The 71,053-nt window shown below is 38.0% G+C and overlaps 5 protein-coding genes across 11 annotated transcripts; 3 read left to right on the top strand and 2 right to left on the bottom strand.

Annotated features, from left to right (window-relative positions):
* Positions 1 to 11,638: 11,638 nt before the first annotated feature.
* On the bottom strand, positions 11,639 to 13,776 carry avd (avidin). The gene is made up of 4 exons (XM_056247596.1): positions 13,634 to 13,776; positions 13,343 to 13,553; positions 11,910 to 12,030; positions 11,639 to 11,824 (listed from the first exon to the last, which is right to left on the bottom strand). The coding sequence occupies exons 1-4, from the start codon at positions 13,760 to 13,762 to the stop codon at positions 11,782 to 11,784; spliced, it is 504 nt and encodes a 167-aa protein (XP_056103571.1). The 5' UTR covers positions 13,763 to 13,776; the 3' UTR covers positions 11,639 to 11,781.
* Positions 13,777 to 21,221: 7,445 nt separating this feature from the next.
* trpc7a (transient receptor potential cation channel, subfamily C, member 7a) lies at positions 21,222 to 32,495 on the top strand. 2 transcript variants are annotated; one of them, XM_056247877.1, is made up of 12 exons: positions 21,222 to 21,733; positions 25,285 to 26,047; positions 27,831 to 28,013; positions 28,099 to 28,263; positions 28,365 to 28,581; positions 29,375 to 29,419; positions 29,809 to 30,073; positions 31,061 to 31,256; positions 31,368 to 31,589; positions 31,665 to 31,742; positions 31,827 to 31,902; positions 32,193 to 32,495. In XM_056247877.1, the coding sequence occupies exons 1-12, from the start codon at positions 21,333 to 21,335 to the stop codon at positions 32,330 to 32,332; spliced, it is 2,751 nt and encodes a 916-aa protein (XP_056103852.1). In that variant the 5' UTR covers positions 21,222 to 21,332; the 3' UTR covers positions 32,333 to 32,495. The 2 variants fall into 2 exon arrangements, with proteins under 2 accessions (XP_056103852.1, XP_056103851.1); XM_056247876.1 differs by having other exon boundaries at positions 29,375 to 29,608.
* Positions 32,496 to 35,057: 2,562 nt separating this feature from the next.
* etf1b (eukaryotic translation termination factor 1b) lies at positions 35,058 to 47,094 on the top strand. Of its 3 annotated transcripts, none has more exons than XM_056247883.1 (11): positions 35,058 to 35,271; positions 35,604 to 35,709; positions 36,820 to 36,995; positions 37,232 to 37,371; positions 37,449 to 37,587; positions 37,677 to 37,867; positions 37,950 to 38,079; positions 38,231 to 38,401; positions 38,500 to 38,564; positions 45,459 to 45,606; positions 45,692 to 47,094. In XM_056247883.1, the coding sequence occupies exons 2-11, from the start codon at positions 35,624 to 35,626 to the stop codon at positions 45,772 to 45,774; spliced, it is 1,329 nt and encodes a 442-aa protein (XP_056103858.1). In that variant the 5' UTR covers positions 35,058 to 35,271; positions 35,604 to 35,623; the 3' UTR covers positions 45,775 to 47,094. The 3 variants fall into 3 exon arrangements, with proteins under 3 accessions (XP_056103858.1, XP_056103857.1, XP_056103859.1); XM_056247882.1 differs by having other exon boundaries at positions 35,061 to 35,271; positions 35,601 to 35,709; XM_056247884.1 differs by lacking the exons at positions 35,058 to 35,271; positions 35,604 to 35,709 and adding an exon at positions 36,435 to 36,672.
* A 451-nt stretch (positions 47,095 to 47,545) lies between these two features.
* fbxw11b (F-box and WD repeat domain containing 11b) lies at positions 47,546 to 61,888 on the top strand. 4 transcript variants are annotated; one of them, XM_056247878.1, is made up of 13 exons: positions 47,546 to 47,699; positions 50,339 to 50,398; positions 52,029 to 52,269; positions 52,862 to 53,048; positions 53,262 to 53,352; positions 53,705 to 53,842; positions 55,160 to 55,278; positions 55,429 to 55,678; positions 57,766 to 57,884; positions 58,149 to 58,259; positions 58,892 to 58,970; positions 60,799 to 60,963; positions 61,054 to 61,888. In XM_056247878.1, exons 1-12 carry the CDS (start codon positions 47,661 to 47,663, stop codon positions 60,958 to 60,960), a joined length of 1,596 nt encoding a protein of 531 aa, XP_056103853.1. In that variant the 5' UTR covers positions 47,546 to 47,660; the 3' UTR covers positions 60,961 to 60,963; positions 61,054 to 61,888. The 4 variants fall into 4 exon arrangements, with proteins under 4 accessions (XP_056103853.1, XP_056103855.1, XP_056103854.1 ...); XM_056247880.1 differs by having other exon boundaries at positions 50,339 to 50,403; positions 52,055 to 52,269; XM_056247879.1 differs by lacking the exon at positions 47,546 to 47,699 and adding an exon at positions 47,956 to 48,075.
* A 3,541-nt stretch (positions 61,889 to 65,429) lies between these two features.
* Positions 65,430 to 70,527, bottom strand: fgf18b (fibroblast growth factor 18b). Its single transcript, XM_056247875.1, has 5 exons — positions 69,936 to 70,527; positions 67,918 to 67,957; positions 67,637 to 67,814; positions 66,283 to 66,393; positions 65,430 to 66,060 (listed from the first exon to the last, which is right to left on the bottom strand). Exons 1-5 carry the CDS (start codon positions 69,965 to 69,967, stop codon positions 65,780 to 65,782), a joined length of 642 nt encoding a protein of 213 aa, XP_056103850.1. The 5' UTR covers positions 69,968 to 70,527; the 3' UTR covers positions 65,430 to 65,779.
* Between the last annotated feature and the right edge of the window lie 526 nt (positions 70,528 to 71,053).

Here is a 71,053-nt window from a genome sequence, read left to right as displayed (position 1 = left end):
TAGCGGCAAGCGAAACCCAAAACAAAGCCATGAAATGAGATTTCAAGTTCAACTTCTTCTGAAGCATCAATAAGCAAAACCAACACCTGGGCTGAAGATGAGGGTCAGAAGGGTAATAATGACTCCGGGGAGGTTTCTGGAAAGCCAAGTATAAGATAGAAGTGTCATTGGAAGCTGGAGAGGTGGAGGTGGCGTGGCAGCAGGCCATGATAGTGGGCAGGTGGTGCAGCGAGGGGCTTGCCGGGTCAGAGGACAAAGGTGTGAGGTCTGGACCCAAGCTGGTGGGTCAGAGAGAGCCAGCTGGCTGACCACACCACACAGCTGAATGACTCAAAGGTTAAAATCAAACTGTGGAAAATGGAAAAGCTGAAGAAATGAAGGTAAATACTCATTTTGCTCGAAAAGCAGCTTCTGCATCATTTCTTTATTTTGTACACAAACATATGCAAGTATCTTTGAGCTATGGAGATAAATGATGCTTAAATCATGTTATCATGAAAAAGTCTGTTATTACTTTTCTATGCTATCGACAGTTATTTCAGTAGTATTAATTAATGTACAATTATAGCATTAATTAATATAAAACTAATAATATTAAGCTTTTTTATATTTTCATTTCAGTCTAATTTCTGTGAATTTGTAATTAGTTTAATATTTTCATGTGCTTTTATCATTTTTAGTGTTTTAAAAAAAAAAGAAGTTTATTATGCTTAACAAGGCTGCATTTATTTGATCAATACTGTTAAAACAGTAGGCTAATATTGTGAAATACTATATTATTAATATTTTAAATAACTTTTCTATTTTAATATACGTAAATAATTTATCACATGAGCATCCAGTGTCATGATCCTTCAGAAATCATTCTAATATGCTGATTTGGTGCTCAATAACTGTTTCTTATTATTATCAATGTTTATACATTTTTGTTAAAACCGTGGTTTTATTACATTTTGATAAATTGAATGTGTCCTTGCTGAATACAACTCTTTTTATTTTTGAGTGGGAGTGCTTAAAAAATGTTTTAAGAGCTTAACATTTCAGCCTGGAATGTGTGGACAGATGCCCTGAGGACTGTGACGTACTGTTCCATTAGATTACCCTCTCTCAAGCTGTTCTTTCCAATCTGCTTCAAATCTAAAGTCAGACCGTGAACATGGTGTCTCTGTGGCCTGACTGTCCATGCGAGGTCTTTAGCGACGGCTAAATGTGAACCTGCCGCCGGAGGTGAATTAGCCTGAGGCGAAATTCTTGTGTGATATTATTCATTGCAGCGGTGGACAAAAGCAAGCACTGACGCAGCAGCTTTATAAATGAGAACAGCATGATCAGTTTTTATTTATTGTTGTCAAAATCTCCCTATAAGCATTTAAATTTTGCTTAAAAAGGCTACTTTGTGCCCTTTTACAAAGTCTTGATTTTGTTTTTGGAGTCTATAGAACAGGTTTTCATGATTGTTCAAAAAAACAATATTTTTCACATATTGTTGCAGCGCCTCTCTTCACAGTCTGTCAGTAACGCTCTGTTTAGTTCCGGTCTCCATTATGGGAGCTTGTTTTCCGCCACAGAATAAAAAATAAAAAAGGTAATTGCGACTTTTAATCACACAATTTGGACTTTTTATCTCAGAATTGCATGATATTAAGTTGCAATTACGAGTTATAAAGTCAGAATTGCGAGATATAAAGTCGCAATTGTGTTATAAAGTCAAAATTGTGAGAAATAAACTTGCAATTCTGACTTTCTTTCTCAGAATTGCATGCTTATATCTCGCAATTCTAACTTTATAACACGCAATTGGGAGATATAAAGTCAGATTTGCATGATATAAAGTCCCAATTGCGTGTTATTTAGTCTGCAATAAATAAATAAAAAAGATATAAATCCGCAATTGCGAGAAAAATGTCTGAATTGCGAGTTATATTTGCGATATATCACGCAATTGTGAGTTTATATCTAGCAATTCTGACTTTGTATCTCGGAATTCTGACTTTATAACTTGCAATTTAGACTTGATTTCTCAAAATTCGTAATTATCTTTTAAAATGTTTTATTCGGTGGCGGGAACAAGCTTCTATTCTCTATGAAGCCCCTCCTTCCGAAAAGCACAATGTGCTCTGATTGGTCAGCTGGAACATTGTGTTGTGATCGGTCAACCGTTTGAGAGTGTTTCAGAAATGTCACACCCCTTATCATAATTCTGAGTTTCAACACACTACTAGTACTAATGCAACTCAACCAGGCCTCGCCCCTTTTTTTTGCATATGCTTTGGACGGGAATTATTTAAATGAGGAATATTGTGATGTGTTCGTTCCCGGAAGAAAACTCAAGACTACAATCAAGGCATTTCAGGTAGTTCAGAAACAGCACTTACTGGTATAGAAAATAACTGCCTTGGAGTGGACTTTGTAACTTTGCAGACATTTTTCAAGCTCAAACAGCAACATTACACACTTAAAGGGGTGGTTGATTATGATTTCACTTTTCTAACTTTAGTTAGAGTGTAATATTGCTGTTTGAGCATAAACATCTGCAAAGTTACAACACTCAAAGTTCAAAGCAAAGGAATATATTTGCTTTTAAAGAAATCGTTTTTTAAGGACTATAACAAACAGCTGGTAGGGACTACACGACATTCCATAAACCCCGCCCCCTAGAACGCGGTCCATGTTGAGAAGAGGAAGAGTTGTTGTATAGTTTGTGAGTCTGCTCTATGGAGCCAGATCAGACTCATTAATAATTCACGCAAAAAATACGATTCACACATGCGTAGACAATTTCACATGCGTGAAACCTAATTCACGTACACACAAAAAAAAATCACGTGCGTGAAAAAAAAACATATTCACAAAAAGCAATTCACATGCACAAAATAAAATTATATATTCATAAAATACATTTCACAAATGCAAAACACAATTCGTAGATATACAACTGTGCACAAAAACCTTTGAATCTTTAAAATGTACGAGTGTGTCCTTGAATTTGAATGTGCAAATCGTCATTCACGTACGAATCGCCTTGGATGTGTGTGTGTGTATTTTTGAGACTTTCCTGGCAGCGCTTACTCGTAAAACAGAGCAGTCGTACTCTTCAGCCAATCAGATTTAAGCTCATCAATCGACCAATCAGTATCACGTGAGGGCGGGCCTATCTGTATGTTACGTCATCAGCTTTCGACCAGTTCATGGCTGAGCAGAGGTAAGTGCAGTTAATCGTTCATTTCGGTGTTAACTGAAGTTAGAGATCAGTTGAAGCAATAGTTTATGAACTATTAACTGATGTAAGCAAGTGTTGTTGTAATCAGATCAATTGTATCAGATTGTATCGTGTCAAAAATGAAGAAGGATGATGCTTGTTTTGTTGTATTTTAGACAGCTCTCAGCTACAATCATCACGCTAATGATTGCAAAACAATCATCTGTGGTCAATACCCACCCTAGCTCTCTCAGCACTGGCCTCATCGAGATTGTTCTTATAATGGTGAATAGACCTTTTTAATGAGCACCCAGTGTTTATTTGCTATTTGTGTATGTTGTTAAATTATTATTAACACTTGTTTCCCTGCATTTTTCAGGATTACTCACCTTTGGTGTGACATCTGGATAGCAGTCACAAACATCTTAATCCATGTTGTTTCTTTATTCTCTTTTATACTTTTGTTTTTATGTCTTAATTGGTAACACTTTACTATAACGTTTCATTAGTTAACATGAACTAATAATGAACTGCACGTAAACAGCCTTTAATTATTTTTTGTTAATGTTAATTTCAGCATTTACTAATACTTAATTAAAATCTTGTTAACATTAGTTAATGCACTGTAAAGTAACAATAAAAAGCTATATTTTTAACTAATGTTAACAAAGATTATCAAACACCGCAACAAATGTATTGCTCATGGTTAGTTAATATACATTAAGTAATGTTATTGTACCTTATAAAACGGTTAGTTCCAATCCTTGATTCTGATTGGTCAATAGCTGTGCTTTATTCACGATAAAACACGGCTATGACCGCTTCACCCAACGGTTCTATGTATCACTACACAACACCCCTAGCAACCACTCTTAGCAACTTAAACAGATGTTTCATCTCATTGATATTGTTCATTTAAAGCTAGAGCAGAGCATTGTGAGAGATCGAGTAAGCGAGTGTACCTGCATTTACAGTAGACGTAGCATTTTCCTTCAGGTCAGTCCTATATTCATAATAAAAAAATGCGTTTGAATGTCCGCTGCATATTTTGTCCTTTTAACAGTCATGGGGTTTTCCGTGCATAACGTTAGTCATCTGTCAGTTGCGTCTGTCTTCTCCGTGATCACAAGTTCGAGTCCTTTCAAAAGCCTTCTCTACAGACTCACTCACTCACTCACTCATAAAGACAGTCTTTGCCGCCATCTATTGGCGAAATAATATATGTAACTTCTGTTGCTGTTCACGTTCCGGGACTATTTTTTCCAGCGGAAGGCAGGCTTTTAGTGATTTTACTTCATGAAAGTTGCATAGATACATATTTTTCGGCTTTAATATTTTTATTGTGTGGCAACCGTTTTATAAAAGCAATAAGGTACTCGAGGCAAGTGCTGTATCGTGAATAAGTAACGGCTGAAGGGGTTGCAGGCACTCCGCTTCGCGTCGTGCCTAACAACGCCCTCCAGCCGTTACTTATTCACGATACAGCACAGCCTCTCGTACCTTATTGCTTACATATTGTAGTGTTACCAATATTCAACATGCATTTCCTTATGTTTTGTGCTGTATTGTCATCTTAAGGTTTTTAAATAAGGTTTTTTATTGTCATCTTAAGGTCTCACAGGACAATATTGTGAAGCTTTAATTTTACTTTGCTTAGTAAAATAGGCAAATCTGATTTTGTGCTGATAAGACAAAGGTACTTATCATAGAGAGGCAATTAAGATTATGCGACTAAGATTACTCAGTAAACTCTATTCAAATACCATCACTTAATTTCCCACGTTCTCTGTCTGCACCTCTATAGGTTGTTACTATTTTAAATATCAGGACAAAATCTGATATGTCCTAACAGAGAGGTCTACTGATGACTGGATTGAACACAATTCATTTGTTCACTTTTCACTTGATGTATTGCACTTATATTTATATACTTTAAAAGCAAAGTAGACTCTGACTGGATCTCACAACTCTGGAAGAGATGTATATTTCTCTGTACTGAATGTTCATGATCTTCATATGTAACAGGAACATTAATCATGATGAAGTCATTTTATATATATTTTATTCCCAAAGAATTTCGGAAACGTTAAAATTAATAAAACCTGTACATCAAATTGAACTATGTCTTTGAATCTTTTCATTCTGACAAGAACATTTAATAATGCATGCATAGCAAGGCTGTATTCCTAGAGCGTGTACATATAGTCCGCAGGAGACAAATGAATACAGTAACAATGCATCACTTTCAACCTCTTGTTGAAACAACTGTCAAAATGGTTGGCTTGCAACATGACTGTTTTCAAAGATTCACAGTAGGAATGGTAAGATCACAGTTCTGGTTGTCTGCAACTTCATACATCATCTGTCTCGGAAATCTGAAACAATAAAACTACATAATATATGATGCTTAAAACAAAACATGTCTCCTATAGCACGTCATTACATACATTATCATCAGTTGAATGTGTGGTGGACAGGACATGAAAATCCATCAATACTAAAAATAAATGTTTATGTTCACATGTGGACTGAACAGCAGTTAATAAACTATTGCATCAACTGATCTCAAGCTTCTTTAACTTCAGTTAACACAGAAATGAACGAGTAACTGCACTTACCTCTGCTCAGCCATGAACTGGTCGAAAGCTGATGACGTAACATGCAGGTAGGCCCGCCCTCATGTGATACTGATTGGTCGATTGATAAGCTTAAATCTGATTGGCTGAAGAGTACGACTGCTCTGTTTTACGAGTAAGCGCTGCCAGGAAAGTCTCAAAAATACACACACACACATCCAAGGCGATTCGTATGTGAATGACGATTTGCACATTCAAATTCAAGGACACACTCGTACATTTTAAAGATTCAAAGGTTTTTGTGCACAGTTGTATATCTACGAATTGTGTTTTGCATTTGTGAAATGTATTTTATGAATATATAATTTTATTTTGCGCATGTGAATTGCTTTTTGTGAATATATTTTTTTTTCACGCACGTGAATTTTTTTTGTGTGTACGTGAATTAGGTTTCACGCATGTGAAATTGTCTACGCATGTGTGAATCGTATTTTTTGCGTGAATTATTAATGAGTCTGATCTGGCTCCATACTGCTCAAGCTGTCGCATCCGTATTTTCACATGCAATACAGTACGTAACACAAATACAATAGCATGTCACTCTGTGGGCATCTTACAACAGTTCCCACACAAGCGATTTTATAGATGATCATGACAGAATATGCTTATCAAAGTTAGTTAACTCCACATCAGCAAAATAAATTCATCAACTAACCATTCAGAAACGTCCTGTTGCATTCTACATGTTGTCACTTCTTGAGTCTCTCCATCATTGTCCGTCTCCAGTTTAAACATAAAAGGCATAACAGTTTCTGACATTTTAGTGCTTGTCTTCGTGAGGTAATCGGAGCTGCTACACACACACACACACACACACACACACACACAAGCTCTTGAAGCTCCGCCCTCTGTACCGGGAGCGGCAGCTTATTTGCATTTAAAGGGACACACACGAAACGATGCGTTTTTACTGACCCTCAAAAAGGGACAATTTTAACATGCTGGAAAAAATTATCTGTGAGGTATTTTGAGCTGAAACTTTACATACACACTCTGGGGACAACAGAGACTTATTTTACATATTGTAAAAAGGGCCATTATACCACCCCTTTAACAAGTTGAAAATGTAAAAAATCATAAGGAGGATTGATGAGAAGGCCAACTCCAGTGACAAGACAGAAGCCTGTTATATTGACAGTCTGAGGAGACAGAACACAAGTAAAAGTCAGGCGTTTTCTCAAGGCAGTGAATATTCAAGGAGACACCTGCCTGCGAGCATTTGTCATCCTCAAGGCATTTTGGTATTGTTAGTTTATCTTCCAAAAATAATTTCGTTCTCTGTTTCCAGCTCAAAGAAACCGAAAAACCCTGAAAGATGGGACCATCTTCTGGAGGAAGAGTCTGGTTCAAAGACTCGAAGACATTGGGTGGTGGATCTCCAGGGAGAAGTTGACATGCTGAAGATAGGAAATGCGGGTAAATCAGATTCTGCTACATCTTTATTAAACAGATCACCTCTTTCTTGCATCCTGAGAGCCAAGGGCAAAAATCTAATTAGAAAGAAACTGGAACAAACCAAAATCGTGTTATATGACAGAACCCAGACATATAACAGAATTAATGATTTGAGATGAGTCGGTTTGAGGAGCTGTCAGTCACGGAAAATCTTTATGACAAGTCAAACTCCACAACAAATATGATTGGAGAGCTGAAAGTGTCTGTTATGGATAAATGGTCTGAAGATGAACAGAGAATGTATTGTGACCGTATGTCCTCTTGCTTTCTATACTGAATGCATCTTACTCCCACGTCTCACAGTTACTAAAGGATCAGACAGTCTTTGCTTTTTGTATTCAAAACTGAATACACTGAAATATAATACAGAAAAAATTATAATTTGTCACCTCATACATCTTTCATGATATTTTCAATTCAAAGATTTTAAAATGTTGGACACCTTTTAAAATGGAAAATGAAATGTTATTTAAACATCAGTCTGTCCTTAATCACAGTACTTATAAATAAGATAACTGTTTCCGCTGATCGTTCAGAGTCACAACGTCAAATGACTCCTGTGGTGCGGTGAATCACTAGTTACAATGATTTTCATATAATCTCAAAACAAATTCAAAAATCCTCAACCTAGCTGTCATTTAAAAGTCAATCCTTCCACTACAAGTGCCAATGCAGTAGAAAAGATGAATGTGAGGGACACCATGTGAGAGGATATCTGAAGATCACTGAAAGCTTTTCAAACTAAACAAAAGCTCCTGCACAATATTTTTTACCATATTGGTTAAAATTACTTTATTATATAAGTAGAAATTATATTTCTATTCATATTTAACACTAATTTGATACATAATTTATAATAGAACGTCATTTATATTTACTTTTAAACCTTTACCACCCCATCATCAAATACTCAATTATAATGAATCTTTACACTTTAATCAATGCTATTACATTTTTAGTCTTCAGCAAATGGCAAAATATCCATTTTAATATGGCACATTGTAAATGTTGTAATTCCATCAACACCCCCAAAATTTGCACAGTCGCTATCTCTTGGGTTCAACATTTCATTCGGTAACGTTAGGCAGTTTTGATTTATATGCTGTTTAATGTTTGATGATCGCGTTAGCTACATTAGAGTAAGCAATGGCTGCGTATGAAATCGCATACTCTCTAGGGCAGACACAAGCTCAACTGCCGCTCTCACTGTAGCACTAGGTACAATGAAGCAGAGGTTATTAGTGATTTAAAATAACTAATGGGATGATAACTTGTTGATATAAGTGCACTAATTCCAAACGAATGTCCAAAAAATAAATGAATCAATTTAAATCTCTCTCTTTCTTGCCGCCCTCGGCGGCTGCCTAGTTCGTCAATAGGCATGCACCGGCCCTGAGTACTTATTTTGAATAAGTAATTACTTCACAACTGCTAAAAAAGATGTTTCATATTAGTGCTTTGAGTTTGAGAAAGGCACATTACAAATAAAATGTATTATTATAATTATTATATAGTATGAATATGTGTAGTATGAATGTAATCTGGACATTCGCCATCTTGCCCTTATCACATGTCCTACCAGCGTCAGATGCGTTGCGTCACTTCACTGTCATTCACAAATCCTCTCCCGTGGCCTCATGGGAAAGTAAAATGTCCATCGTATGCACACTTCAGAATTTCGGCCTACTTTTTATGAGTACTGTGAATTCGAACATAGCCTACATATTTTGTCACATGCAGTTTTTCACCTACTAGTAGGAAAGTATGCGATTTTGGATGCAGCCAATGGCTGAAATCAACCCCTATACTCTCATTCCCTATTCCCTACATTATTCCACTAATCCACTTGAAGTAGTGAATGGAAACGAGTGAGCGAATTCAGACACTGAGTGCGTCAGAAGGGCTGCTGCTATTGCCTAGTTTGTGCTTGCCGTTTAATAATCATTTGAAACTTAGCAAACTAACAGCTCCAGTAGTAATGAAAGGATTTATCTTGAACTCTGTCATGGAAACTATGTATAAACCTTAATTAAACGATTTAACAGTGCAAGGAATTCATACCTGGATGATATTACAACAAACCCACATTTGACCAGCGGTTTGGTAAATGGATGGATAGATGATTCAGCTGCAGGCGCCATTTTCTAGTCATTCGGCACGTGACTCTCACAGTGCATTATGGGTATTTTCTAGCCTTTGAGCCGGTTAAGCATACAATGTTTGCAGTGCGTTAGGCGATTGAATGAATGCACTTGATAACATCCACTATGGTTTTGGACACCACTACAAATGGCTGTCCCTTCAAATGGTGCCCTATTTAAGGGTATGGGGGCAATTTCGGACACGGCCTATGCCTCCGTTTCTGCGTCTTCTCCTGTGTTTTGATCCAGAGATTCTGTACTCTTTCAGAAGATGCGTAATAGCACCCCTTACTGCATAACATTGAAAAGTTACGTTTGCAGGAAATTACGTCAATGGCTAGGCAGCATTGTGTCATAAATGACAGAAAATCCCTTCAATGGCAGGGAAAAAGTTAACTTTATTATTGACATTATTTTTTTTAGACAAAATATTAATGAATTTTAATATTGGCCATGACAATTTACTTGAATAATTAACAGCTACAATTTTAATTTTGGTCCATCCCAAGTTTTAAGACAAATAAATTATAACATTATAGCAATAACACAAAATAACTAGTGTGTGTGTAAACAACATATAGATTTATTATAGATGCTTTGACCCAGTATTTCATTTTAGCGCAGATGCACAACAAGATTTGTGACTTAGCTTGTGTAATTATTTAAACAAAACATTTTAAGAACCATTCTTGCCCTACCATAGACTCATTTGCACTGTTACTATCACCAATAGTTTATTTAGCGTACCTTACTGATACTCATAAGATTCTTCTGAAATTGAATGTGCGTGCCTTAATATCTGGCATATCTCATCTATAACCAGCCACCAAAGAACCTGTATACTTAAAATCCTCATAAAGTCTCCTGCCTCAAGAATACAATGATTAATTGGCTACATTAGGCCCCTTTTGGGACTTATTCAACTAAGTGCCTTGTACATACCAACTGCAGTTAAAAATCTGCCTATTTTGTGGGTATATATAGCAATAGTTTCGGCTCAGATCCATCAGAGCGCATCACCTGAAGCATGCTGTTCTCAATGGGAGTGCACTGATAGCTGTATTAAGCCATGCGCTACACTGAAGGCCTTAGAGATCTTGACTAATAGGCTGCAGAACCGTTCATGTGAAAGAGACAGAACCAAAAGTGTGTAGAAATTAGTTCATTAGGCCATTAAATGTTACTCAATCCTCATTATCACGATGTCCAAAGATGCATAATGAAATAATATTGTGAATATCAAGCTTAGGGAATTAAAAAATAAAGGCAAGACACTCAAACCATAATGCTGCGGTGTATACTTGGTTTTAAAAAATCAAAACATTTAGTTTATTTGTATAGCGCACAAACATATACATTTATAATTATTTGAAGAAAACAACTATTCTTGCCCTGCCAAAGACTCAACTGCACTGTTACTATCATGTTAGACAATGAATACAGAATGTGATCACATTGAAGCATACAATTTGAAGATAATATTGATGTTTTGTATGTCGATCCAAAGTTAGCATTCTCTAAAGTCTTCGCATTAATGTCATTTCAATCAAATGGATTATGTAACCTTCTTGAATCCTGAAGCTGAAGGTGCTGGATGAAATGTCCAGCTCACTCAGGTTAGGAGAAGTTGGCCTGTAAAGACTAGGTTGGAAAAACTGAACAGTAGTGCAGGTCATCATATATTCTGCCACTGTGTAAACTGGATTTTTTTTTTACTCTAGTTTCCCCATCTCCAAGCAGCATTTGTAACTGAAATGACAAGATCATGCATAATTTAAACTGCACTAGACTACCTGCAGATAAGTTGGAGGTTTCGGTGGCCGAAGGGAGCCGGTGGAGTGCTTGGGAATTGGGAAGCCAATTTCTCAATTCTGTTTGGTGCTGCATTTTTCAATTCCATTTCTGAACCACTAGAATCCCTAAACTCACACCACTGATTGAGTCAACATTGCTATGTGGACCTGGTTGGGAGGCTCAAACACAGCGCCAGTTTACACTTCTAAGGAAATTAACCAATGAATGGTTTTGCTTCTATAGTAGTCTCTGCATTTTAAGCTCAAATTAAGTACTTCAACATTAAAATCACTTTTATACCAAACAACACTTGGTATAGAATTAGTATTAAAAGCTCAAATAAGACATGTCAGCCTAAAGGTGAAGAAATATCGGCTGTGTAAAGACTGTCACAACACAAACCATTTAAAGGTTTCTTTTTTGTTCTGTCTTTTATTAAGCTTGAGGGGTTTTATACAAGGATTTTAAATGTCTCAGTAGGTTTAAACTCTACAAGCTCAAGCTCCTTGAAAAAACACCTTTAAGGAATTTACATGATGTTGAATCTATTACAGAGTTAATTTGAAATTGAGGTCTTGAAAAAAAGATCTTCTCCCAACCTAGAATACAAAAAAGAGGGAGACATGGAGTCATAGACATTCAATAGACTTTTCAAAGAAATCCTTGAATTTACACACAGCTTACCTGGTACTTCCCCAGTCACCAGCCAAGTTGTCAGCTACACTGCGCAACATCCAGAACGTTTTCAGCACTTGTGCACCGTCACCTAAAATAAAGCACTGACCAACCCAAGCAGAACATGAACCTGCAGATACAAAAAAACAACACATTATAGGATTGTGTTCCTAATCAAAGTCAACACAAAATTATACAGAGGAGAAAAAAAATAAACAAAAACAACCAGTTTCTAACAAATTACCATTTACCAGCAGGAAGCGAGAGAAAGAAAAAAAATCCTTTTTAAGCACTGCTGATAAATGCAGTAGCAGCATCATTATGCTGTCAAAAAGCTTTCCCCAATGACGTCCATTCAAAAGGAACCATGCGTCTTGACAAAATAAAAAAGCACGGTAGTTTGGCATATAGCCTAGTGTGGTTACCATGGTAAGCCATTCTACAAAAGTGGTGGTATTTCATCGGTTTAATTTTATTTTTTTCAACAGTGAAACTCATCCATGCATTAAACCTAAGCTTTAAGCTTATTATATTAATACTTTTTTTAACTGACAACTCAACTGAAAAAAAGTCTATCACCACATTACAATTTGCATATTTGGACATGCATATTTTCATGCCCTTTAATTAAAAAATTTGTAATAAAGGTCTAAAATATTTTAGAACACATACCGTGTATATTTTAGCCATGTGAAAGCTGGTAACAACATCTGCCAGCTGAAATATGACTTTTGTGGCCATTTTCAAGTAAATATTAATAAATTAACGCAAAGTCTGGTGTATCTTTGTATGCATTTAAAGAGTAGATAAATGCTGCATCTTCACGAAAGTAATAATTTGTAGCAGATAGCCTATGGGGATATTATATCAAAGTCTGAGACACAGCAAAAAAAAAAAAAAAAAAAAAATTGAGTTAGTCGAAACAAAATAGTGACTTTAAACAACATTTGCAGATAGAACGGCAACGGTGTTCTACTACGCATGCGCGACTTTAACTGCTACTTCGTGACGTTCTACTACTGTAAAAGGAAAACAGCTGATTTAACAGGTTAGATAAGTAATTAAATGTTATATTTTATGGTTATGTAACATTTTAATTGTATCTGTATGTAATTTAATGCCAAAAGCAACGATTCTTTTACTTTTAAAATTATTTTTTTAAATCCTTTTTTTTTTTGTAGGCCGTTGTTCTGCACCTTTTACGGTCTCTGGTTTACTGCCGAATAATGCTACTAACACTATATTTGCATTGTTTTAATGCTAGGTTTAGGGTAATGGTAGCCTATGTATGGACGTTAATAAAGCCTAAAACCACATGAATGTGATGCTGGCCCAGCAAGCGTTTGCTTATAGTCCCCAACGTTATGTGTTACATTGAACAGTCACCCCTAACCAAGTAAATATTGCTGAGGGAATTGTGTGGTTACTTAAGTGTATTTTACCTTTCTCCCACAGCACGGAGAATGAAACGGTAGGTTGAGTCCCATCACCAACTATCCCAATGATTTGGCCTGTGCGGTCTAACCCAGCGGCGCCGCTCATAGTCTCCACTGCGGTCTGATACACACCTCTGACCTCCGACCCTTCCGCCTTCACGCGCAGCGTGGAGCCCAGCTCATTGCGCCAAACGCCGGTAATATTACAAGCATCGACCTTAGGTGATGATCAACGATTACTTTCATCACATGCATGAAAAAGTCTGTTTTTCAAAACGTCATTTAAACGTAAAATACCTTCATGTTCTGCGTTGAGGACTCATTTGCAGGCACAGTTGGAGAGGTTATCAAAGTCACAAAGAGCAAATACCACATTAAAGAGCTCATCTTGGTCAAAAGCTGTGGGACATAGTGGGTCAGACTCATATTTCACTCTTCACCCTGCCTACGGTAATTTTGAGTTAATTAATTTGCATATGCAGGTAATCATGTCATTGGTCGCATTTAAATTAGGGTATTGCTTTTCCCCTTATTGTTGGGAACTACTAATTAGAACTACCAGAGGGAGGCAGTGTTGTCTCAGAAGATACATATTTAAAAATAATTTTAAGATGACTGATTAATAATGATTTGTTATTTACTGGCTATTAAAAGGTTACACAATAAGATCTGGGATAGTTGTCACACTTTTTACTCTGATGAAAAGCCTATCAGGGTACGTTTATTTTTAGAAAGTCACTATATGGTCACAAAACCTATTTGAAAAAACACAAGATAAAATCTCTTCTTCAAAAATCTATTGAACATTTTCACCTTTATTTCCCAATAGTCCACTGAACAGTACCATTTTCAAATTGATTAAAAGTGTCAGTAAAGACATTAATGTTTTAGTTTATTTCAAATAAGTGATGTCCTTTTTATCAAATGTGACACTGAAGACTGGAGTAATGATGATGAAAATCCAGCTTTGCCAACAGGAATAAATTACATTTTAAAATATATTCAAATAGAAAACACTTATGTTAAATTGTAATAATATTTCACAATATTACTGTTTTTCACTGCATTTTTGATCAAACAAATGAAACTTTTGTGTGTAGACCAATAGTGTGGCAAATCATCACAATGGAACCTGCTATTAAACATCTTATTCTAGGTTTTTCAGTTGATTTTAAATGGTAAAACCGTTATGAACAAACGAAACAATTAATTAAACAGATTTGTGAAAGCAAAAATGGCAGGTGACATATAATCCCAAACTCTGTAGTAATTATCATCCAGTGCCATTGACATTTTCAATTCCCAGTGCATCTAGTATTTAATGCGAGTCTGCCTCGGCTGATTCTAAAGTATATGCTTCCGCTGTTTGAGAAAATCTTCCTGTAATGACTCAGCAAGTAAACATTGTGTGAAATGACAGGTTACTCCAGGCTGCTGCATGGCCCTTTGTGCCATTAATGGGTTTTCACTCAACAGCTGCAGAGAGGAAGCGACTCTTATTTGGCATTTCAGAGAGCATTATGTCATGTGCTCATATCCAGCTTTTTCTTTCACTTTGTATTTTCTCTTTTTTCCTTTTTTCACGAGGGAACTGCTATTCTTCTGTGAATTTGAATCGGCCAGAGTTAGATGAAACCGCCACACATGTGAGTACCATCACAGCAGTGGTCATCTGGCATGTTTTATTTATATTTTAACATGTGATGTTGCCGCATCAAACTAGCTGCTCTCCCCTGATATAAATATGTACACGTTTTTGGGAGGCTAGAGAGCAGAAGATTGATGTATAAATATTAATAGAAGGTGCAGCTTGTGTCTGGCCTGATTTTTTTTCTGTCCCTCTCCTTTTGGAAGAACAGGTGTGTGTATCTCTGTACCTTAGCTTTCTCTCTTTCCTCTCTGAAAGGATTATTGTGTCACTTGGGCAATGGTTACATCAGTAATCCTTGTCCCATTGGACATCATTGCTAGTTTAACAACAAACCTCAAAATACACAGTAAAAAAAAAATCCATCCATTCTCCACCTATTCAGTAGGGTCACAGGACACCAAAAATAAATAATAAGAAGAAAAATAATATGGTTGAGTCTATGCCTAAAATAATTGAAAACATTTGCTAATATTCAAGATGCATTATCTAAAAACTCATTTTAATATTCCATCTAATTTTGTTATTCAGGTTTTTTTTTTTTTAAACAGTATCTTAAAACCAGATAAGTTAATATAACTAATTGAAAAAGTGACGGCACCCGTTGACCTGCATTTTATGATGCACCAAGGACCATGAGTTCAGCTAAAAATCATCTTTAGTGTTCTACTGAAGAAAGGAAGTAACCTACATCTTGGATTGTCACGGATATTCAGGAACGAACCCAATCGCAGACAGTTTGCTGACACACAAGGTTTATTGCTAACAAAAAGGAAGACAAAACCCCACGAGGGGGGGAAAACAGCACAGGCAAAGCAAAAGACTACAACACTAGACTAAAACATAAAACTTCTCAGGAACAAAATAACTATTACAAGAAAACTTTGTTTAGACAGAACTCAAGACAAGGTACTCTCAAGTATTACCATGTGTGGATACACACACAATCAATCACAATGAACCAGCACAGGACAGCAAACACAAGGGGATAATATAGGGGGAACAGATAACGACAGCAGGTGACACTGATCAGGCAATGAAGACAAGATGAGGATAACAAGGGGGCGGGGAAAGAGAGCGAGACAACACAAGCACACAACCCAAAATCAAGGCCATGTGCCTACACACAAAACATGGGTCTGTCATGATCCTGCCTCAAGACTAGAGAAAGGAAATGACAAGAGGGCAGAATCATGGCCTGGATGGCCGAAGGGTGAGTAAACTGACAGCAAATTTTTATTTGTGGTTCTTTTTCAGTGTGTCAGGTTGACAGTCGAAGCTCAAAAGTTTTTTTTTTCTACAGGATCACAAATGTACACTGTGTACATATACCTTGGCTTAATCACTTATTAATTTGTGCAGATCTGACAAAATTTACAAACGTCAACCTGAAGAACCACCTGTATGCCGTGTTGGACCAGCATGCTCCCTGTCTTCAGAGCTTGTTCAGAAAGAAAGCTGCTCGCACAGGGAAAGTGTCTGAAGTACTGAGTCCGCTCTTCAGGATATATGACCTCCAGGTCAGTTGGTTACACTTCTCAATCATTTTTCATTGAGAGCTTATGACGCAATTTAGATATTTTTAGTATCTCTATGCAATGAAAGTGTATTAAAATTAATAATTGGACCTAAACATACCAAACTTAACTGCCAGCTGTTTCACTTTTAGCCTGAATGGAGAGATTGGGACCTTTAAGTTAGTCAGGTTTTAATATTTGCCAAAATACTAGGAAAAATATACTGGTATGTGAAGCGCATAATGCTAATCAGTTATGTAACTTAGGCTTTATGCTCAGTCTGATCACATAGGCCTTACAGTGGTCTTACAGTGTATAAATACTTATAGGTCAGAGGAAAATATTAAAGGAATTTGAATGGAAAATCAAAAGTTGACTTTGAAATTGGAAATATTATGCAGATTTTTTGCTCAAAAACATTAATTATTATCAATGTTGTAAACAATATTTTTTTGTGGACCATGAAACATTATTTCCAGGATTCTTTGATGAAAAGAAAGTTCAAACATCCCCTGTTCCCTGCTCCTCCCCTTCATGGCGGATGGCAGCAGGCTCCGGCCCACGGCGAACGGCGGCGACTCCTCCGCTCCCTCACGGACGGCAGCGCCCCTCCAACACCCAGGCGGCCGGCAGCGAGCTCGATCCACCCCCCGATAACTCACTCCAGCGCACCACCTCGAGCGTCCATGGTGACGGACTCTGCCCACCATGCTCGATGGCACCGTGGATTCCCCACAGCGGCGAGGACTCTTTGACAGCGCGTTCCTCCTTCGGGAACCGGTGGACATTTCAAGATTTTAATCATAAATAAAACAAATACAAAATGAAAGTATAAGCCAGCAGCCCCTCGCGGACGACTGCTGGCTACACAAAACAGAAACAAAACACAACATAAAATCAGGCCTGTTCCTCTCTCGATCTTCACTGTCGTCGCTCCTCCTTTATGCTTCCGCTCCTCCGTGAGAGATGCGAGACCATCATCATCGAGATCATTGATTATCACTCAAGCCACCGGCCTCGCGCCGTTCTCTCACGTCCCTCAGCCTCGTCCTGCTCGCCACACTATCATAAAAGTATAAATTGAAAAAACTACAAAGTAGAATTTTCTTGATTTTCACAGAGGGGAAAAGTCTAGGAAACAAGCCCAAATTGTCAAATGTAACTTTTCAACACTTTTACAAATTAAGAAGACACAGTAAAAAAGTTTATTATAGATATGATAATTCATAGCGATTTAAAAAAACTTATATAAATGACAGAGAAAGTTCCCCAGTTGAACTCCAGTGTAAATCCAGTTGAAGCTGACAGCATTAAATCTATCAGTGACAAGATTACAGTCGTAATGGTTATAAACACTCTCTCTTTCTTTCTCTCCTGCTGTTTGCCATTCTTTCCACTAAAACCGTAGAAAACAATCCGGCTTCTTCTCTTGTAAATGTCTCCTTATAACCTTCCTTCGTCTCATCTCACCTACACTCCTATCCCAACATCTGCTGAAAGAGATTCTACTGCAACATACCTCTTCTATTTCCCCAATTACAGAAGAATCTCCAGATTGTATGAGCAGCACTGTGAGTAAAGACTTTGACAGACTTATTACAGAATATCGACCAGGCCTGCAGGTCTAGATTATTTGTGGTTACCACATGATTTGATGGGATGTTGTTAAGTAGTATTTGTAATCTTTAGAACACTGGGTTACATGGAGATATTTGATTTCACTTTTTTGCTTTTGAGATTTCTGAGCATCAGTTGGCTTCATCTCTGTCCCTTTGAATTGTAAACTCTGACATCACATAATTAAGTTTGAGAGTCATATGAGATGAGATGGGCCAGACCTCAGAGAAAGAACTCCCTGCATGAAGCCTTTGATGAGCATCAAAGCACCGTCCTCAACAGGTGATCTCCTGCGGTCTATCTAACAGCTGCTCTGCATTTAGCCTGAAGGGGTTTAGAATCAGTCTATTTGTGGGTTGATTTCAATGAGACCTGGTCTAGTTGTCTAGTTGTCACGTAACATCTCAAATGTCCAAATATGCATATGATTGTTCTCTCTGTGAGTTTCAAACAACTAATTAAAAAATCTCATAAATTAAAGTTTTTGGTCATTTCTAATCAATTATTGAATGAATTAGTTATAACACAATAAAACTCATAATTAATATAATTTAAGTAAGGAATAATCGATGATGGGGCGTTACATTATAGGTAAAATAAAAGAGATTGGGGCTAGTTGTTAATTTGTTTTTATTTTAGTATATATATATATACTTTTTTTTTCTAATTAATTAATAAAATAATAATAACAATTTTCATCTAAATTAATAATTTTTAAAGGGGTCATCAGTTGCAAAACTCACTTTTATATGGTGTTTGCATATAAATGTGTCTTTGCAGTGTGTGGACACAACCACCATACAATGAAAAAAAATCCATTCAATCCTTTTTTTTATCCTCAAAAAGTCTAAACACTCTTAATAATCAAGCCGTTTGGATTTCCTGAGCAATGTGATGTCATAATGCTCATGCTCCACCCACAACCACTGACGACTGTCCCGTATTAGCATATTTCAGCCCTCAGCCATTTGTATACTGTCCACCAAGGCAGGTTGCCAAGGCAGCACTTTATACGTGTCTTGTGCAAGGGGGTAATCCACCAGCCGGAAACTGAAGTCTCCCCGGGGGCCGCCATTGGCTAGCAAGCTTTCACCTGCAAGCTTTCACCCGCTTCTAGAAGACGTACAACTGCGAGACAGGTTGCTCACGTCACATCTACGTCGTCAAGCTCAGTTTGAGCATGCGCAGTGCGCTTGGCAATCAGGAAGTGAGTGCTTCTAATTGACTTCACTTTTCTCCGTTGAAGTCTATGGGGTCGCTGTGTCCATTTCTTTTACTGTTTATGGTCTTGTGTCCATAGACTGTAAAAAGCTTGTGTTGACCATAGACAGTAAAAGAAATTGACACAGCGACCCCATAGATTTCAACGGAGAAAGTTGAAGCCCATAAAAGCACTCATTTCCTGATAGCCAAGCGCACTGCGCAGGCTCAAACTGAGCTTGACGACGTAGATATGACGTGAGCAACCGTTCTGACCTTCTAGTAGCTGTGCCGAGACAAATCTGAATTGAAATCTGAAACAAATCTGTTGTTGAAATATTTTGTCCCGTTGCTTTTATGAACTCTCTATCTATGGGCTTCTCCCTTGACTTTATGCCTCCATGTCCACCCGATTGCCTCATAAACAGTAAACGATTGCCTACGAGCTTCTACTTCTGTCTATACGGTAATTTCTCTACTGTGCGACAGAGCGTCCCGTGGTTATGACGCAGTCGTTAGCCTATTTTTACAAAAACGGCTTCTAAGGGACCATAACGTAAGATACAAGTAATGGAGCCTTTTATCCATTGTGCCGTTTCTTAAGAAATAAATAATGGACAAATTGAGTCTTTGGACGCCTCAGATGTAAAGTTATTCGCTGTCAAAGTGACGCCAAAATGAATGGGAGTCAATGGGATGCTAACAGGTGATAGCCAGCTACAATGGCGGCCCCCAGAGGAAGCTTCAGTTTCCGGCGGATGGATTACCCCCTTGGTGTTGACAGGCCCCACAGAAAAGAGGGGTGGGGTGAGCAGTTGTTCATTATCATTTAAAGAGACATGTACCGAAACGGTCGCTGTGAACAAAGCTGTTTTTGAGAAGGTATAAGGGTGTTGTTTTACACAACCATTGAGGAATTTTAACCAAAGTATATTACAAACTTTACATGAAGACCCTAAAGAATCATACCAGCTTGTGGAAAATGAGCATCCGATGACCCCTTTAAAACATATATGTAAAAAGCTATACACACACACACACACACACACACACACACACACACACAGCACACAGCCAGATCACCCTGTAGCCCAAGACTGGTTGCCCATTGAAGCTAAGCAGGGCTGAGCCTGGTCAGTACCTGGGTGGGAGACCTCCTGGGAAAACTAGGTTGCTGCTGGAAGAGGTGTTAGTGAGACCAGTAGCGGGTGCTCACCCTGTGGTCTGTGTGGGTCCTAACGCCCCAGCATAGTGATGGGGACACTATACTGTCAAAGAGCACCGTCCTTCGGATGAGACGTTAAACCGAGGTCCAGAGTCTCTGGTCATTAAAAATCCCAATCCCAGAGCCAAAATTTGCCCATTGGCCTCCTGATCATCCCCATATATAGGCCTATCTGATTGGCTTCATCACTCTGTCTCCTCTCCGCCAGTAAGCTGGTGTGTGGTGGGCGTTCTGGTGCACTATGGCTGCCATCACATCATTCAGGTGGATGCTGCACATTGGTGGTGGTTGAGGAGATTCCCCCCTTCTATGTAAAGCGCTTTGAGTGCAGAGAAAAAGCGCTATATAAATGTTATAAATTATATATATATATATATACTAATACTATACTATACTAATTTTCATCTGAATGAATAATTATTAATTCATAATTTTGTGTATATATATATATATATATTCTAAAATAAGTTAATTAATTTAATTAATTAATAAAAATGTCATCAGAATGAATAATTATTAAAAATAAATAAACATATAAAAACTATATATATATCATACCTTAAATGAAGTAAAACAAAAGTATAGGCTAGTAAACATAATTCATTTCTTTACTTTGTCAACTGTTCTGGTGGGAGGTGTTAACCTGAAGGGTGGGGGAGGGAGAACCAGTAGAAAAAGTGCGTATTTTACAAAAAGGCGAGGGACAGGCTGTCACACTTGTTGCAGAACAAGACATGGACCGGCACAACACCGGATCTCTCGCTGATCAGCAGTTTCTTTGCTTTTAAAATGTTGAGTGATAGAGACGAGCGCGATATGCATGCTAAGGAGCAGTTCATCATATCTCACGCCGCACTCTGCACTATACCGCTCGCGCTTACCGCGGGGGATGATGCTGTCACCTCAGCGGAGACCGACACTCACGGAGAACAGTTTCCCTACAGCGATACAGACAGCTGCTGTCGCCCTGAAGTACCCATGTTAAACAGGTGCAGGACTCTTCCTGGTACTCTGATAGAAAGTCGAGGAGAAAACGACCCCACCAAGACAGAGTTATCAGATATTCATGAAGTCGAGGGATCCAAACACGAGTTTGGCCATCACGCGCACAGGTTATTCGACAGCGATGATGACCAGGACTATCCTGCGCACCATCACTGGCATCCTCATGACAGCAGCTCGCACTATTCGTAAGTAGAACACATCACGTGATCAGTTGTCATCATGCGTAACAAAATGTGGACTGGATATAACTATGTTCAAAAGATTGAATCAGTGAGTTTGTTCATTATTAATAGTTATAGTGATTCTTTTTTATATATTTTTTAATTACAACATTATAAGCAAATAAGGCAAAATAAATGTAGATTCAGTTTTATTTGTTTTTTTGAAGCAGACACAAACAAATCAAGTTATTTACTGTAACAAGTAACAATCTAAGATAAAAAAAAAAAATTAAACAGAGTAACACGCAATAAATGTCACTGGAAGTGGTTAGACATCCCTTAAGTGCTACATTAAAATTGTCTTGGTTTCACTTTATTTTGATGGTCCCTTTGACACATTATGTTGACTATAAGTAACGTTGAACCTACATGTCTACTAACTGAGTGTTAGTAGAGTATTAGTAAACTGGTAGGGTTAGAATAAGTTGACAAGTTGCAAAGTTACTTAGTATAGAATGTCTGTTGGAGGACCATCACAATAAAGAGTTAGCAGATATTAAGCAGACAGTCTAATACAGAGTTAGTTGACATGTAATTGCAAAGTGACTTATTGTCAACAGAATATTTAAAGAAGATCATACAAATAAAGTGTTACCATTCTCTTATCACCCTCCTCTGTCCCATGCAGCTGTGTATGGCTTTCCTCCAAAGTTGACACATCAAAAACCATGCAAAACAAACACAACGAATATCCATATAACCCCAGTTGATGAATCAGTGTCTTCTGAAGTGAAATGTGTGTGTAAGAAAAATGCTATTTTAAACCTTTTCAATTAAAAACTATCGCTTTTGGCTAATTGTAATATGTGCATTCATGAGTTCACACTTGGTGTAAATTTTCATTTTTGGGTGGAGTAGGCTATCCCTTTAATTCTCAACTCTTCAACATGAAATTCTGATTTATTGACAACTTTCAAAAGCATTACAAATTCTTACCCACCATAAACTTTGACCAATAGTGTATTTTACCAGATACTTTCGAGACCAAATTGTCTGGTCTAAGTTAATATTATAGTTTCATACTCTTAATTTATGTCAACAGTATCACTTGTTTCTATTTTTATAAATTCATCTGAGACAAAGTTGATTCCTAAATTAAAGTGAGTTGTGAAAGAGCAGTGAAATCTCCTTGGCCTTCTCATGAATGAACATTGCAGTTATTAGATTGGCACAGTTCACACAGACCATATTGAAACATAAATAATTTAGCTTGCTTATTTCAATCTCGTTTAATTTCAGGGCTGTTGACAGATACGTTTGCAGACTTACAATTCCTTGTCCCCCATGCACCCCAAAAACTGATCAGTAAAGATTTAGAGATGGAACAAAATGCCATTTTGCACACTACAAAATCGTAATGTTTGATTTATCATGTTGCGAAGCAAGGAATGAGTTTTATTCCAAGTGACACCCTCAACTGTGATCCGTTACACAGTACAATTTGTGCCGAGGCTCTTGCAAAAATGCAATAAAATTAGATTTCATCCTTTGCTGTCTACCTGGCTTGTGTTTGAATATAACTTGCTTACGATTTTAGTTCAGTGCAGTCTTTGAAGGCTTTTTAAGTTCAAGGAAAATTGACACTACAAAGCAGTTCCGGTTAATTCAATAAAGAAAATGAATGAAGTCATGAGAAGATCACACTATAATAGGATGTTCAGAACATCTGTTCTTAGAGGTGGTTCCTGTAATGAGATGAAGCTCTAGTAAAGGATGCGCATAATTAGAAGTCAATCTGCATTGATCTCATTGACCGCCACTGTAATTGATGGTCCTGTACTGTTACTGTAAAGCCATGCAGTGTGTGGTTTACCCAAAGAGATCTGTAACACTTGGAGAAAACAATACGTTATCATTATACTATGGGTCAGTCATGTGACTAATTTTATCTCTTTTTACAAATAGCCTAGACACAATAACTTAAATATAGGCTACCTCTGTGTTGAGCATGTTTTAACCTGTCCTTTTTTCATAAAGAATAAAAAAAGGTTAATTAAAATAATTAAAATATTAGAAAAAAACACCTTATTAAATAGTTAGGATTAGGAATAATTTTTTTTCTTTTTCTAAGGACATTTTTTTTTTTTTTTTTTTTACAAAATGGCTTCACCGCTTATAAAAAAAAAAAACACTTTTGACTGGGAAATCAAACGCTGCGTCCGAAATCACGGACTGCCTGATTAGGTACTACATTTGAATTTGAATTTACTTCGCGACCTTTGAAAAAGAAAGTTCTGGTCTATGTGGTATGAATGTAATGAAATGCGGACGAGATAGATAGATAGTTTGTTCTTATTTGTTCTTATTTAGCAGCCATATCACCCTGTAGCCCAAGACTGGTTGCCCACTGAAGCTAAGCAGGGTTAAGCCTGTTTAGTACCTGGATGGGAGACCAAATTTGGCCAGGATGCCGGGGTTACACCCCTACTCTTTTGAAAGACATCCTGGGATTTTTTGTGACCACAGAGAGTCAGGGCCTCGGTTTAAGACCAGTCTGTGTGGGTCCTAACGCCCCAGTATAGTAATGGGGACACTATACTGTCAAAGAGCCCCGTCCTTAGGATGAGACGTTAAACCGAGGCCCTGACTCTCTGTGGTCACAAAAAAAATCCCAGGATGTCTTTCGAAAGAGTAGGGGTGTAACCCCGGCATCCTGGCCAAATTTGCCCAGTGGCCTCTGTCCATCATGGCCTCCTAATCATCCCCATATATATATATATATACCAATTGGCTTCATCACTCTGTCTCCTCTCCACCAGTAAGCTGGTGTGTGGTGAGCGTTCTGGCGCACTATGGCTGCCGTCGCATCATCCAGGTGGATGCTGCACATTGGTGGTGGTTGAGGAGATTCCCCCTTCTATGTAAAGCGCTTTGAGTGCCAAGAAAAGCGCTATATAAATGTAATGAATTATTATTATTATTATTATTATTATTATTATTGTAACTGGCACCATATGAACTGCATGGCTCAATATTACTTCAATAAAGAAAAAGAAGAAGACTTTGCTGAACAGACCGATGTTCACGTTTATGGATAACTGTAATCTCTGTTGACCACTTGTAAATAGTGTGCTGATTGAAGTTTAGATGTTTATTCGCAACTTGCACTGTCATATCTTAAAATATGTCAGTGCCAATGTTTTGTCTCAAGATGCACACCAGTAATGTTTTTTTCTAAGGTACATCCATAAAAGCTACTTAAATGTCCTAATTAAAAAAAAGGCCTAATCCTGGCTTAATCTAAGCCCTGTCTGTGAAACCAGGCCACAGTCTACTAATATTCTAATTAGAGTTAGTTGATATGTAGTTTCAATGCTTTTGAATGGTATTGTATATATAATTTTGCTTTACAAATGCATTCTGTCAGAATACACGGCTGATTTTGAATGGCCAAAACCAGTGGACCAGATGTTCTTGTAGATGAATTGGTGTCATAGACCAATTTTCTCCCAAAGCATTCAAGTTTCATAGTTTCACCAAATCCTATGATCAACCTCATTCTCTGGTTTCTCCAGGTTTGAGGCCATGCAGCGCAGACACACCACCCTGAGAGAGAAATGCCGCAGACAGGCGGTCCGTGGCCCCGCATACATGTTCAGCGAGAGAGGCACCAATCTGACCGAAGAGGAGGAGCGTTTCCTAGATGCCGCGGAGTACGGAAACATCCCTGTGGTCCGAAAGATGCTTGAAGAGTCCAAGACGCTGAATGTAAACTGTGTGGACTACATGGGCCAGAATGCATTGCAGCTTGCTGTAGGAAACGAGCACTTGGAGGTCACAGAACTGTTGCTGAAGAAAGAGGGGCTGGCACGGGTGGGTGATGGCTTGCTGTTAGCCATTAGCAAGGGCTACGTGCGGATAGTGGAGGCCATCCTGGCCCATCCGGCATTCGAAGGCGGCCTCCGTCTGACTCTGAGTCCCCTGGAGCAAGAGCTACGCGATGACGACTTCTACGCGTACGATGAGGACGGGACTCGCTTCTCTCAGGACATCACGCCCATGATCCTGGCGGCCCACTGCAAGGAGTACGAGATCGTGCACATCTTGTTACTCAAGGGGGCTCGCATTGAGAAACCCCACGACTATTTCTGCAAGTGCGGCGAGTGTGCGGAGAAACAGAAGCAGGATTCTTTCAGTCACTCTCGATTAAGGATGAACGCCTATAAAGGCCTCGCCAGCGCTGCTTATCTGTCACTGTCTAGTGAAGACCCTGTGCTCACAGCCCTGGAGCTCAGCAATGAGTTGGCACAACTCGCCAACATTGAGACTGAGTTTAAGGTGAGGAGGTGCACACTTACACCATATCCACGGGTCACTCAAATTCACGGGCCCAGGACAGAATTATTAGATGTGTGGATGTGTAGGTTACATTAGGAGTTTGTGATGATCCCCTTAAATAGAAAATGCAGTATATGTCTGAATATTTTCATATAGAGACCCATTTATATTTTTTTTGAGAAAAATAATAAAGGAATAGTTCACCCAGAAAGGAAAATTCTATCATCATTTACTTGATTTCATTCCAAACCTGTATGACTTTCTTTCTTCTGTGGAACATAAAAGAAGATATTTTGAAGAATGTTTCAACGGTTTGTTTGGTTGGTTACAAGCATTCTTAAATATATCTTCTTTTGTGTTCCACAGATGAAAGAAAGTCTTACAGGTTTGGAACAACATTGGGTGAATGGAAGACCGTTTTCCTCACATAGGGAAAAAAAGGTCATAATTATTAGATAAAATCATTATTTTTATATAAATCATATAATTATGATATCATTTTAATTATGTTTTATCATTTTATCTCATAATTTCAACTTTTTGTCACTATACTTAAAGGCTTTATGCCATAATTTACATTTTATCTTCTAATGTTGATTTTGTGTTATAATTGTTTTTATGTCATCATTTTGACTTTTTATCTCAAAATTCAACTAATTCAAATAAAAATAGGGCAGCTGTATATATTTTCACCTTTATAGACCCATTTATAATAATGATCTGTGTGAGAAAAAAGCTAAGCATGGTATTGTATAGACAACATTGTTTCTAAAATTGATGGGTGGATTGATGGATGGATGGATTGTTGATCCCTCTCTTCACAAGAAGTGGGACAACATTCCCTCTTATGATGCTTGTACAATGAGTTGAATCACTGCTATGAATCATTATGTTCTTTGTAGATAATACAAACTCATTTAAGGCGCTCTCATGATTATTTCAAAGCACATTTTAAACAGGTTCTCAGTTAATCTAGGAAGTGTCCAAATCGTGAAGAGTGTGCTCGTGGCCCTGTGATGAGCTGCGTCTCTCTGAGAGAAACGTCTACGCTCATTCCAGCTCATAGACCAGCACAATATTCCACACGAAAACCAATTTCCCACCCTTGAGATTAGCCTCATTATAAATTAGAGGCTTTTCAATGACAGTTTCTGGTTCAGTAGAATCTCAGTACACAACATTTTTCCAAAAGAAAACGTTCCTCCAGGGAGCTTCATGCGCTTCGGCGATGTGTGTTGTTTTATATTTAAATATGTACGAGAGACTTTCTTCACTGAAAGTCACTCTGGGGAAATATCTAATCAGGAGTTCTCAAATCCAGACAGTTTTCCCCCCTTATTGTGGTTAGCGAGCTATTAATTGAAACTGCTCCATCGAGAGCTTCCAGTAATCACCCCGTTATTATTCTCTCATCACCGTTTTTCTCTACAGACGATCACTTTCGACAGTTGTAATGGCGTGTCAGTGATTCCGCTTCTGTAATTCCACATAAAATGTTTGTTCTCGTAAAACAATGCAATGCTATAATTAGCAGGATGGGCTTCTCTTGGGTGCCCTCCATTAGGTACATTTCTGTTTGAGAAGATCCGATGCAAACATCAATCAGACTTCCATTTAGAGGTGCGACATGGGATTTTCGCGAATGTTCAGGCGTTGCGTCTTTCATAGCAGAGCGTTCACTGTTTTCTAGATGCAATTATCATCCCAGTTGGAGTGAGTTATTTTTTACATGTGATTAATAGCCCGTCTGAAGTCATAATGCTGTGGCTCTGTTTTGATTTAGAATGACTATAGGAAACTCTCCATGCAGTGTAAGGACTTTGTGGTTGGCGTTCTGGATCTCTGCAGAAACACAGAGGAAGTGGAGGCCATTCTGAACGGAGATGTTGACCAGAGCCCTCAGAGCGAACACCACCGGCCCTGCCTCAGCCGGGTCAAACTGGCCATTAAGTACGAAGTCAAAAAGGTACTGGGTATTGATTTATAGACTGAAGTGGAACGGCTTCCCATGTGCTTGCAAGGCAATGTCTAATTCAATAATATCCCTACAGTTTGTGGCTCATCCTAATTGCCAGCAGCAGTTACTGACGCTCTGGTATGAGAACCTATCAGGCCTTAGGCAAACGTCAATCGGTGTGAAATGTTGGACAGTGCTGGGAGTGATGGTGGGCTTGCCATTTCTTGCCATTGCATATTGGATTATGCCCTGCAGCAAGGTACATCATCATCATGCAGATTCAGTTCATCTAATAACATTGGGAAGGCTTCCCTTTTCTTCTATTGTTACAAAATTGTCTGCATTTGATCTTTTCTCCAGGTGGGCCAGGTTCTCCGCAGTCCTTTCATGAAGTTTGTAGCTCACGCAGTGTCATTCACGCTCTTCCTGGGTCTTCTGGTTCTCAACGCCTCTGACCGCTTCGCAGGAGTCAAAAACCTTCCTAACGAAACCATCACTGATCATCCGCGGCAAATCTTTCGCATCAAGACCACTCAGTTCTCTTGGACAGAGATGTTGATAATGAAGTGGGTACTAGGTGAGTATCAGTCAAGCATGAGCTGCAGAACAGTGTTAGATCATAGAAAATCATATGGGACTACATAATTTATTCCTGTGATGTAAAACTGAATTTTCAGCATCATTAAGGCCTGTTCACACCAATGATAACTATGACGATAAAAACATATAGTTCTAAAAATCTTTATAGTTATCGTTCTTGGTGTGAACGGGTCTTTATTCTAGTTTTCAGTGTCACACAGCCTTCAGAAATCATTCTAATATGCTGATTTACTGCTAAAAAACAAACATTTCTTATTATTATCTTAAATGTTAAAAACAGTTGTGCTGCTTAATATTTTTGTGGAAACCATGATGCATTTTTTTTTCCAGAATGCTTTGAAATCTGAAATTCAGAAATATTTTGTAACATTATAACTGTCTTAACTGTCAGTTTTGGTCATTTTAATGCATCCTTCATGAATAAATGTAGTAATTTTTCTTTATAAAATCATACTGAGCCCAAATCTTTTGAATGATAGTATATTTAAACATTTACAATATTTTTTTTTTTTACAAATATCATGAATTATTAATTCTGAGTTTTTAAAAATAAATGAATAGATCTGGACAAAAAAAATAGCTTGATGTCAGCTTGATCAATATAGTTATATTTTTTTCTCATTTTTATTAAACAGTGATTTACAATTTTTGCTAAGGCTCTCTCTACTACATGTTTCTGTCAGAACGCCACCTAAAAGAAAACTGTAGTAGGGCTTAACCATAAACATGATGAATTTCCCTTATACCTTTTCTTTGATTTCCCTGAACAGGAATGATCTGGACGGAGTGTAAGGAAGTTTGGGCTGATGGGCCGCGTGAGTACATCATGCATTTGTGGAATGTGTTAGACTTCGGCATGCTGTCAGTCTTCGTGGCGTCATTCACTGCACGGCTCATGGCTTTCCTGCGAGCCTCCCATGCACAGCTGTATGTGGATTTGCATGTGACCAATGCAGACTTGATCAATGCCTCATTACCAGCAGACGTGGCCTACTTCACTTATGGTATGTCACAAAAAAAAAAAGTTTATTCAATACATAAAAATCTAACGAACTGTAACATACCAGTATAAGACCATAAGTCTTCTTTCTGTTCTCAATGAAATGCTTTAAAAAAAGTTGCGCAGACTTTCTTCCAGCTGTCTGAAATGAAACAAAATGCTGCCATCAAGTGGTAACACCAAAAAGTGCTTCCTCTCTCTTAGCCAGGAACAAGTGGCTTCCCTCTGATCCTCAGCTCATCTCTGAAGGGTTGTACTCCATCGCTGTGGTGCTCAGTTTCTCTCGTATCGCCTACGTTCTGCCAGCCAACGAGAGCTTCGGACCCTTACAAATATCCCTTGGGCGCACTGTTAAAGATATTTTTAAATTCATGGTCATATTCATCATGGTCTTCCTTGCTTTCATGATTGGCATGTTTAATTTGTATTCCTACTACTTGGGAGCAAAATACAACCCTGCTTTTACCACGTAAGTCCATAAAAGGATAACGAAAATGATTATATTTTAGATTTGCTAATGGGATAGTTCACCAAAAAAAGAAACTCACCCTCATGTTGTTACAAATTAAAAGGTTTTACAAATTTCTCCTGTGGAACACAAAAGAAGATATTTTGCAGAATGTTCAGGCTGCTCTTTTGTGACCAAGCTTTAATTTTATTTTTATAATTTTTTTAAATTATAAATAAAATAAATAAAGTAAAATATAATGTATCAATATGTTCCAAGTCTATTGAAGATACACTACACTACAGCCTTTATTTTGTTAAATTAATGTTTTATCTTTTATATTTAGCTAGGGTGAAATAAATGAACAAAAAAGAAAACATATTTCTAGTGTTACAAAAAAAATCCTATTTTAAATAAACTGTTTTATTCATCAAATAATTAAAAGATAAAGTATCACAGTTTTCATAAAAATATTAAGCAGCAAAACTGTTTTCAACATTGATAATAATAGGAAATGTTTCTTGTCCATCAAATCAGCATATTAGAATGATTTCTGGAGGATCATGGGACACTGAAGACAGGAGTAATGATGCTGAAAATCCAGCTTTGATCACAGGAATAAATTACATTTTAAAAATATATTAAAATAGAAAACTGTCATCTTAAATTGTAATAATATTTCACAATATTACTGTTTTTACTGTATTTTAAAATAAAAAAATGGCTTGGTCAGCATAAGAGACTTTTTTCAAAAGCAGTAACTTTTGGAATGGTTAGTGTAAAATAGATTGTGTGAAAAAGTCAAATTTAAGCTGATAATCTTCCCCTCAACTCTCATATTAATGCCTTAAATTTTGGTGTTTGATATCTGAAAAATGCCTCTTTTTGTGTTCCACCAATGAAAGACGGTAATACAGGTTTTGAATAAATGCTAGTAAATTATGATGCAATTTAAGAACCATTTGTGAATAGTTTCCTTGTCATTTTGCATGTGTGTGTCTGTTGCAGGGTAGAGGAAAGCTTTAAAACGCTGTTCTGGTCTATCTTTGGTTTATCTGAGGTGATCTCTGTGGTCTTGAAGTATGATCATAAGTTCATTGAAAACATTGGTTACATACTTTATGGGGTCTATAATGTCACAATGGTGGTGGTCCTGCTTAATATGCTCATAGCCATGATTAACCACTCATACCAGGAAATTGAGGTGAGACAAATGTATTTTGCCAAGAAATAATAATACTTAAAATGACCATTTGTCATAATAGATATGGTTATTTGTGTGTGTGTGTGTGTGTGTGTGTGTGTGTGAGAACAGGAGGATTCTGATGTAGAATGGAAGTTTGCTCGTGCAAAGCTGTGGCTCTCCTATTTTGATGAAGGCAGCACTCTTCCACCCCCCTTTAATCTAATGCCCAGCCCCAAATCCTTCTATTACATGGCTCAGCGCACCAAAGCATGCCTAGTGAGTTTATGCAAGGCCAGGGTCCGTAGCAACAGCAGCCAGCAGGACATGGGAATGGCCAATTCACGGTCTAAGGTCAGAGATCAGCAAGGGTTTTCAAATTGTTCTGATCAAGAAATGGCCATTCTTAATTTTGTTATATCTTTACAGCTTCATCGGTTTCGACCTTACCATGCACAAGAGGGATTCACAGTTAGGAATCCCATCAAACACCCCACAAGATATCAGGTACTAATTGATTTTTTTATTATCCTAAAATGTTCCTGTACAGTATCTCCCAGGGAAAACCTTATTCTAAACCTTCTCTCATAGAAACTCATGAAGCGTCTCATCAAGCGGTACGTCCTGAAAGCCCAAATTGACAGTGAAAGTGATGAGATCAATGAAGGTAAGGTTTATCCGTTTTATTGTCTAATTTCTTCATCCATTAGTGTCTCTTGTGTGATTTATTTTTTCCCTAAAATATATTTGACTGACATTCCAGATCACATGCATGTCAAGCGATAAACCATAAAGTATTAAAGTGCCCCTATTATGCTATTTTAAAGGTTCCTAATTTTGTTTTGGAGATTTCCTACAATAGGTTTTCATGCATCTAAGGCCGAAAAACTGTGATTTCTGAGCCAAGTTTTTCTTGAAACCGGTCAAACACATTTTCGCATTGCCTCTTTTCCACAGGTGAGTTGAAGGAAATCAAGCAGGACATTTCCAGCCTCCGCTATGAGCTCCTGGAGGAAAAATCACAGGCCACTGAAGAACTTGCTGAACTGATCCAGGAGCTTGGAGACAAACTCAGCAAAGGAACCAAGAGACCATGAAAAATGAATGTAGCTGAAAGTGTCCTAGGCCGAAACTACAGGTCATTAAATACACATTTGCTGAAATATTTAGTTTAGATACAAACTTTAAAGTCTCTTTATACTCTGAAGACTTTATGAAGTAGGTATGATTTGTGGTTGCCATTTGGGTGTAGGATGCCATTTAATAAAGTAATTCTAGTAGCACGGGAGAGATGCAATGCTATATAATAATACCAATAAATTCAGGTGAATGTATTTCCACAATACCTATACTACACTGTAAAAAAAATGTTTAATAAGTTATGACAACTTATGTTTTTACATAGCTTTAACTCACCAAATATTTTAAGCAATTTAAAACTTTTTTTTTTACAAGCTATACAAGATTTAACTTATTTTTTAAAGTCAGTTTAATGTAATTTAAGTTGAAATGACTTAAACATCCAAGTTGATTGTAAAAAAAAAAGTTGCAGCTTTAATTTTTTTTAAGTACAGTGTATCAACATGAGTTTAGAATATTATGACATTAGTCCTGGTCCTGGAGTGTCCCAGTGCTACACATAATGGTATTAGATGCTTGACTTATGAGCTTATGATATAAATAAAGGTGTGTTATGACAAAGACATCAAAAACGTGCATGGGGAACTCCAGAGATGCAATAGCATGTTTCTCTTTTTTCTTTTTTAATTATTATTTAAATCATATATGATGACTACTGCATTGCAATGTACAAAAATAGAACAATGTACAAGCGTTAATCTCATAAAACCTGTCAAGAAGTTGCCCAAGTCATATTTCACCCTAAACTTGTGAGAAAAAAAGTACATAATTATATTTTGCCTACCTGAAGAAAATTAAGCCATTTTTTTTTTTTTTTAAGGACTGTTAAAGTTGGCATGAAACTGAAGTTGTGATAGTCTTCCCTATTGTTATGTATAAACTGTACGAAATCTGGGAGTTTTGTTCGACCCCACGCTCTGCTTTCACTCACACATTAGTCAGACTGTGAAATCCTGCTTCTTCCACCTGCGGAATATTGCTCGTATTCGCCCCTCTCTTACCTTTACAGATGCGGAAACTGTTATTCATGCTTTTATCACTTCCAGATTGGACTTCTGTAATTCATTATATAGCGGACTACCCACCAAAGCAATACACCGTGTCCAAATGGTTCAAAACTCGGCTGCACGCACCCTCACATATAATAAAAAATCTGCTCACATCACTCCTATCCTTCACCAACTGCACTGGCTTCCTGTCATACACCGCATCCAATTTAAACTGTTAATCCTAATATTTAAAGCCCTACATGGCCCGGCACCCAAATACCTTGTTGACTTGGTACAGCCATACGTTCCAACTCGGGCCCTCAGATCTAGCACGGAAAACCTTCTCGTGGTACCCCGGGTCAGACTCTCCACGGTGGGCGGTAGGGCTTTTAATGTTGCTGGCCCTACGCTCTGGAATAAGCTGCCTCCGAATCTTCGTGCGAACTACAACATCCGGTCCTTCAAAAAACATCTGAAAACTCATTTCTTCAAGCTTGCCCAATAAATCATTATAAATCATTATCCTCATCACTGTTTTCTCTGTTCTACACTTTTCCAACTCTACCTGCTACATACTTTGTCATAATAGCATATTTTGATAAATAATGCAATATCTCTATCTTTTCATTCAAACCAGTGTATGCTTGTTTCCAACTGTTCTGTCTCTCGTAAGCCGATGACCTTTGTATTTGTTCGCTTGTTGTTTGTTTGCTATTTGTTTGTTATTTGTATTACATTGTGAAGCGACCTTGGGTTCTTGAAAGTTATTTGATGTGATGTGAATTAATTATAAATAATGATGGTGCACAGATAAATAATTTATAATAAATAATGCAATATTCCATAAAATAAATAACATTTTGATTTCATTTCATTGATTTCAAGTCCTTTAAGACTTAAATTCCAATTACTTGGAAAAATGTCACTCACAATGCAAAATTATCTTAATAGTAGGGTTGGTTTTTATGTCAAATAGAACATGAAAACAACAGGTCTGTGTGTGGTAGTAGCCTACTGAACATTATTATAATGTATTTTAAATATGAAAATAAAATTATATTGAAAGTTCCTGGTTGTGCTTAATTTTCTGGTACAATAATTAAAAAGAATCTAATTTAATATTTGTAAAATAATGTCACATTTTCTCTGGTTGTTATTTAAATAAAGAAACAGTTTTTTTTTTTTTTTGAAACAAATGAAAAAAACGACAATAATGTCTGTCATTCCCACAGACTGCATCCTAAAAATCTGTCAAGGGCCAGAGTCGTTTCAGTTACTTCAAAAGAAATTGGCAGTAATATTTTGTTTATAAAGAAAATTAAGCCCATTCTTAGAATTGTTTTGGCATTATTTTCATGACAAGCATTTATGAAAACTTTTTTTTTTTTAAGTGCATTACAGTAGCATAATAAAGGAGGGAAAATATTGCGAAACGATGCAAAAACAAGGGCGAAACATGGCCTGTGCTGCGTTTCTCAAAAGGCATCGTGATCTAAGTTGATCGTAGAGACCACTGGTGCCAAATTCTGTCTTTTTACGATGCATTTGAGAAACGCAGCCCTGCCCTGTCCTGAACGTTTTCGTACGAATCACCCCCAAACACCACCTCGAAGGCTCGCCGAGTTCTAATAAGACTCAAAAGTCATTGTTCCACCCTTTTTGTTTGACAGCAAAACCCTCCAATAACGCATCTCAAACTACACCCCCACGCGTGGCGTTTTCAGGAAGTGATACTAAATGGAATTTCTGCCTTTCCCCACGTGAGCCTCCATCGAAGCACCACGCGCAGCAAGACCAAACCGGCTGCTAACGATAAGTACATCACGTCACTGGGAAACAGCGGCGAGCGAGTTCTGGACCACAAAATACCTGCCGTACGGACGCGGCGGAGCAGATCTTTCGAGTCTGTGAGTACGCTGCAATAATGTCAGTTAATAAAATCGCTTTGATTATTTTAATCACGTGTTGAAGATAAAATATTGCAAAAGGGTGGTTTTGCACGAGCGGCGCGTGGCAGCAGGGATGTTTTCGGGCGCGAGAGGCCCGCGCGCAGGGCTGCGTTAGCCCATCAAACTTGAGTCGCTCTTTTCTCTTCCACCCACAACAAGCCTTCTTTTAATCAAGTAACAATTCTGTCCGGTCCATTCAGATTTCCATAGTGAATGATCCGCCTTTAAAATCTCTGACAATTCAAGCACTTCGCGCTAGCAAGCTAAAGTTGGATTCTCTTTTTCAGCAGGTCCAGACAGCGCGAGGAAGATGGCGGACGACCCCAGCGCAGCGGACAGGAACGTGGAAATTTGGAAGATTAAGAAGTTGATCAAAAGCCTTGAGGCGGCCAGGGGGTGAGACTCGCTCTGTCAGATCCTGTATATTTGTATACAGGTGTCGAATGCCAAATAATAACACCCCTAGTGTGCGGTTTGATTCGTTCTTTGGGGGGGACCACATGCTAACCAGCTTGCTAACAGCTGTTGCAGAGAGAAGCATGGTGGAAGGAGAACGGGACCGCTCATTGTACAGCTCTTTATTTCCAAAATATTGTGTTGTGGGATAAAGAGCGGGAAATGTTAACTTATATGTGGTGTCGTTTGAAATGTCAAGCACCTTCGAGAGGACGCTTTAAAACGGGCTGGTGGAGGTGACGTGTGTTTTATGGGAGAGACTGCTAAATATCTTCTTTTTTTGTGTGTGTGAGAAGATTAGTATTTTTTTAAATGTCAGATGTTATTATTACGGTTCGATAACATCGTTGTTGTAGTTCTCTTAGAGTACTATAGCTATTCAACCAGTCGCCTTGAGGACGTATGTATGTTGTTCCATCGTTTTTACAATGAAAGTGAATGTTGAACATAATGACATCCTCAGTTATCTTCTCTTTTTTCAAGTGATGAACTACCCATTTATTGTTGACTCAAATGTACTGAATATACCTTGACAAATATAAGTTACTCATAAACAGTTTAGATGTCAAGTTAGCATGATGCTCATTCAGTAACGTTACTGTTCAAGGGAACAGTAAGTTAAATTGATCAAAAGTGACAGTAAAGACACTTAATGTTACAGAAGAGTTCTATTTTAAATGCTGTTCTTTTGAACTTTCTATTCAAAGAATCCTGAAAAAAATGTATTGTTGCCACAAAAATATGCAGCACAACTGTTTTCAGCATTGATGATAATAATAAGAAATGTTTCTTCAGCAGCAATCAACATATTAGAATGATTTCTGAAGGATCATGTGACTGAGGACTGGAATAATGATGCTGAAAATTCAGCTTTGCCATCACAGGAATAAATTACATTTATAAGTATATTCACGTAATAAATTCACTTATTTTAATTTTTAATATTTCACAATATGATCATAAAAACAAATCTTACTGACACCAAACTTTTGAACGGTACTATTATGTTCATGAAAAGGTCTCAGACTTGTCTATTCTCTTCTTCCTCAGAAATGGCACCAGTATGATATCCCTCATCATCCCACCCAAGGATCAGATTTCGCGTGTTGCTAAGATGTTGGCCGATGAGTTCGGCACGGCTTCGAACATCAAGAGCAGAGTCAACAGACTGTCTGTTCTAGGAGCCATTACCTCCGTACAGCAGAGACTCAAACTCTACAACAAAGGTAAATATGTGGGTTTAGTTTAATCTAAGAGCCATTTATCTTCTTAGATGATGGAATTTCATTATACTTGGTATGTTTAACTTATCCAAACTGGTGCTGTTCAAATATTAAACTGGCAGTTCATAAACATGTGGTGTGTTTGTGTGGGTATGATAGAGAGTGGCGCTTGATTGAATCTTTTCATTAGGTGTGGTCTCTCCTGATCCCCTCACACGAGTCTGCTGTTTATCTTGCAGTGCCTCCTAATGGCCTGGTGGTGTATTGTGGCACCATTGTGACTGAGGAAGGCAAAGAGAAGAAAGTAAACATTGATTTTGAGCCTTTTAAACCAATCAACACATCCTTGTATTTATGTGACAACAAGTTCCATACTGAGGTAAATGATCTATCTGTCTATTTATTTAACAATCTATCCTATCTTTCGTAACAACTATTGTAATTTTTTGTTCACAGGCCCTAACTGCTCTGCTGTCAGATGACAGCAAGTTTGGCTTCATTGTGATTGATGGTAGTGGTGCCCTGTTTGGGACTTTACAAGGCAACACAAGGGAGGTGCTGCACAAATTTACCGTGGACCTGCCCAAAAAACATGGTAAACGTGTCTTCAAATCGCTTGTTGTGACTCTTGTTCTTTTATAGGATTTTGAATTCACCCACTTGTTTCCTTTAACCTTCTTTTAGGTAGAGGAGGACAGTCCGCTCTTCGATTTGCACGTTTGAGGATGGAGAAGAGACATAACTATGTGCGTAAGGTAGCGGAGACTGCTGTGCAACTCTTCGTGTCCAATGACAAGGTCAACGTGGCAGGACTGGTTCTTGCCGGATCAGCCGACTTCAAGACGGAGCTCAGCCAGTCAGACATGTTTGATCCAGTATGTTCTCTTAGCATCAAATGATTTGCAAACTTAATTCAGAGTTTTGGTTCTTTTCTGACTTTGGTTCTTCTACATGTAGAGGTTACAAGCAAAGGTTCTCAAGCTGGTTGACATATCATATGGAGGAGAAAACGGTTTCAACCAGGCCATTGAGCTCTCAGCGGAAGTGCTCTCCAATGTCAAGTTCATCCAAGAAAAGAAACTAATAGGTAGTTAATCCAAGAAGCATTTACAGGCTTGTTAAAGGTGATAGACATGCTGGGAACATTTTTTGTGGCCCAAAACACTGGGCTTTCAGTAGTTTTTATGTTTTTTTTTTTTTTTTTTTTCTTGTGTAGTGACTTGTGTCTCTGATTTCAGGACGATATTTTGATGAGATCAGTCAGGACACAGGGAAGTATTGTTTTGGAGTTGAAGACACGCTCAAAGCGCTGGAAATGGGAGCGGTGGAGATCCTTATAGTTTACGAGAACCTGGACACTATGCGTTACGTCCTACGTTGTCATGGAGAAAATACTACACCAGAAAATGGTATGCACACCCTCACTCTTGTATGTGCAATTGCACAATTATGTGCAAAATATAAAATGGTTCCTTTCTCGGTTTAATTTCATTGCTTTTTTTATCAGATGAAAAGACACTCTATCTGACACCAGAACAGGAGAAGGACAAGTCTCATTTCACTGACAAAGAGGTATGTAAAACTGTCAACTAAATTCAGATTATTAATTGTATGTTATTCAGCAGATTTTCTTATTTATTATAAAAGAGTAGTGCAGATGCTCCAATGTCTGGAACTCTTTCCCCTGAATGACTGAGTTTAAGGGCCATACTTAAGCAAACATTGATGATCTCATGGCCTGAAATGAGACCAGCAGCCTTTGAGTTAAAACCCTTGATCTTTAGGGTTTTATCCGCCAATTAGTACCAAGCTCATTGTAGTTCTGTTTTGATTTATCAGGATTATACATTGCAGATCCTAAAGTCTGAGACTACATTGAATACATTGCCCTTTGTGCAAAGGAAAGTTTCCATGGATGTTAAAGTTTCTTCTGCGCAGCGCTGATTGTTTATCAGCTCTGACCAATATTAGACAATGCAGCGCGAGCTCGATCACACGACACCGTTACTACACAGTGCTGGGAGATCCAGTGAGGAGAAAATGTTTGTTATAAACCACAGATATTAGATCAAACAGAGCTGATGTGGAAACCAAGAGAAACATTGTGCCATGAACGAACAAGTTATAGAAGGCTTTTCAATCCACAACATTCACCATGGATTTCATGTAGTAACACTAACTGTAACCATGGTATTGTGGCAGAAATAATCAAATGTTTTTACGTTATTCACCTCAGGCTTCGTACAACCTTTTGAGAGTGAAATTCGAGTCGTTTTTAATGACTTTCAAGTGCTTTACACTTTTCCAACAATCTAAATAATCAATTTTAATGTTTTTTCTAATGTGATGATTTGTAAAACTAAAAGTTTAAAGATGATAGATGAAGGAGAACTAACACTTCGTTGCTTAAAAAAAAAGACATGAAAATACCACTATAACTAGTAGATGGCAGCAGAGGAGCACTTAATGACTTGTTAGCCATTTCCCTTATACATGGAAAAGTCAATTAAGTCTCATGAAAAACAAACTTTTTGTCAAATTATGACTGAATCGCACAAAGCAAGTAAAGAGCACTCCTTTTATAAGAGTAGAATATTAAAAATGTTCCCTGTAAAATGAGATATATAAAAGGGTCATGAACCCCCCCCCCCCCCCCCCCCCCCCCCCCTCTTTCAGCTCAAGTCTAGCTCACAATCTTTTGGAAAAATGCAACGTAAATGGGCGTGGATGGCTGTGAGAAGAAGGGAGGGGAGTGGGTGTGGTATGGCAGGGGAGAGGGGAGGGCGGGATAACTCATCGGCCAGTGGCCCATGCATATCAACTGTCACTAAAACTCAGTGGTAAAACGTGAGGAAATGCTAGATTTTTTTTATAGCTGGCAAAGTTAAAGTGTAATGAAAAACACTGACATCTTATTTTTGTCCTTTCAAACGTAACTGAATGCCCTGCTACATAGGCCTATATTAGCCTACAGTAATAGTAATTATATTTAAACCATATTAATGTACATGTATAATTATAATGTCATTATAAAATATATATTTGTTTATATACTCACTATAAATGCATTTAAAATTAAAATAATTCAGCTTAAGTCCAGGTGGAGTTGGAAGCTCGTTTTTTTTTTTCTAAAACCACTTTATTTATGTTGTTCTGTCGGATTATAGTGTCGATTTCACTGAATATTAGGGGTGTAACGGTACATGTATTCGTATTGAACCGTTTCGGTTCGAGGCTTCCGGTTCGGTACGCATACAAACCGAACGATTCCTTGGACCATTTTTCCTACCGACAAAATTCGCACTGGCGCGACCACCACAACGTTGCGCAACATCAAATGGCAAGCGTAAAGAAAGCGGAACGAAACTGCGCTACTCATGTGCTTCACGGATCGTTTATCAGTTCGGAGTTCGGACCAGCAACATCTGTGCAGCGCGAGCCGATCTCGATCAAGCGACACTGTTACTAAACAGCGCTAAGAGATCCAGTAAAGAAAACATTTGAATTCGCCACTGAAGTAATAACAGCACTGCGAGATCTAGTGAGAAGCATTCACATTTCTCCGTTATTAACCGTAGATCTCTATTAGATCAAACAGCGCTGACGTGGACACCAGGATAAATATTGTGCCGTGAATTAACTAAGTTAGTAGCAGTAATACTTTACGTCCACCAGCAACATTCACCATAACTGTAACCAGTTTGGCTGGAATAGTGAAATGCTTTCAAGTACTTCACACATCTTTTTCCAGCACTTCAAAACTCAAATATTATATAAATAAATATTTGAAGACTTCAGATGCAAAAGCCTCTAAGTGCCATTTGAAATTTTCTTCTAGAATGATCATTTTTATGAAGCTTGTATATTTAAGTTCAGTAATTTCACTCAAATGACAATTAATAGGTAATCTTCATTGCCATTTAAGTGAAATTACTGAACTTAAAGTCCCCATGAATTCAAAATTGACCATACTTACTTTGTTTGCCAAAATTGATCGTTTTGTGGTGAACAATTAATCCATGCAAGTCAATCCACACAAAAATTTTTTGGCTTCCTAATCTTTAATCAAAATCTGAAATTTCCCCTCCCCTCTGCGTTGGAGGACCTTGCCTGATGACGTAGGTTTCACGGTTTGGGCGTCTTCTTAACATCCGTAATCACGCCCCTCCAACTGACAGTTGACAGGCTGAATGAAAACACCTACTTTTCTAGATCCAATCAGGTGCTAGTTGGGAAAAAAGCCACGCCCACCATTTTGCCTCATTTAGTATTCCGTTTCTCTCGGAAATACGTCACAACACTGGAGAAAAGTCGTTTGCAACTTCCGGTTCACGGGAAGATCAAAAATGATCATTCTAGAAGAAAATTTCAAATGGCTTTTGCATCTGAACTCTACAAATATTTAAATGTTATTTTTAATGAGATGACCAATGTTCCCTCTAAGCTGCGCGCGTGCGCGGCCGCGCACTTCTGAAGCGGCGGCGCGGAGAAAAGAATAAAATGCCACGCAGATGACTGACGCGAAATGTGTGGGGAAATCCATTTGATTGTAGTTTAAGTGAGAAATAATTTCAGTGCTCTGGTCAACCGCTATAGAGTGAAAACTGGTGAATGCAGTTTACAGGTTTCATAGAAAGATGATGTGAGCCCGTGTGATTGGCAGTGAGTCGTGTGTGCGGACCAAATAGCTCAATACGAGAGGCAACGAGAAACTCATAGATGTGCAATAAAATCACATCATCATGTTTTAAAGAAGAGTGGTTTGATTAAAGTGGTGGAAATAACGGTTGATGAACACAGAACGGTAACACACCCACCCGCGTGCAAACTCAAAATACATTAGTTTAAATAGATGTTTTTGTGTGTGGGGGAGTTTCAGGGATGGTTAGATTATAAAAGAGTTCACATTCACTTTTCTTGAAAATATTTAGCTATTAGATCTATTTAAATGCTTCAGTTTGTTTTCATATTATAATAATATAATATGTAAACAAATTGAAGCATTTAAACTGATATATTATATCACTTCAAATACTTCAATTCGTTTTTTTATATTATATTATATTAGGCCTATATTTTATTATATTATAATCCTAAATAAAGAATCTCACAAGGGTATTGTTTAGGGCTCCTTGCCATTAAAAGGTTTGAAACCCCCTGCTAAAGAAAATATTGGAAATTCATAAGCAATAAACAATCATTTAACTTTGATGATTTAATGCTTCCTGTACACAATTAATTCACTGTACAAAAACACTTTATGGTTTTCCCAAACCATCTCAGTGTAACAGCTTAATTTTCTTCCATACTATATTCTATTATTGTAAAGAATTGAACTGTCCTGCAGAAGATTTTGTAAATTATTTTTCATAGAATTTCTTGCTAAAGACTGTACAGTTAACAGCACTGTAAAAAAAAAAAAAAAGAAAATCAGGTAACCTAAAATGTGCTTCATTTAGTGACTTCTTAATTTGTTAAGAAGCTTGTTTTTCGAAAATATGATTTAATACCAATAAGTTACATCAAGGGTCAAATAACATAGAAATGGCACATTCAAGTTAAAAGTTACAACTGAATGTTGAAACCATTGTGTTTCTACGTATGCTGTACAGGTCAGGCATAAAGAATATTTTTGCTCAGGTGGCGAAAAATGTCCGCCCAATAGAAAAAAGTTTTGCTCAGCAAGAAAAAAAATTAGAGGGAACATTGGTGATGACCAAAACATTATTTGTTCATCCTTCAAAGATGACACCCATTTATAAACCTGAAAGTTTCAAGATGTAGGAAAACTCAACTTATTTAAAAAATATTTTTTCTTTTAACAAATAGGAAATTTCTCTGGCATTTCGTACTTTTTGCTGTATCGAAAACGTACCGAACCGTGACTTTAAAACCGAGGTACGTACCGAACCATGATTTTTGTGTACCGTTACACCCCTACTGAATATGATCAAAAAAATGTTGCCGACGGCAGCTTTAATAGTGTATTGTATCTATCTATGCAATAGTTTCTTGAGCCTTTTCTTTTAACAGTTTTAAATTTCAGTTACTGTGCGCGTGAAGAACAATTATAGTGCTCTGACTCTACACTGTTGTGATTTATAACAGACGCCCGGCAGAAAGTAACGTGATGAAGTTACAGCAATAAAGTCCAGCAAGATAAATTTGTTTTAATGCGAAACCATAGACCTTTATCTACAGATCAAGTATAATAATAGTAACATTGAATCATCTTGGAGAGAGTTTCCTCGTGTTGACTATCATAACCGAACGCGACGGGCTGTTAAATGCTGAATGGCGAATGACTGACAGCCGCAGCGGAGGGAAAAGTTTACGTGATCTTGAATTTAATGACTTAAATATTAATTTCTATCTCACATTATACTATATAATGGCTTCAGAACACTTATAATAGAGTGCACGAATGTTTTTGTGCCTTTTGAGGGGCTTAACAATAACACTGAATAGTATACGCACAATATCGGATTTGGATAGGCCTCGTCTGATCGATACCCGATCCGGCAAAAATGGCAGTATCGGAGCCGGTACCGATACTGAGTATCGGATCGGTGCATCCCTAGTTTTGTTTAAGTTTAGAGACTTGCTCCAGAAAAAAAGTTCACGGAGAGGCAGAAAGCACAGCCTGTTTATTTTCTTTATTTTATAAAAGCACAATGTTTTGTTTCGATTGTAAGTGGACATAAAAAAGTAGACATTTAACAGTTTATTTTTTCATATTTCTTAAAGCTGCAGTCCGTAGCTTTTTGGGGTTAAAAAGTATCCACACCGGCGCGGTGACTGACAGCCGCACACTCTCCTCAAACATTGTGTTCATCCGTAAAGTTGATAATTCCGCGAATGACTGCAATTGCAGATTTCGAACAGAGATGGCGACAAAGAGGAAAAACTGCGGACTGCAGCTTTAAGTCTGTATGACCATAAATGACGGAGTATTTTTAAGTCTATTTTTCTGCTATGTGAAAAAAATCCAGCAAAATGCGCCGGCGCGTTTGACGACCCCAGAGGTTTAACAAAACTAAGGCAAGTAAAACGGTCAGGGTTACATTTTAGACACACACATACCTCTGAAGGGATAGAAAAGTCCTCGGGAATTGGTACCGCATCACTCGCAAGACACAACCTGGATTGGTGAACAAGGCCGAAGTCCACCGTTCTCGAAGCTTGCTCGAAAAATGCTTGCTACACACACATAGTTTTGAAGTGTCCGGGGTTGATGACAAACCAACTGCCCACAACCGCTCGCGGGGAAAGATATGCAACGTACTGGAACTTTTGCACCACGAAAACAAACACGTGCATCCCATGATTGCCTCTCTCATCTACTGCGCGATATCACAGTTTGACATGTCCGTCATTGGAAAGATCCACGTGGTGTTATGAATAATTAAGAGACAGTGTCTTCTCATAGGATAAGAAAACTCTCATGAATAATTGAGACACCGATGAGTCATCAGAGCACTTACAGTGCTCTGTAAGATGAAGATTTTTAACCCGGAAGACAAAAATAGCGGGGAAAAACTCAAATTTAACCATTTTCCCCCTACTATTAAATCTAACAGATGCTAACATTGTCTTCAATGGTGTTCAACGCATATACCTCTGTTAAAATCTCAGAAAATTGGGTTTAGGGTTTCATGACCCTTTAATAAGTTAGTGATTATTATTAGCTTATTGCAATTATTGGTGGTTATATGACAGTTGGTCTTGTATTCGTCTTGTACATAAGACACAAAAATAAATCAAATGTCAAGGAAGAAAAATTTGTTTTGTCATGAGGTAATGTGGTCAACCTCAAGAATGGGCCAGGGCTGGGTGGGGCAGCAGGGGGCGGGCAGCGTTCTGTACGTCATGAGAGTATCGCGATGCGTACCGTGGGTGGTGAATCGTGGTTTTTCACAGCACGTTTGAGTTTAAGCAAGAAGTTTTTTCTTGTGCTTCAAGCAGGTTCGGTTGAGCTTCTGTTGATGTTCGCTGATCAATGTTTAAATATGAATAAAAGCCCAAATTCAATCTGTTCATCAGATTACCCCAACTACCCCGCTCAATTCATATGGATTAGTTTTATGATCTCTTTACGAAAGTTTTGAAGCGTTAATTTCAGTTGCTTAGCTGTCTATGGAGGGACAGAAAGCTCTCAGATTTCTTCAAACAGATCTTCATTTGTGTTCCAAAGATAAACGAAAGTCTTACTGGTTTGGAACGACAAACCAGTAATTAATGACAGAGTTTTCCATTTTTGTGTGAACTAACCCTTAGGTCGGTTATGTCTTAAGTATATGTTAAACAGCTGAGAAAGGTAACGTGTATCAGTGTTGGATCCATGCATTCACCACATGCACACTTGGCTGTACTAATAACTTATCCCTTTCGCGTAATATTTACTTTGCACTATAACCAATGTGTGCCAATGTATAATGTTGACGGTACCATATGTGTTTGTTTTAGACTGGTCAGGAGCATGAGCTGATCGAGAGCATGCCACTGCTTGAGTGGTTCGCCAATAACTACAAGAAGTTTGGGGCCACACTGGAAATAGTTACAGACAAAAGTCAGGAGGGCTCACAGTTTGTGAAAGGCTTCGGAGGCATCGGTGGTAAGTACTCCACAGATTTTGATTTGTTAGGAAATGGAAAAATATTGTTTTATCAATATAGTTTCCCACCCCCCCCCCCCCCCAGGAATCTTGAGGTACCGGGTGGATTTCCAAGGCATGGAGTACCAGGGAGAGGATGATGAGTTCTTTGATTTAGATGACTACTAGGTAGTCGGGACTGACATAAAATTCAAATATAAGATCCCTCCCCCCACCCCCCCTTCACCTACCCCGCAAACGGCAGGGGAGCGAAGGAAATGGAATCAGCAGGAGGGAGATTAAGAATTTGAGATGATGGCGGATGGTCTGCGCGTCCCTGGCTTTAGAATACAGTGACTCCATCTCTGGACTGGAAGAGGTGGAGTTTTCTCATCTCCACTAATTATCAGGTCATCGCAACATCATGGCCCGTCTGCCTGTCCTGCCTCAGCTCTTCACAAAACACTCTAGGCTTTCAGATCTACTTTTTCTTCCCTTCCAATCTCACTCCTTTCTTCCTTTTGCCTCTCTTTTTATAATGGCATCTGCTGCTGTTGTATTTTATTCAAATGTATTATATTTTCTCTTATTCAGTGTATGAAGAAAGCAGTAGCAAGCTATTAGACCAGTGCTGCTTACCCAGCCACCTCAAGCCCATTGCTAGGCCTGCGTTTTAATTTCCTGGTTAGTCCAGACTTGATTTGTTGCCTTGTTTCTGCTGTAAACCAGTGGTGGTGGTGCACTCTGAGCCAGCGGTACACCCCGCTCCGCCCATCGCATTGTGCCCACGTTGAGGCGTGTCTTGCTCTCAAATGGACCATTTTAGTAACTGGACCCATCCCTCCATGAAGACCGAGAACCGTCTTTTACAGTGCATTTCCCTCGCTTGTTTTCCTCAGCCCCCAGGAGATGCTACTTCTCGAAATAAACTATATGAGTGCCTGAACTTTGCAGTTTGTGAGATGTGAGCACAGTGTACCAGCATCTGGACCGTAACTTCAGCCTCCTGCTGTTTCTGAACGAAAAATCTTAGCTCGAGCCTTCAGCACTCATTGGTATACGATGACTTTACCGGCAGAACACGTGCATGGGAATGTCCTTTCGGACCGATTATGGGGTGGGGGGTTACTGTGTTAACTGTGATGTGTGAGAGTATACGTTTGGCTGTTTCATTCCCTTTTAGAAGACCTGCCACAGACTACAAGCGTCTAATTTCTTTCCATTTTGTCCAGTCATATTTTATTAGCAGATTGTTTTTTAGAAAGACATAGAAAGTGATATTTTGGACCTTTAACAATTATGGCATGGTTGGTGTTCTGAAGCCTACTAAAACGAACAGATAGCCCAATAATGAAAAAGGAGAGAAATATCCAAATTACGGGCCCAAAATATTTTAGCAAATATTATGTTGTATATTTTCTCATTTTCTTTGATCTGTCACTATTTTGTATAAATCATTTGTTACATCTGGACACAGACATTAAACGTTCTCATTGTTTGCAAATTGCACTTAGCTTGTTTATTTTGCAAAGCTATTTTATTGTAATTGATTCTGAGTTTGAAAATATTAGTTTGCCTGCTGAATTAATACATGCAGGTTGAGGAAGTCAATTAATTATAAGCAGGAAAGGCAGATATTTTTCTGATCCATTTGTTAATTAAAAAATTGTTTAGATCTACTTGATGCTTCTGGCATAGTTGTCATCAGCATACAATCAGCTATATTCTTAATAATATGTGAATCATTGGGGATAACCCCATTATTTACCCTAGTACCAGACGGCAGCCAATAGCTGTACATTTTACAAAACGGACAAAACCCTTTTTGTCAATCGGCGACCAACCACGAATGTTGTTAGATTATGGTCATGACGTAGTCCGTCTGTACCCGCTTTGTACCTTAGCAGCAGGAATGATCCAATCACAACGCGGAAAACGCCCATTTGGTCAGCTTTGGTTATTTGACAGCCAATCGGAGAGTTCGAATCAAGTATTCTATCTCCGCCTCCTTTTCGTGACGTGCTTGTGTCGCAGGGCGGGGTTTCCATTTTCACTGCGAGTTTCGGGGAACAAACATGGAGCCGGAGATGGAGGACAAAACCTTAGAGCTAATGGTGAGTACTCGGTTGTGCTTCGAGAAAGATTTTCTGGTATTTTCTAAAGACTTTCGCGTTTATACATTCATATTACCGGTTACAAGCACAGCCTGATTGACCATAACCAGCTTGTGGAGTGGGTAGGGATCGGTTGAGTTGAGGGGGAAGGAGGGGTGAGGAGCGAGAGAGAAATGGCTGGCTCGGCTGACAGGGAGGGCCCTGCTATGTATCGCTGTCTCACTTGGTGGTTTTCATGTCTATCCCCTTTGTTTTCCCTTTTATACAAAAGCTGATACGTTAGTAGACAAGACCAGCAGGTGTTATTGGTGGTGCTTGAGGATAATTATTGAGCTAGTGGCGGATGTGGAGGGAGGGAAGCTGCCGCGGCATCGTGGTGAGTCCGAGGCTCGTAGACTTTAGCCGGTGACTTGAGCTTCACTGCGGCGCCTCTGCGCCACTCACTCCAGCCTATAATCTGATCGTACAGACGAGTTGTGGTTCATATGCAGTCTCAGAATCCTTCACTATGTTTTAAAGTTTTCAAAAACAACCATTTCTCTCGCACTAAAACCTCTCATTTACGTGACACGACATATTTTAACTGGAGTTAAAGCTGCGTAATAGGAAGTACGCTCGTGCTGTCAATTGCAAATGACAATTCTGAGCCAAACGATGAGGAAATATACAAATATTGTAACTTTTACAAGAATCGTGGTTTAATGTGAATGAATCGGTGTGTTTTGGCAACCTCGCATCTTTTTAGGGAAATACAAATCTTCATTGTTGATGTGAAGGAAGTAATAGCAAGCGGCTAGGTGGCTAATCGCATCAAACCATTAACTTAGCCCACGACAACTAATTACGATATTTTCTTATTAAACTCATTGATTTGTTTCAGACATTTATGAATAGAAATTTTATAAGACTCACAATAAAAATAAACTGAATCCCTCCAAATTTGTCCTTCTAGTTAAACATCACATTTGACATGATTTAACGTTACATCTGTCTGTAGTCTCATTATCAATTTTAATTAAATAAAACATGTCTGTTAATCTAAAACATTTTTATAGTGCCTTTAAGTGTATTGACTTATTTAAACATGCCATTTTATTAATTACGCTGTCTCTGAGTCAATATCATCTTGCCAATACAATATCATAATAGAATCAGTTTTACAGATTGGATTTGCTTCTTGTTGCTATGGATACACTGTAATGGTAGGAGTGAATGCTCTTGAGTTTGTCCACTTTGTATTGTGAAGCTTGAGAATGATGTTTTTGGATTGAAGATAACAAGCCACGTGCATTTGTGTATAGACAGCAGAGGACTCATAATGTAACAAAATCATGCAAATGTTAAAAACACAAAATACTAAAAATAAAATGTAACGACAAACTAATTCAATATATTTATAAAACTATAATAAAACAACACTGGTGTCTAGCTTTGATATCACCCCCCTTTCAGTCCAGAGAGCGTTTGCCCAAGTTTATAATATTCACGATACGAATGGTGATTATGGATTAAAGGAGGTGCTGAGTCGTGTATATTGAGGGCATCATCTCTGTGTTGCCTCTGTTTGGGATGTAAGCATATCCTTGTGGTGGCCTTGGCTAGGGGACAGCTGTTGACACAATACCCAAACGCCTACACACCCTGCCCCATCCTACATCTTAACAGCATGCTGATGGAGAATCTGTCCAATTATTCAGCACACAGAGATCGTAGGCTGATGCTCAGTCCTTTCATCTGCTTTCCAACAAACAATGCGATGGAATTATGAACGCATGCGAGCAGATGATAAAAGGGTGATGTTTAGCGTCGCTGTCAAGCAAAAACCTTGTCTCCAAAAACTGCCTTCAGGAAATGGAAAAAACACTACACTGCATTGTCAAAGTTGATATTGTGTCTTTATATGGTCAGACACTTGCATATGTCATTATATTATTAACATTTACCAAAATCAAGCTCAATTGAGTTACAAGGTTTTTGACTGGAGAATTTCTGACATGTTTTGTCCGTCATTAGAACGCCAGTAAGTGCATCACATTACGTGTTCGTCAACTTGCAGGTTATAAAGTTTACTGTAGCTATGTGGGCGGCTGAGCGCTCAGTTTCTTTCTGTCTTTTGGCCGAAATCTCATATTATGAAAGATGAAGTGCTATGCACTTGCTTTTTAAGACCGTATTGGCTATGACTAGATGATAAATGCTAGACTAAGACACTCTTCTCCACTTATTTATATATATATATATATATATATCATATACACACACACACATACATGTATAATGTGTGTTTCTTGAGTAAAGATGCTACTTTTTAATTGGTACATTACTTTATTTACCTTTTCATTTCAAACAAGCAGTTTGAGGAGCCAGTGGAGTTACAAGTTTCAGTCACAAGCTCTTTTTAATAATTTTAATTGGTTTAAAATTGTGCAAACCCCACATACAAATGTAAAGGGTGACCAATAGTAATGATTTATGAAAAAAAAAAAAAAATATGGAGATACAAGGTTTCCGCCCGACAGCGACAATAGGTCTCGTATAGGAGTGGTTCCAATTTATATTGTGATCCTCTTTTTGCATTTTTGGTTCAATTTGATGTAAAGACGACATTGTGAAATAATGTTTTTTTTCTTCTTCTGCAGAACACCTCTGTCATGGACTCGCAGACTGCAGACCGCTCCCCAAAGATCACAATTTTTAAGGTGAGGTGGATGAGCCGTACCTCTGTGTTTGTCAAAGCCAGTAAAAATAATAAACAGATACTACAATAAGGACCAGTTGAGTAGCCTCTCCCTGGACTATGAAGGATTTTCCATGTCGAAGTACTGTTGACTTAGGGTTTTGTTGTAGGGCACTGCCTAATCTGTGTCTGGAAAACCTCTGTGTCCATTTCCGCAAGCCTTTATTGCATCCGTATTTAGGATCAATGTGTCCTCTCTTACATTTTTGAGATGTTCTGGATAGTAACAGTGGGCCCAAAATGACCCGGACATTTATACTACCGTAATGTTTAGAAAGAAATCTCTTATTATCACCAAGACTGCATTTATTTGATCGAAAATACAGAAAAAACACTAGGCTAATCCTGTGAAATATTATTAGATTTTAAAATAACTTTTTTTGGATCTATATTAAGATACAATTTATTTCTGGCAAAGCATCCTTGAAAAGATCTTACTGACCCCAAACTTTTGAACGGTGATGCAAGTCACACTTCAGTACAAACTGTCTGAATTTGATATTTAAACAAGTGGCATCTGCAAACATATAATGCTTGACCTTTTTCTCTTTCAACTTCACTTATCTGAGACATTTGTGCATTTAATAAAGCCAAAGTTATTTTAGTGGATGTGTGAGATCAGTTCCCCTGAAGCTCACACAGATGTCCTAACAGAGCAACCACGCATTAGATCACACATTTGACTACCAGAATTTTTTTTTTCCAACAAAGAATCAAACATATTTTTGTGAAATGTTTTTCAGTTTGTTCTGCTTTTTGTGTGTTTTTAATGCCTCGTTTCCACCAAACGCTACAGTACGATTCGGGACAGGAAACCCTGATCCAGCTTGCGTACTGCTTGGTGGAAACTAGGCATAAATGTTGTTTTTGATTAAAAGCAGAAGAATTTATTCTTAACTATCACTGTATCTTAAGTCAGTAACTGTATGCAGCTCTTTTAACCCCTTAGTTGTTTAACCCCAAGTGTTCTGCTGGTGGTACACCCCACGTGAAAACATTTGTAATCAAATTACTAAACAACCACTGAATGGAATAACACAGAATATGTATAATTTTAAAGCTTAGAATCTCAGCTTTTTAATGCATGTAACCATTTTGATCAGCTCTTACGAGTGCTGAGTTGTCCCTCTAAACCGCACTGTGCCGCCGGCGGCCGCCACCTAGCGACAAAACAATTAATAATCATGTTTTTCGAAACTACTGGCTTGATCAACACAAAATAGGTGTCATTTGAAAGCTTAGTCTCAACTTTACAATGCATGTAGCCAATTTGATTAACTCCTAAGTAGTACAGTGAAGTGCACGGAGTAGAAAACAACAAACATTATTGTTTTGGGCTTTGACTAAACTTGAGCAAGTTTTTGTACGTGAAATGAGTCTTTACATTTGTGTCACTCAAAAAAAAAATTCCTCGCAAAATGCCTTCAGGGCTTAAAGGGTTAATAGTTGAACACTTTTCTGAGTAAACGCATCTGCCTTGAAATACTGTGATAGTTTTCTTTCTCCCTTTGCCCAATCCTTTCCAATACAGATTTGTTTTGGTCTCATCTAACATATATTTTTATTTGTTTTTCCTTGTACGATTCTCCCAGCCTATCTTTATCTGTCCTCAGGTGAGTAATGGACCTTTGACGGGCTCTAGGAAGCGGCCATCGGAAGGAAATTACGAGAAGGAGAAGGACGTGTGTATCCAGCTCTTTGATCAGTGGTCTGAAGCGGACCAGGTGGAGTTTGTGGAACACCTGATCTCACGCATGTGCCATTACCAACACGGCCACATAAACTCCTACCTCAAACCCATGCTCCAAAGGGACTTCATTACGGCACTGCCAGGTATTGCATACAGTCCTTATTCTGAAAGTGCTGTTTTTCTATGAGGATCTATGCATTAAATTTAGCCTTAAGATTAAAGATAGACCATGTTTGTATAAGCCTATCTCTAATATCTAATATATATCAAACTTTCATTTCAAATTAATCATTGAACACTTGTTCCTGGTATTATTGTATATAATTCATCTGTGCATGTTATTCTAAGATTAAAACTTCATGTTCATATTTCATTAAAACATATACTACCATACAAAATCTGGGGCAAGTAAGATTTAAGAAATGAATACTTTTTTCAGCAAGTATGCTTTAAATTGATCAAAAGTGACAAGACATTTATAATGTTACAACAAAAATAAATTTCATTTAAATTGACCTTTTTTTTACATTAAAGAAGTTAATCTTGCATCGTCTTTACACTTTACTTTACACTTTTTTTCACTTTTGATTATCCTGTTTCTTTTAGAAAAAGTCAAATGTATTGTGAATGTAATTTATTTTGATGTAAAACACAAATATTCTTTGACCGGTGTTCTTAAATATTCTTTATCCTGCTTTTATAGCTTTTAACTTTTGCATCCTTTTTGTGTTCCAGCTCAGGGTCTGGATCATATAGCGGAGAATATCTTGTCCTTCCTGGACGCACGCTCGCTGTGTTCGGCCGAGCTGGTGTGTAAGGAGTGGCAGCGTGTGATTTCTGAAGGCATGTTGTGGAAGAAGCTGATCGAGAGGATGGTTCGGACAGACCCGCTGTGGAAAGGCCTTTCAGAGAGACACCAGTGGTGAGTCATGGTGCTGATATGACTGTTTACATCCCTCAAAGCCCCTCATTTATACATGAGGTTTAACAACCACCTCGTCATTATCTCTCAGTGGTGTAATTCTCCACCAGACATGCTAGGAACCTCCATTTAGACTGTCTTATACATCTGATTTGGCCTTAAATTATAATGGGGCTTGTTTATCAGGGATGTTTATTGCTGTTTGATTCACAGGGAAAAATACCTGTTCAAGAACCGCACAACAGAAGTTCCTCCGAACTCATACTACCGTTCTCTTTATCCGAAAATCATTCAGGACATCGAGGTGGGCAAATCAATCATTGTTTCTTTCTGTCTTTTATGGGTGTAATATGAGATTAGCTCCTGTCTGCTCATGCCAGAAATGAGCCAATGTTTTTTTTAAGGAAAGGGAGGTAGTAACTCTGAGCATTTGTTTGTTCATTTGAGCAAGCAGGAGCAGTGATTTAACCTCAGGGGTGGGCGGCAGGCCTCATGCAACCTAGCTCTGTCTTTTTCATAGTAATCAGATTGTGCAGCCATCAGCTATTTAAAGATTACATTTTCAAATGGTCCGCTTTTTTTATTTGATGTCAGTGTGTAATCATTTTGATCAAATGGAGTAAAATAATTACTTAATTCGCTGTTCCTGTTCCCAGACCATCGAGGCGAACTGGAGGTGTGGCCGACATAACTTGCAAAGGATCCAGTGTAGGTCGGAGAACAGCAAAGGTGTTTACTGCCTCCAGTATGACGATGAAAAGATCATCAGCGGTCTACGAGATAACTCCATCAAGGTGTGACCACGCTCTGCCTGTGTATTTCTCGTGAACCTCGTGTGGGTTTACTGTAGTCATCACTGGTAAAAACCACAGTCTGACTGCATCCTTCCTTACGCAGGTGCCATTTAAAAATGCTAACCACTTTTGACATCAAGCGTGTTCTCGTGAATTATGCTGATGACGCGTTTAATCACATTTTGCAAATGCACAATTTTGGGATAGTTTGCTGAACTGATGTTATTCGAACCAAAGGGGTTCAAGATGTCTGCATTCAGATGGAGGATGCTTTTAAAACTCTTAAAACAGAAACACCACTCGAGTTTTAGATTTAAACAATTGAAACTCTCCCCTTATATATTATACTAAAACTAGTGAGTGTATTGAAACCAGTGAGATGATTCAAGTGACTCTATCTAAGGCAAGAATGACTAATTACAGTAGTCAGCATTTGAAGTGGATCAAAACCTTTCATCAAAGTTATACATGAATTTTGAACAATACCCGTTCTTGTCTTTGAACTTTTTTGATCCGCTTCAAATGTTGACTAAAGTTGTCCTCTGTATATTGGTCATATGTAGTGTTATGGGTTTGTTTAAATACACTCTTAAATCTGATTTTCTCATCTCTTTTGTTTCTTGTTCTTGAAATTCAGCTTGTGTATCTCTAGGGATGTGTCATTAAGTTGATCAAAAGTGGCAGTAATGACATTTATTTTAGAAAAGATTTATATTTCAAATATATGCTGTTCTTATGAATTTTATCACAGTTTAAGCACAAATATGCTGTGTTCAACATTGATTAATATGAAATGTTTCTCGAACATCAAATCAGCATATTAGAATGATTTCTGAAGGATCATGTGACACTGGAGTAATGATGCTGAAAATTCAGCTTTTCCTTCACAGGAATTACATTTTAAAATAGAAAACGGGTCCTTTTAAATTGTAATATTTCACAGTATTACTGTTTATACTCTGTTTTTATTAAATAAATACAGCCTTGGCCCTTTGTGAGCATAAGCGATTTTTAAATATTAAAACATCTTACCAACCTCAAACTGTGGAACAGTAGTGTATTTTAAGTTTTTATTTAATTAAATATATTAGATCAAAAATTTGAATTGATATTGGCCATAATATAAATAATTATTGGCTGACAACAACATTGGCCAAAATATTGGCGCATCTCAACTAGCAATGTGAAATTATTGCCAAATTTAAATTACTGTCCAATAATGAGTGCGTTCCCGTTAAAAGAAGTGTATTTTTGAGATTGTGAAATTCATGGTGTTTTGCAAATGTGAAAAGATGTGGTATGTGTGTTTGTATTCAGATATGGGATAAACAGACTCTGGAGTGTTTGAAGATCCTGACAGGGCACACAGGCTCTGTGCTGTGTCTGCAATACGATGAGAGAGTCATTGTTACCGGCTCCTCTGATTCCACTGTCAGGTCAGATTTCTATCCTTCACTCGCTTTCTATAAGTCCTCTGTTCATTTCTCCATCCCCCCTCCCCCATCACTCCATGTCTGTTCAGCTGGAATGAGTAAGGGACTGATAAAAATCGGCGCTGACTTCTCTTGCCATCTCTTTTTACCCAGAGTTTGGGATGTGAACTCGGGGGAGGTTTTGAACACTCTGATCCATCACAACGAGGCCGTGCTCCACCTGCGATTCTGTAACGGGTTGATGGTCACCTGCTCGAAGGATCGCTCCATCGCCGTGTGGGACATGGCCTCTCCCACAGACATCAGTCTCCGCCGAGTCCTCGTCGGACACAGGGCCGCCGTCAATGTGGTCGACTTTGACGACAAGTACATTGTTTCTGCCTCTGGTGATCGGACCATAAAGGTCAGTGCTCTTCTCTCTGAATGACTGTTATCAGCTGTCAATCAAACCACAAATCAATGCTCTTAGAGTTGTATATCTGCACGCAATACATATCACATGGGGTATTTATTTATACAGATTTCTGTATTTTACGGCCTGAAAAGTATGACCATGAAATGGTTTTTGGGTGGAGGTGGATGGTGTGCTGGTTAGGGCTGTCAAAATGGCTCAAACTAAATTCGAATTTTATACTTTCTTATTACTAATATTTGAATTTAAAAGGCATAATTTAAGTTAGAGATGATTGCTTGTCCATGCCACGAGAGGGTGCTATGAGCAAAATATTAATGCTCTGCATTAAACTGTTTATTCAAGGCAATTAAATAACATGACTGTAGTGCGTAAAGTTTAAACTACCATTTATAAATAAAATATTATTTTGTAAATTGCATAACAATTATGTACATAACAGCATCATGTATTTATGCGTAGTTTAATGCAAATATTCAATGCTCCAATCACACATGACTTTTTTTGCGTTTAAAAACATGACGGATGAATGGAAAACCCCCCCACAAAGTCTCAAGACACTTTTTTTTTTGTAAACCGTTTTTTTTTACCTTTGCATGGCTTTCTAAACATGCGTCTCACTTGTGCGAGACACAAGTGCACTGGTCAGATGTCTGTCTAGCACCTAGAAAACAATGGAAAAATTTGATTTTAGCGTCGCTGATTTTTTGTTAGTTTTGACGTAACCAAGATCTCTGCATTGAGCTGCACTATTTCTGCAATGTTTTGCATCTAGCACCGCTTCTAGTGGGTTCAACTGGATAGGCTAACAAAAACATTAAAACGCAACAACGACATCACGTCTCGTACGCCACTGCCTGATGCACACGTAAAATTCGAATGCACCGTTTTTTTACATTCGAATATGGATTTTTATTTTAAATTTGACGAGTATTTGATTTTTAAGTTGACAGCCTTAGAGCCTGTTACTCTATGATGATTCAAATGGCCTAAAACAATTACTAAATAAACTGCAAAATCTTACGTTTTCTAAAACTTTTATTTAATGCACAGATTGCTTTTAACAGTACTGCACAAGCTCACGCCGCCGTCTGTCTGCAGATTGCAGCGGTTGTGATGTAATTCTATAAAAATATAGTCTGACGTTCTGCATGTTTCAGAGTACTGTAACAGCACTTTGTTTTCAGTTTCGTTTCACAGTTAGTTCTACTCTGCAAGTGCTGTGTGTTTTGATTCGCTCATAATTAGCGTTTGGGAATGCAAAATTCGTCGTGAGAATAGTTTATAAATCTGCTGTCAACAAAGAGAAGTGATGAGGCAGGGTTACTCAAATCCGGCACTGGAGTGCCACTGTCCTGCAGAGTTTAGCTCAAACTATGATCATACTCGCCTTTCTAGTAACTCCAAGACCTCGACTAGCTTGTTCAGGTGTGTTTGCTTAGATTTGGAATTAAACTCTGCAGGGAAGTGGTCCTCCAGTTTTCCGCCAAAATAAAAGTTCAGTGGTTTAGTGCTTCAATGGACTAGACTAATTTGTAGTGCAGCCAGGCTTGGACTATTCAGGTGTCCGCTTGATCTGTCCAATGCCAGAAATACCCAGCAGAGGGCAGCAGTGTAATGGCTTCTCAATTCTCTGTAGACTGGAGAAGCGCTACAGTCCGCTGCTCTTGCCCAGAGCCCTCGTCAGCACTCGTATTCTCCAGCCGCTCTCTCCTAGATGCTGGAATCGGGGCAATCGGGATTCCAGGAACAGACAGCCCTGAGCCAGCACACCCATCGCTCTGGGAGGGGTGCCAAGTCATTCTGCAGCCCCCACCCTCTGAAAACATTCCCCAAATAATGAGGCAGGGCAGTATGGGCTGGTGTGTGTGGGTTTTCTAGGGGTGTTTTCACATGTGCGCACACACACAACTTGAGTTTGAGAAACATGAGTTTGAATGTACTGGGGCTTTATTAAATAGGCCAATGGATTATTCTAAAGGGAAAAAATGGCACTGGTTAGAAAATATACATACAAGGTTTAAACATTACACATTTAGATCACAAAGTTTTAAAGTGTTTAATGTAATGTTTTGCAGGTGTGGAGTACAAGCACCTGTGAGTTTGTTCGGACACTAAACGGTCATAAGCGAGGAATCGCCTGCCTACAGTACAGAGACAGACTCGTGGTCAGTGGCTCCTCAGACAACACCATCAGGTCTGTGGCAATAAATTGAGTTAACATATAAACGTAATAAGGTGAATCACAAGAAATGTGGAAAAAAAATGTCCAACCTAACCAAAAAATGTTAAGGGTTTTGATATTAAACTTTATTTTCTTAATACTGAATATAACACAATTCTTCTTTTCCTTGTTGGTATAGTTGTTCTTTTTGGGATATAATGTGACCTGGGTTCACCCAGTTAGTATTACTTGCATTTGATTTATTTTCTCTTGAAATCTGTTAATCTCTTTCTCCAGGCTGTGGGATATTGAGTGTGGAGCCTGTTTGCGGGTTTTGGAAGGGCATGAGGAGCTTGTTCGCTGTATTCGGTTTGATAACAAGCGGATTGTGAGTGGAGCGTATGACGGGTATGCCCAAATCTGATTTATTCAAAGTTGAAAGGAGTTTCATTGCATTGCATTACAGTGCATTAAAGAATAACAGAATGTGGAAAAACAATTTTTGCAACTGTTTGCTAACAGCCAAAAAAGACTGAGAGGAAGCTCCTGTAAAAAGTTAATAAAAAAAAACAGCATTTCAAAATTTGTTGCATTGGAGATTGAACACTTGATAAATTAAGATGCTTTTGCTGAAATGCACTCTAGTCTGGAGGATTAACTTTGGCCAGTATTAATGAATTTTTTTTTTTTTTTTTTTTTGGATTATGGCTGGTTTATTCCTGGCATTATAATGTGAATAATCTCTTTATTCTCACATCTTTAATTGCGGAGTTGCATTTGTCTGCTCCCTGTGCTCCAGTCATTAATCTGATACTTGAGCAGTACACTATACCCACACACAGCCGAGGGCACACTTTTAATCCTAGAAAGCCCACAATTGAATCACAGATTATCTGTAGGTTATGTGTGAAATGCGGCTGTGGAGCTGCTTTACAACAGAAGAATGAGAGGGATATTTTAACCAATGTATTGTGGATTTATGATGGTAATATTTTTGTCCATTATCTAATGTGCTTTAATATGTGTGTGTGTGTGTGCAGTAAAATTAAAGTATGGGACCTACAAGCTGCTCTCGATCCACGAGCCCCAGCCAGCACTCTGTGTCTACGTACACTAGTGGTGAGTTTCCAACCCCTCATAACCCAGCCACCTGACACAAAACACTACAGAACATACATGGGCTCAATTCATTATCTCTAAACAAAACTGGGTGCAAAATGGGTGCTCTGTAAATTCCACACAAAATAAATAAAATAATGTTAGAGGTCAGTAAGTAATTAATATTGTATTTTAATTAGTATTCAGCATTGATTTTTCTCTTCATCAAAGAATCCTGAATTATTATTATTATTATAATCATTTTTTTTTGCTTTCCATAGATTTTAAAACGTAATTTAACTCTTAACATAAAAAGTTATTTTAAATTGTAATATGGTTGGCATATTGACCCCAAACATTTTAACAGTAGTGTGTGTGTATATAGTATTTTATATAATAAAATGTAAAAAAGTTGAATGAACACTTGTCTTATGACAATATTTACTTAATTTTGATCAATTTGAAGATCAATGAAACAATGGAAAATATTTTACCAAGCTTTTAAAATTAACACACGGAATCTAAAACACTGCATGACTAAAGTGTGTAACATTTTGATGTAAAGCCCCTCCATGTTTTCAAGTTCTCAATTTGTTTTCTTTTAAATATCTCGTCTCTTTAAATGTGTACATAGTGCTGTTTTTCATCAATTCCAAGTGCACACTTATAACACTGTCACTAATCTCAAAATGCTCAAATATCAGCTTTTTAACTGGTGCTAGGGAAGGTCAGTATATCGAGTTTATCAATTTGTCCTAAACATGAGACGTGCTTTATATTAAGGGCTTAAAAATAACTTCTAAGATATCGTTAGTGCATATAGTTTAAAGGAGCTTTCCCTGTCAGCTGCTCTTACAGATACTTGTGGTGTTTTCCTCCAGCATTATTTAAATTGTATAGGTAGCCTATGTTCTACTTCTGTAAATGTTAGAAAGTCTTGCAAATGTTTCTATTTTGCTGTCATGACTGGACGAATAGTATGTAAGCGAGTCTCCGCTAAACTTCACAGACTCCATTGAACAGATGAAGCGCATTAGAATAGGAGCGCAGTAATTCTGACTAAAATATTCATTTTGCTAAAATATTTTTTGGACTTAAATTTGCCATATTTAGAATTTTAAACCTACAAGTGTTTTTTTTGGACTTAAATTTGCCATATTTAGAATTTTAAACCTACAAGTGTTTTTTTATGATAGCAGTAACTAAAGTGACTATTGTAATGAGGTGATTAGATTTGCCTACATTTGATTAAGATCAGATGAGTCTATGTGTGTTCCTCTTAGCAATTAACATTTAGTCTGTGCTTTTCTTATCATTTTTAGTCTAACAAAATAAAAAAATATCAAAAATATACACCTTTAAAGCAGAACTTAGTGTTAGAATGTAATGTGATTTTTACCCCTTTTTTTGCACAATGTATAACATGGTTACATTTGTTTTCATAGCTTTCAATATGAGCATTGTTTGTAGGACAACATTGGTCAGGATGTAAAGTAATATATATATATATATTTTTTAAATGAAGATTTAAAAAAAAAAAAAATCCAAATAGAAAAAAGTAGAAAATGCAGAGATGTATACCCTAAATTGTCATTCAGCCAAAAATAAAGAGATGATATATTGGCAATATCACCCAGCCCTATGCCTACCTGCTCTACTCTGTGTTATTGATTCCTAACAATCTCTGATCTGTCACACATCCCTGTCATGTGTAGTTAATCCATCCTCTGCATGGTGACGCATTTATAGCACCATATATGGTCTGATCTGCATCACGTCATTCCCAGTCTGTGCCTGATTTTGATCCACAGCAGCGATGTCGCTTCAATAATAGTCTGTCTGCGTATAGGAACATTCTGGCCGAGTGTTCCGGCTCCAATTCGATGAGTTCCAGATCATCAGCAGCTCCCACGATGACACTATCCTTATCTGGGACTTCCTCAACGTGTCAACCAATGGGCAGACGGAAGGACGATCGCCGTCCCGCACGTATACCTACATATCCAGATAGCAGGTAACGCATGTTTTTGACTTGTACGATTTCGTTTCAAATTCACACACGTCAAAATTAAAACTAACTTGCATGCATGTGATCTCTTGACAGGGAAGCTCTGGTGGCGTGTGTGCGAGTGTGTGTGGGAACTGTTCGGGTGACCCAGTCTCCGTGGAAGTGTGCCAGGATCAAAGGTCGAGGAACGCCACCACCACCCCCCTCCCCTTCACCCTCCTCTCTCCATCTGTCCGTTTTATTTCTCCCCCTCTTCGGTCATACTGAGGGCCGCCCCACAAAACACAAACTGCGTCAAGTTCTCTTTCTCCCTCTCTGCGGAGGAGGAGGTGGAGAAACGGTGGAGAGAGCGATGCCATTAAGCAGAGAACCTGAGGGTGGGCGTGGAGCCCCCCTCTCACCCCCGCCACTGCGTACAGGGTGACGGCTGCCCCGGCTCCGCCCTGGGCCCATGAACTCTGTATCTATCTTTTGTTTGTTTTGTTTTTGATTTAAAAAAAAGAAACTAAAGGGAGAAGGCAAGGTCTGAGTGCCTTCCTTCCCTCAGGACTGTTCTGCATGAATGAGCGAGCGATGGGACGTATAATGTGTGCTGGTCAACTCCTCGGTTTCTGATTTTTTTTTTTTTTTTTTTTTAAATGCTTTTCCTTTTTTTAAGTTGGGAAATTGACTTCATATTTTTTTTTTTCTTGTGAAATCGTATGAATAATTGTAGTTTTTGACTTCTCCTGATATGTCCTTCCATTTCTCGTTTTAGCGCTGTCCGTCTCGTTCCCCTTTTCATTGTCTGCTCGTCTAGGTTCTGAAGACCCATAACTGATCTGAATTTAGTTGTAAACCGAAATGTCTTGTCTAAAATGGTGTTGTATATTGCAAAGATTTTTTTAAAGAAAAAAGCGTTATTAATAAGAATAAAGTACTTGACTGTGAAGGAGTGTTAAGAAGCTTGCACAAGCGCGTCGTGTTTTTAGTGTGCGTGTTCGTACGCATGATTCGCCCCTTTGAGATAAAGGCTTTCCAACAGGCCCGGATTTAAGTAACCTGCCGTGATGGCTGCCAAGACCTTCCAAAAGCGCAGGGCCGCTGTTCAAATATTTAAGTTTACCTCCTGCTCCGAATATGTGGAAATTGGCAGTCCTGTCATTTTCGTCTTATGATCGCCACCATGGCAACAGCCACAATACATCATTTCAGCACTGTAGCGATTTAAAAATGTTTGAATGCAGAGCAATATTTTAGTCTTAAATCTCAAGAGTCGCTGTATTCTGATCTGTGCGAACTGCAGAATGGAATTCCTTTGGAATAAGGCATTAGTATGAATGATGGTAGGCTACTGTCAGTGTGAGACGCAAGGGTGGACTTGAGACAGATGGAGACATTATAAAGAGGGAGGATCAAAGTCATTCTGAATCTGCAGAGGGGGAGAGAGAGATGACTACTGCCCAATATAGGTGATCAGGAATGTAGCAGACGACTAGATTACAGACAAACCCTCAAAACAGTCCTCGTGCTCATTATTGAGGAAACTTCTGACTAACTTAGTTCTGCTTTCTTATGACTAGTTAAACTAGCTCTTGTATATGAGATGGTTTGCAGTCCGTTTCCATGCAAAGCTAGTGTTTGAGTTTTGGGGCTGTAGTTTATACCTTCTGGGTCCACCAGGTGGCAATAAAATAGTGTTGGAGATGCAGTGAGTTTTGACCCCAAAATACAAGGTGTACTAAATGTGTCATGGAAAGATAACACCCGTTGATCAATGCATCCACAAAATAAATATTTTAATAACATGAATAGTATCAAAATATCTCTCAAGATTTCACCAGCCCCAAGTGGTTTAGGGACAGAGTAATTTGCAACAGTTACAGCAACGTTTTGCATTACAACACTTGCAGGGCTGGACGCTCCGAGGTCAGTTTGAATAACTCTGATATATTTAACTATCTAGAGTGAAAATCAACTCCCGTTGTGGCCTGTAATGGATACTTTGTTTTGAAAAAGCCAGGAGCGTCAGTGTAGATCAGCGATTGGCCAAATATGACTTATAGGCTGTCTTTCAAAACGTTCAGCTCTAATGGATATTATACTCTTTTTAGTAGTCAAAATATTTAATTTGTCATTCTGTGCTGCTAATACACAACAGTTCAAAAGTTTGGGGTCATTATATATATATATATATTATATATACTAAACGGTAACGCTTTACTTGAAGTGGTGTGCATAAGACTAACATGACACCTTCATAATCATGACATGACACATGTTATGAATATGAAGGAAGTTTTATGCATGTTTGTGACAACTGCCATTAAGTGTCATTCGCTCAATTATGACATTTTTAATGCAAATATGACATTGTTTGAGATGTCTTTATGACACCTTGACATAAACCAATACATCATAACCTGTCAGTGTCTTTGTCATGACAACTTGACATTACTAAGACAACACAACCTGTCATAAACATGACATAGCAGATTAATTATCTAACTTAAGAAACCACTTAGCTTTATTGGTTAACATTACATTAAACTGTCAGGTGGTTGGTTTTGACATTGACTGTCATGAAGCCATTATAACTGTTTAATGACAAATTCAATTTGTACCACTCTAGTTGAGGTCACGAAAAATATTCATGACACAGTTATAATACACTGATGACAGCCAATGTCAAAACCAAACACATGACAGTTTAACTTAATTTAATGTCAAGTTGTCATGACAAAGACACTGACAGGTTATGGTTTATGTCAAGTTGTCATAACAAAGACATCTTAAACAATGTCATATTTGCATTCAAAATGTCATTATTGAGCGAAAGACACTTAATGAACATAAACATGCATAAACCCTACTTCATATTCATGACATATGTCATGTCATGGTTATGAAGGTGGCATGTCAGTCTTATGTACACCCCTTCAAGTAAAGTGTTACCTATTAAACTTTCATTTAGCCATTAAGCATTGAATTGATCAAAAGTGACTAACCTTTTTAATGTTACAAAATATTTCTATTTCAAATAAAAAGCTGTTCTTTTGAACTTTATCAAATAATCATGAAAAAAAAACATTTATCACAGGTTTCTTAAAGCAGCACAGCTGTGTTTAACATTGATAATAAGAAATGTTTCTTGAGCAGCAACTCCGCATATTAGAATGATTTCTGAAGGATCATGTGACACTGGAGACTGGAGTAATGATGCTGAAAAGTCAGCTTTTCACAGGATCACATTACATTTTAAAATAGAAATGGTTATTCTGAGTTGTAATAGTATTTTAATATTTTGTAATATCTTAAATGATAACAGAATTACAGTTTTTACTGTTTTTTTTTTTTATTTAAAGACTTCCTTCAAGGTATGTTAAAACGACAGCGATGTACTAAAAACATAAACGTCGTTTCTTTGCGTTTTTCGTGCACAGACGACAACGTTGTCAAAGCGATCCCCGTTCACACGGATCCGCGAAAACGACTAAAAACGCTGCATTCATGCCAGGCCAGTAGTTGGTGAATCGATGTTAATGTGTAAAGAAACACTACGTGCCTAATAGACCTTATTCTCAGCATCTTGGACTGTTAACGGGAATGAAAGCGAGGCTGTGAGGGATAGACATGCATCTCTTCAGTGGGCTGTACTGTTATTTAATGTGTCTTTGGATTGTTCAGCTGATGAAACACTGCACAAATATCTCTGACAAACTTCAGTAGACAAAAAATCCCAGACAATCCCCTGTAGAAAATCATAAGTGGTCTAGGAGCTTTTTATAGTGGATGCCATTGAAAATACTTTAGCTCTATCCCTCACATCCTGGCTTTCATACCTATAATGCCGCTGACGTCACAGTTTTTACAAATTCGTTTCTTTGTAGTTTACACCGAGACGATAATGGTATAGTTCTCAGGCCGCCAGAATGCCGTTGCCGTGTAAACGAACGGCCAAAACACACAAAACAATTTTTTAGTTGAAAACGGCGTAGTGTAAATGGCCAACGCATTCTCATCCTAGGGCGTCATATTTGACATATTTTGACATTTTGTCTACATCCAACGCACATGGCACCCTTTAGCGTCAATATGAGACGCAGATAGATATGGGTAGGTTTAGGTTAGGGTTAGACCACTAGGAGGCGCCTTCTGGCCCATATATATATGTGCGTTGGATGTAGACGAAATGTCAAAAGCGTCAGTATATGACGCCTTGGGATGAGACCCTAAACTTTTGAATGGTAGTGTATTTCGCTTTCTTTAAATGACACTTTATTTCATTGGTTGCTGGTTCCTTCAACGCTGATGAATATGAACGACCCTCGATGCTCCTGGTGAAGTATCTGAGGCAAAACCAAAGGAGGCTCCAAGAAGTTTTTCCTGACTGTGATAGACTTTGGTTCTTGGTTACAATCTCATAACTCTTACAGGGCCAAGGCTGGCATTTTGATGAGTAAACAGCAGGTCCTTTTTAACTGTCCCATGAGCATCCAAGTCGGGTAAGTCTCAGCTGATGCGCATCATGACGTGCACTTGTCAGTGTTCCAGCCATAGAGTGCTTTGCTCTTTCATGGTGGGACAAATCTGTGGCACTGGACATTAGAGGGGAATTCTTTGGAATTCGTGCTTGGTCCCCTTATTGACAGGGTTTAGTGACTGGACACTTGCCCAGGAGTCTTTGGTTATGTTTGCATGATTACACAGTGTTTAAGCAACCCCGTCCTTTGACTGTGACTGCGAAGAGGTCGGTCCTAAAGTCTAACCTACTTGCGTTTCAAAGAAGAGCGTCTCTAGATCCTCTGTAAGAAGGGATCTTTGCGCACAAGTGTTTGTTGTGTTATGGGAGTGGTGGAGGAGTGGTGGAGGTCTGCTGGACTCTTTTGCTTCTCTTGCTGACTGTTGTAAAGCTGCAGGGCTGCAGGTCGGGCTGCTCTCCTGGAGGGAAGCGTTTCATGAAATGCACGTCTCGCTGGTTGGGTAACGTGTTCGGGCCCCTGCGCGGTCGGCCCTTTTTGGTGAAGCCCACGTACCAGCCCACGTAGCGCGCCGACATCCAAGCAGTGTAGTTATTCTCAAGCATTATCTCGATGAAAGCGCAGCCTCCGTTTACGCTGCTGTCTTTCTGAAACGGAACAAAAATCTCACTGGAATCATTGTGGGGGTTTTTTGCCAGCTTTTTCAACAACCGCTCAACAAAGATGTGTAATTTTGTAGGGCTTTCACATTGATAAGTTACTTCTGGTTATGGTTTCAAATCATTCAGTCTGAACCCTTTTCCGAATGGGAATGATTTAAAGGATGTAGGAGATACAATATTAAGTACAGTAATTGTTCAGTGACTTGCCTTCCCCACAAGCTTCCCCTTACGGTTCATGCACAAGTAGTAGTTGGTCTCTCTCCCTCGTATTCTCACTTGACTCCCAAAGGTGTCGGCCTCCACCACGAGCTGGGCTTGTGAAGAAACACAAAAAGACAGACGGACAGGAATATAAACAGGACGTAAATTATACTTACAAGCAATTATGTATTGTCGTAAAAACTGAATTTAGCAAGGCAGCTGTAATTGGCTGTTTTTGTTTTTTGTTTTAAGGCTGTAGTGCAAAGGTATGTTAATGGTTGTGGATATAATGGTATAACATTTATTTAATATAGATTTATTCATGCATATTAAATTGGTATGATTTTTTAAATGTTTTCTGCTGACCAAGGCTGCATTTATTTGATCCAAAATACAGCACAAATAATATTGTGAAATATTTTTTACAATTTAAAATAATTGTTTTCTATTTGAATATTATTTTTAAATGTAATTTATTCCTGTGATGCGAAGCTGAATTTTCAGCATCATTACTCCAGTCTTTAGAGTCACATGATCCTTCGGAAATCATTCTAATATGTGGATTTGCTGCTCACGAAACATTTATCAATGTTGAAAACTGTTGATGAATAGAGTTCAAAAGAGCATTTATTTATTTGGAATATATCTTTTTTTTAACACAAAAATGTCTTTACTGTCACTTTTGATCAATTTAATGCATCCTTGCTGAATAAAAGTATTAATTTATTTCCAAAAAAAAATAATCTCACTGACTCCAAACTTGTAAACGGTAGTGTATAATGTTACAAATCTTCCCATTTCAGAAAAAATGCTGTTCTTTTGAACTCTTTTCGACATTGATAATGAACTTCATCAAATAATCCATCAGTTTTCTAAAAAAATATTAAGTTCTACAACTGTGTTTAACATTGATAAATGTTTCTTGAGCAGCAAATCATATTACAGAATGAATTCTGAAGGATCATGTGACACTGAAGATTGGAGTAATGATGCTGAAAATTCAACTTTGATCTTAGGAATAAATCTTAAAATATATTCACATAGAAAACAGTTACTTTAAAGTGTAAAAAATATTTCACAATAATACTGTTTTTGCTGTATTTTGGATCGAATAAATGCAGCCTTGGTGAGCAGAAGAGACTTTTTTTTAAAAGCATAAAAAAATCTTACCAATCTAAAACATTTTATATAAATTCAGAATATTAAATATATTTAATTATGTACATTATAATTATAATATGTATCGCACACAAGCGCATATATATATATTTTTTTATCAGTCAGTTATTTAAAGAGTGTTAATCTAATGTCTTCGTAAATGTACAGGTAGGCTGACACATTCAGATTGTTTCTTACCATATTTGTCCCCATCCTCTCCCATGGCAGTGATTTTCTTGCCGAGCACCTGGATGTGTTTCCCGCTGGTCCGGCTGTATAGTTGGTAAACCCGATGGTGCTTCCGGCTCAGGCCATCCCGCACCCCTGTCTGATTCTCTACGTGAACTCCAAAGTTAACATTTTCAACTGCTAACACCTGCACAAACACAGGAGTCGGCCACAAATCACTTTTATTGATTTATGAACTATCAATTGATATATGGTTTTATTATCGGTAACACATTGCAGACTATAAGCACCTGTAATGGGCTGTAGAACAGTAACACGACCTGGAAGCATCTGGCCAAAGAGAAATAGAAAAGACACATGTGATTGTGTGACATTTACATTCATTTGAGTTGCTTTTCTAATCTATTTAGGGGAGAATAAGGTTGGTTAGCACACTTTTCATTCTTTGTTGAATATTTCTGGTGAATCAAACTATACTAGATAGCTCTATAACTCAATAACTACTAGATTTAAATGAAAGCTCAAGTCTTGAGGTAAAAAATAATCCATATAGTATAACAAAATATTTCCTCATTTTTTAAAATGTATGACTATATTTATTGTAGGGTTGGTTAGCACAGTGTTAAAAACTACAGTTTTAAGAGGGAGGCAACAAGGAACAAAAAAAATGAAAATGTTTATTTGAACCCAAACTAACACCACATGTGAGTGTCTGCCTGTATTTAAAGATCAATGTTCAGGTCTGCTATGAATTGTTAATAATACTTTGTACATATGCCAACCAAGCTCACTCCCTCTCTTTTCTTAAATGATGTCAGCCAGGCATCATAATGTATCACAGGCCTTCAAATTTTATACCATAATATAATTGCTTCCAATCTTTATTAACCAACATTTATATATGTTGTATCTTCCTCTAATTATTTTAAATCCTCGTTTTAGCTGAATGGGGTTAAGGGCTTTTTGTTTAGACATAAAAAGTCATATAAATACCTCACCTTCGCAAGTTTTAATCTATTAATGATCAAACACTCACATTTTGTGACAGCACCTGATTATGACCCATCAATGAACACTGATCCAACCAATTCAGGTCTCTCCTATTTTATGAACACTTATTCAACAAAGTATTATTACTGATTTTAATATATGGGTAAATGGGATGCTTTTGTGTGGATCTATTACACTGTTAAAAAATAAATCTGCAATTATTTATAACAACTTAAAATTTGTTGAGATAACTTAAATATCCAACTTAACTAAAGTTAACTAAACTTAATATTTTAAGTCAAGCACAAACACATTTTTTTAAGTTGAAACAACACATTATTTCTTATTCTAATGTTGAATTTTAAGTTGTGATACATAATCACAGAAATCATTTTTTACAGTGTATTAGCATTACAAAATAAAAGCTAATCAAATATGCAATGGCTTGAATACACCTAATGTATGATGGAACATGTTTTCAATTTCTGAATTCACATAACTTTGATCATTTTTCTAGCGCTTAAAGTAAATGTCTAAGTGGTGTAACTGTCTGGAGATTTAAAAAGCTGAAATACTTGAACATTTTTGGCATAAGTAGTTTGGTATAACATTACTGCTTATATATATATATATACTGCTTACTGCTTACTTTACTTTAAGCAGTAAAGTAATTGTTATTTTAAATTGTTATTAAAATATTGAAAAGAAAAATCTGGCCACTTAATTAAAGTCACTGTTGTGTAACCAAAATGCAGGAAGCCATTTTGTTGCAATGTGTCAAGAAAAACATAAAACAGAAGGGAAACCTTTATACTGTGCCAAAAACAATCAATTTTGACATTTTAAGACATTTTTTTCTGGGTCAAATGGAGTAACCAATAGCCTATTTGTGATATTCATAACTATTTTTTTTTTTTTACTTTAAAAATAATATATGTAAAATGTTAGTATTTTGTAGCAAATTAGACAATAATTAATTCTTCATTTTTTATATATAAATATATATATGTATATATATATATATATTAATTTAAGACATCCTTATTTGTAATTGACCGACACATGATTTTTATAGAACAGGGCAAGCAGGATTCAGACATAGAAAGTCTCATCATCATCATCATCATCATCAGTTGTGTTATCTGAGGTGACTAGGTGGGACATGTTATTATGAGAACACAGCATCTGCTGAGTCTATGTCGTCTGAGCCAGAGATGAGAAACACAACAAATGCTCAGGCTGGACCTATCAGTAGATGGAGACTAACCAGAAAAAAAGCCTTCAACTCATACTGAATGATCTTACACGTGAAACTTACAGCAGGACAGCAGCGGACAGGATGGACTGCATCGCTCCAGCGCTTCAATCACCCCGGACAGTGAGATCTTTGAGGCGATGGTTTTAAAAACTGGAGCCAAAACCGGACACAGACCCAGGTGAGCATCTGAGCGCGCGTTGGAGGATTGTTCAGAGAGAGTCTTCTCGCGAGCAAACCTGTTCAGATGGACACTGGAGAACGACAGGTGAAAAACAGGTCATCCTCCTGTGTGACCCCACACTCCACATGACACACTGACAATAGATTGATATTAAAAAGCTTCCCAGTGTTCCTTCTTGCAATATCCTTAAGAACGCTGCTGTCTTCACACAAAAACGCAGAATTCAGGGGTCCTCCTGCCCTTTAAGAAGTCTTTGCTAGATTTTCTCCTTTTCCAGGCTTCTTTTGTTTGGCTGTGGGGTGGAAAGGACCCCTCTCTCGCCACAGGACAGTGCGTTTGCTGAATGAGAAGGAAGCGCAGCTGAAGTGGAACGGAGATGGGCGGGGTGCGCGGCGCGCAGGGGCAGGGATGGTGATGGGACGATGTTTCTAGCTCACTTATCATCACCAAGGTGGGGCGATGCAAGAGAAGCGGTTCGACCGTCCAGTAATAACCTAAATGAAAACTTTCAGCACTTTAAAACTGCTTACATAAACCGAATGACCTTTTAATAGGAATCGTAAATGGAAAAGGTTCGTGAAAGTATGGACGTCCCGTTTAAAAGTGCATTCAGTCATATTTGTTTGCTAATTAAACTAAATTAATTTTGTTTTTAGAAATACCATGTGCGATAGAGACTCCAGTCCTGTCAGTCATGTGGGAAAAAAAAACTGTTTTATTCTACATGGAGCGGCGCGCCCCCTCATGGTCGCCGCCATGTTGACATTGACATTGCCGTGGCATGCTGCACAAACCAACTAATAGGCTACAGCCCGCAAATACAATCATGAAAATCTGTTGTGATTAAATCTAATGTCCACTCTATGGACACATGTGTAGTGTAAGATTGAGAAAAACAAATGAGCAGGAACGAAACGATAAAAAAACACAAGTTTGTTTACGAGCAGCCGTTAGCAAAGAAACCTCATGCATCCACACCAACAGGTGTCAGTATAAA

This window comes from Rhinichthys klamathensis, unplaced genomic scaffold (genome assembly GCF_029890125.1).
Source record: "Rhinichthys klamathensis goyatoka isolate OS25496 unplaced genomic scaffold, OSU_Roscu_1.1 h1tg000050l_1, whole genome shotgun sequence".
Lineage (NCBI taxonomy): Eukaryota > Metazoa > Chordata > Actinopteri > Cypriniformes > Leuciscidae > Rhinichthys > Rhinichthys klamathensis.
This window is presented reverse-complemented; position numbering and strand designations above follow the sequence as displayed.

Bases quoted from the DNA above. Each gene is read 5' to 3' on its own strand.
- avd (XM_056247596.1), bottom strand. From the start codon at position 13,762: ATGAGTCTGACCCACTATGTCCCACAGCTTTTGACCAAGATGAGCTCT. The intron at 13,554-13,633 runs GTATTTTACGTT...TCATCACCTAAG, and splicing joins CCTCAACGCAGAACATGAAG to GTCGATGCTTGTAATATTAC. The intron at 12,031-13,342 runs GTAAAATACACT...TTGTATCTGCAG, and splicing joins CTCCGTGCTGTGGGAGAAAG to GTTCATGTTCTGCTTGGGTT.
- trpc7a (XM_056247876.1), top strand. From the start codon at position 21,333: ATGTTGAGTGATAGAGACGAGCGCGATATGCATGCTAAGGAGCAGTTC. The intron at 28,264-28,364 runs GTACATCATCAT...TCTTTTCTCCAG, and splicing joins GGATTATGCCCTGCAGCAAG to GTGGGCCAGGTTCTCCGCAG. The intron at 31,257-31,367 runs GTGAGACAAATG...GTGTGAGAACAG, and splicing joins ACTCATACCAGGAAATTGAG to GAGGATTCTGATGTAGAATG.
- etf1b (XM_056247883.1), top strand. From the start codon at position 35,624: ATGGCGGACGACCCCAGCGCAGCGGACAGGAACGTGGAAATTTGGAAG. The intron at 38,080-38,230 runs GTAGTTAATCCA...CTCTGATTTCAG, and splicing joins CCAAGAAAAGAAACTAATAG to GACGATATTTTGATGAGATC. The intron at 38,402-38,499 runs GTATGCACACCC...TTTTTTTATCAG, and splicing joins AAATACTACACCAGAAAATG to ATGAAAAGACACTCTATCTG.
- fgf18b (XM_056247875.1), bottom strand. From the start codon at position 69,967: ATGCAGTCCATCCTGTCCGCTGCTGTCCTGCT. The intron at 67,958-69,935 runs GTAAGTTTCACG...CTCTTTGGCCAG, and splicing joins CTGTCCGCTGCTGTCCTGCT to ATGCTTCCAGGTCGTGTTAC. The intron at 67,815-67,917 runs GTGCTTATAGTC...GTGTTTGTGCAG, and splicing joins TGTTCTACAGCCCATTACAG to GTGTTAGCAGTTGAAAATGT.
- fbxw11b (XM_056247878.1), top strand. From the start codon at position 47,661: ATGGAGCCGGAGATGGAGGACAAAACCTTAGAGCTAATG. The intron at 55,679-57,765 runs GTCAGTGCTCTT...AATGTTTTGCAG, and splicing joins CTGGTGATCGGACCATAAAG to GTGTGGAGTACAAGCACCTG. The intron at 58,260-58,891 runs GTATGCCCAAAT...GTGTGTGTGCAG, and splicing joins GTGAGTGGAGCGTATGACGG to TAAAATTAAAGTATGGGACC.